Source organism: Anthonomus grandis, chromosome 18 (genome assembly GCF_022605725.1).
Source record: "Anthonomus grandis grandis chromosome 18, icAntGran1.3, whole genome shotgun sequence".
NCBI classification, from domain to species: domain Eukaryota; kingdom Metazoa; phylum Arthropoda; class Insecta; order Coleoptera; family Curculionidae; genus Anthonomus; species Anthonomus grandis.
Genome location: NC_065563.1, coordinates 5,336,695 through 5,408,783, shown reverse-complemented (window position 1 = coordinate 5,408,783; position 72,089 = coordinate 5,336,695).

Genomic DNA, 72,089 nt, shown 5'->3' with positions numbered 1-72,089 from the left:
TTCGAATAATAAATAACAGTAATAGAGTGAGATATAATTATTTTTTTAAAAAACAATTCATAAGAAAAATTTTAAAAATAATTTACAGTACATCAAATGAACTTCAAAAATTAAATTGGAATCAAATCGGACAATGCTATAATTATTAATTGTTCTATTTTCTTAACCCTGGTTATGTACAAAACTTAAAAAGGATCATTTGAGTCATCTTGTATAAACTAAATATTAATTTTAAAATAAATTTGAATAATAGATAACCGTAACTGAGAGAGATATGATTATTTTTTTTAAACACAATACATCAAAATATTTTTAAAAATCATTTAGGGTTAATCAAATTATATCGAAAAATTAAATCGGAACAATCGTTAATGCTATTAGTTATTATGTTTTCTTAATTGTGGTTGTCTTCAAACCGTAAACAACATCATTTGGCTATCTTGTATATGCGAAATAGTAAATTTAAATCTTATTCCAATAATAGATAACAGTAATAGAGTGAGATATAATTTTTTTTTAAAAAGAATTTATAAGAAAAATTTAAAAAATAATTTACAGTAAATCAAATGAACTTCAAAAATTAAATTGGAATCAAATCGGACAATGCTATAATGATTAATCGTTCTGTTTTCTTAACCCTGGTTATGTCCAGAACTTAAAAAGGATCATTTGAGTAATCTTGTATAACCTAAATATTAATTTTAAAATAAATTTGAATAATAGATAACCGTAATTGAGTGAGATATGACAATTGTTTTAAAACACAATACATTAAAAAATGTAAAATAATTATTTAGAGTAAAACAAATTATATCTAAAAATTGAATTAAAATTAAATAGGAACAATTGCCAACGCTATTAGTAATTACATTTTCTTAACTCTGGTTGTGTTCAAACCGCAAAAAACATCATTTGGCTATCTTGTATATGCGAAATAGTAAATTTAAATTATATTCGAATAATAGATATCAGTAATAGAGTGAGATAAAATTCTTTTTTTAAAAAACAATTCGTAAGAAAAATTTTAAAAATAATTTACAGTACATCAAATGAACTTCAAAGATTAAATTGGAATCAAATCGGACAATGCTATAATGATTATTTGTTTTATTTTCTTAGCCCTGGTTATGTCCAAAACTTAAAAAGGATCATTTGAGTCATCTTGTATAACCTAAACATTAATTTTAAAATAAATTTGAATAATAGATAACCGTAATTGAGTGAGATATGACTATTTTTTTTAATCACAATACATCAAAATATTTAAAAATATTACTTAGGGTTAAACAAATTATATGTAAAAATTAAATTGAAATCATATCGGTACAATAGCTATAGGTAATAGAAATCGATTTTCTTTATTCTGGTTATGTCCAAAACTTAAAAAGGATCATTTGAGTCATCTTGATAACCTAAATATGAATTTTAAATTATATTTGAATAATAGATAACCGTAATTGAGTGAGATATGACTATTTTTTAAAACATATTACATAAAACTATTTTTAAAAATCATTTAGGGTTAATCAAATTATATGAAAAAATTGAATTAAAATTAAATCGGAACAATCGCCAACGCTATTAGTTATTCCATTTTCTTAACTCTGGTTGTGTTCAAACCGCAAAAAACATCATTTGGCTATCTTGTATATGCGAAATGGTAAATTTAAATTATATTCGAATAATAGATATCAGTAATAGAGTGAGATATAATAATTTTTTTAAAAAACAATTCATAAGAAAAATTTTAAAAATAATTTACAGTACATCAAATGAACACCAAAAATTAAATTGGAATCAAATCGGACAATGCTATAATGATTAATTGTTCTACTTTCTTAACCCTGATTATGTCCAAAACTTAAAAAGGATCATTTGGGTCATCTTGTATAACTAAATATTAATTTTAAAATAAATTTGAATAATAGATAACCGTAATTGAGTGAGATATGACTATTTTTTTTTAAACACAATACATTAAAATATTTTAAAAAATTACTTAGAGTTAAACAAATTATATCTAAAAATTAAATTGAAATCATATCGGAACAATAGCTATAGGTAATAGTAATCGATTTTCTTTATCCTGGTTATGTCCAAAACATAAAAAGGATGATTTGAGTCATCTTGTATAAACTAAATAATAATTTAAAATTATATTTGAATAATAGATAACCGTAATTGAGTGAGATATGACTATTTTTTTAAACACAATACATTAAAATATTTTTAAAAATCATTTAGGGTTAATCAAATTATATCTAAAAATTAAATCGGAACAATCGTTAATGCTATTAGTTATTATGTTTTCTTAATTGTGGTTGTGTTCAAACCGTAAAAAACATCATTTGGCTATCTTGTATATGCGAAATAGCAAATGTAAATTATATTCGAATAATAAATAACAGTAATAGAGTGAGATATAATTATTTTTTTAAAAAACAATTCATAAGTAAAATTTTAAAAATAATTTACAGTACATCAAATGAACTTCAAAAATTAAATTGGAATCAAATCGGACAATGCTATAATGATTAATCGTTCTGTTTTCTTAACCCTGGTTATGTCCAGAACTTAAAAAGGATCATTTGAGTAATCTTGTATAACCTAAATATTAATTTTAAAATAAATTTGAATAATAGATAACCGTAATTGAGTGAGTTATGACTATTTTTTTAAAACACAATACATTAAAAAATTTTAAATAATTATTTAGGGTAAAACAAATTATATCTAAAAATTGAATTAAAATTAAATAGGAACAATTGCCAACGCTATTAGTAATTACATTTTCTTAACTCTGGTTGTGTTCAAACCGCAAAAAACATCATTTGGCTATCTTGTATATGCGAAATAGTAAATTTAAATTATATTCGAATAATAGATATCAGTAATAGAGTGAGATAAAATTCTTTTTTTAAAAAACAAATCATAAGACAAATTTTAAAAATAATTTACAGTACATCAAATGAACTTCAAAGATTAAATTGGAATTAAATCGGACAATGATTAATTGTTCTATTTTCTTAGCCATGGTTATGTCCAAAACTTAAAAACGATCATTTGAGTCATCTTGTATAACCTAAATATTAATTTTAAAATAAATTTGAATAATAGATAACCGTAATTGAGTGAGATATGACTATTTTTTTTTAAACACAATACATTAAAATATTTTAAAAAAATACTTAGGGTTAAACAAATTATATCTAAAAATTAAATTAAAATCAAATCGGAACAATCGTTAACGCTATTAGTTATTATATTTTCTTAATTCTGGTTGTGTTCAAACCGTAAAAAACATCATTTGGCTATCTTGTATATGCGAAATGGTAAATTTAAATTATATTCGAATAATAGATATCAGTAATAGAGTGAGATATAATAATTTTTTTAAAAAACAATTCATAGGAAAAATTTTAAAAATAATTTACAGTACATCAAATGAACTTCAAAAATTAAATTGAATTCAAATCGGACAATGCTGGAATGTTTAATTGTTCTATTTTCCTAACCCTGATTATGTCTAAAACTCAAACAGGATCATTTGGATCATCTTCTATAACTAAATATTAATTTTAAAATAAATTTGAATAATAGATAACCGTAATTGAGTGAGATATGACTATTTTTTTTTAAACACAATACATCAAAATATTTTTAAAAATCATTTAGGGTTAATTAAATTATATCTAAAAGTTAAATTAAAATTAAATCGGAACAATCGTTAACGCTATTAGTTATTATATTTTCTTAATTCTGGTTGTGTTCAAACCGTAAAAAACATCATTTGGCTATCTTGTATATGCGAAATGGTAAATTTTTATATTCGAATAATAGATATCAGTAATAGAGTGAGATATAATAATTTTTTTAAAAAACAATTCATAAAAAAAATTTTAAAAATAATTTACAGTACATCAAATGAACACCAAAGATTAAATTGGAAACGAATCGGGCAATGCTATAATGATTAATTGTTCTACTTTCTTAACCCTGATTATGTCCAAAACTTAAAAAGGATCATTTGGGTCATCTTGTATAACTAAATATTAATTTTAAAATAAATTTGAATAATAGATAACCGTAATTGAGTGAGATATGACTATTTTTTTTTTAAACACAATACATCAATATATTTTAAAAAATTACTTAGGGTTAAACAAATTATATCTAAAAATTAAATTGAAATCATATCGGAACAATAGCTATAGGTAATAGTAATCGATTTTCTTTATCCTGGTTATGTCCAAAACATAAAAAGAATCATTTGAATCATCTTGTATAAACTAAATAATAATTTAAAATTATATTTGAATAATAGATAACCGTAAATAAGTGAGATATGACTATTTTTTTAAACACAATACATTAAAATATTTTTAAAAATCATTTAGGGTTAATCAAATTATATCTAAAAATTAAATCGGAACAATCGTTAATGCTATTAGTTATTATGTTTTCTTAATTGTGGTTGTGTTCAAACCGTAAAAAACATCATTTGGCTATCTTGTATATGCGAAATAGCAAATGTAAATTATATTCGAATAATAAATAACAGTAATAGAGTGAGATATAATTATTTTTTTAAAAAACAATTCTTAAGAAAAATTTTAAAAATAATTTACAGTACATTAAATGAACTTCAAAAATTAAATTGGATTCAAATCGGACAATGCTGTAATGATTAATTGTTCTATTTTCCTAACCCTGATTATGTCTAAAACTTAAACAGGATCATTTGGATCATCTTCTATAACTAAATATTAATTTTAAAATAAATTTGAATAATAGATAACCGTAATTGAGTGAGATATGACTATTTTTTTTTAAACACAATACATCAAAATATTTTTAAAAATCATTTAGGGTTAATTAAATTATATCTAAAAGTTAAATTTAAATTAAATCGGAACAATCGTTAATGCTATTAGTTATTATATTTTCTTAATTCTGGTTGTGTTCAAACCGTAAAAAACATCATTTGGCTATCTTGTATATGCGAAATGGTAAATTTAAATTATATTCGAATAATAGATATCAGTAATAGAGTGAGATATAATAATTTTTTTAAAAAACAATTCATAAAAAAAATTTTAAAAATAATTTACAGTACATCAAATGAACTTCAAAAATTAAATTGGAATCAAATCGGATAATGCTATAATGATTAATCGTTCTGTTTTCTTAACCCTGGTTATGTCCAGAACTTAAAAAGGATCATTTGAGTGATCTTGTATAAACTAAATATTAATTTTAAAATAAATTTGAATAATAGATAACCGTAATTGAGAGAGATATGATTATTTTTTTTAAACACAATAAATCAAAATATTTTTAAAAATCATTTAGGGTTAATCAAATTATATTGAAAAATTAAATCGGAACAATCGCTAATGCTATTAGTTATTATGTTTTCTTAATTGTGGTTGTCTTCAAACCGTAAAAAACATCATTTGGCTATCTTGTATATGCGAAATAGTAAATTTAAATCTTATTCCAATAATAGATAACAGTAATAGAGTGAGATATAATTTCTTTTTTTAAAAAGAATTTATAAGAAAAATTTAAAAAATAATTTACAGTAAATCAAATGAACTTCAAAAATTAAATTGGAATCAAATCGGACAATGCTATAATGATTAATCGTTCTGTTTTCTTAACCCTGGTTATGTCCAGAACTTAAAAAGGATCATTTGAGTAATCTTGTATAACCTAAATATTAATTTTAAAATAAATTTGAATAATAGATAACCGTAATTGAGTGAGATATGACTATTGTTTTAAAACACAATACATTAAAAAATGTAAAATAATTATTTAGAGTAAAACAAATTATATCTAAAAATTGAATTAAAATTAAATAGGAACAATTGCCAACGCTATTAGTAATTACATTTTCTTAACTCTGGTTGTGTTCAAACCGCAAAAAACATCATTTGGCTATCTTGTATATGCGAAATAGTAAATTTAAATTATATTCGAATAATAGATATCAGTAATAGAGTGAGATAAAATTCTTTTTTTAAAAAACAATTCGTAAGAAAAATTTTAAAAATAATTTACAGTACATCAAATGAACTTCAAAGATTAAATTGGAATCAAATCGGACAATGCTATAATGATTATTTGTTCTATTTTCTTAGCCCTGGTTATGTCCAAAACTTAAAAAGGATCATTTGAGTCATCTTGTATAACCTAAACATTAATTTTAAAATAAATTTGAATAATAGATAACCGTAATTGAGTGAGATATGACTATTTTTTTTAATCACAATACATCAAAATATGTAAAAATATTACTTAGGGCTAAACAAATTATATGTAAAAATTAAATTGAAATCATATCGGTACAATAGCTATAGGTAATAGAAATCGATTTTCTTTATTCTGGTTATGTCCAAAACTTAAAAAGGATCATTTGAGTCATCTTGATAACCTAAATATGAATTTTAAATTATATTTGAATAATAGATAACCGTAATTGAGTGAGATATGACTATTTTTTTAAAACATATTACATAAAACTATTTTAAAAAATCATTTAGGGTTAATCAAATTATATCTAAAAATTGAATTAAAATTAAATAGGAACAATGGCCAACGCTATTAGTAATTGCATTTTCTTAATTCTGGTTGTGTTCAAACCGTAAAAAACATCATTTGGCTATCTTGTATATGCGAAATGGTAAATTTAAATAATATTCGAATAATAGATATCAGTAATAGAGTGAGATATAATAATTTTTTTTAAAAAACAATTCATAGGAAAAATTTTAAAAATAATTTACAGTACATCAAATGAACTTCAAAAATTAAATTGGATTCAAATCGGACAATGCTGTAATGATTAATTGTTCTATTTTCCTAACCCTGATTATGTCTAAAACTTAAACAGGATCATTTGGATCATCTTCTATAACTAAATATTAATTTTAAAATATATTTGAATAATAGATAACCGTAATTGAGTGAGATATGACTATTTTTTTTTAAACACAATACATCAAAATATTTTTAAAAAACATTTAGGGTTAATTAAATTATATCAAAAAGTTAAATTAAAATTAAATCGGAACAATCGTTAACGCAATTATTTATTATACTTTCTTAATTCTGGTTGTGTTCAAACCGTAAAAAACATCATTTGGCTATCATATATATGCGAAATGGTAAATTTAACTTATATACGAATAATAGATATCAGTAATAGAGTGAGATATAATAATTTTTTTAAAAAACAATTCATAAAAAAAAATGTTAAAAATAATTTACAGTACATCAAATGAATACCAAAGATTAAATTGGAAACGAATCGGACAATGCTATAATGATTAACTGTTCTACTTTCTTAACCCTGACTATGTCCAAAACTTAAAAAGGATCATTTGGGTCATCTTGTATAAATAAATATTAATTTTAAAATAAATTTGAATAATAGATAACCGTAATTGAGTGAGATATGACTATTTTTTTTTAAACACAATACATCAAAATATTTTAAAAAATTACTTAGGGTTAAACAAATTATATCTAAAAATTAAATTGAAATCATATCGGAACAATAGCTATAGGTAATAGTAATCGATTTTCTTTATCCTGGTTATGTCCAAAACATAAAAAGGATCATTTGAGTCATCTTGTATAAACTAAATAATAATTTAAAATTATATTTGAATAATAGATAACCGTAATTGAGTGAGATATGACTATTTTTTTAAACACAATAAATTAAAATATTTTTAAAAATCATTTAGGGTTAATCAAATTATATCTAAAAATTAAATCGGAACAATCGTTAATGCTATTAGTTATTATGTTTTCTTAATTGTGGTTGTGTTCAAACCGTAAAAAACATCATTTGGCTATCTTGTATATGCGAAATAGCAAATGTAAATTATATTCGAATAATAAATAACAGTAAAAGAGTGAGATATAATTATTTTTTTAAAAAACAATTCTTAAGAAAAATTTTAAAAATAATTTACAGTACATCAAATGAACTTCAAAAATTAAATTGGAATCAAATCGGATAATGCTATAATGATTAATTGTTCTATTTTCTTAACCCTGGTTATGTACAAAACTTAAAAAGGATCATTTGAGTCATCTTGTATAAACTAAATATTAATTTTAAAATAAATTTGAATAATAGATAACCGTAATTGAGAGAGATATGATTATTTTTTTTAAACACAATACATCAAAATATTTTTAAAAATCATTTAGGGTTAATCAAATTATATCGAAAAATTAAATCGGAACAATCGTTAATGCTATTAGTTATTATGTTTTCTTAATTGTGGTTATCTTCAAACCGTAAAGAAAAGCATTTGGCTATCTTGTATATGCGAAATAGTAAATTTAAATCTTATTCCAATAATAGATAACAGTAATAGAGTAAGATATAATTTTTTTTTTAAAAAGAATTTATAAGAAAAATTTAAAAAATAATTTACAGTAAATCAAATGAACTTCAAAAATTAAATTGGAATCAAATCGGACAATGCTATAATAATTAATCGTTCTGTTTTCTTAACCCTGGTTATGTCCAGAACTTAAAAAGGATCATTTGAGTAATCTTGTATAACCTAAATATTAATTTTAAAATAAATTTGAATACCCATAAAATAATTTAAAATAAATTTGATAACCGTAATTGAGTGAGATATGACAATTTTTTTAAAACATATTACATAAAACTATTTTTAAAAATCATTTAGGGTTAATCAAATTATATCTAAAAATTGAATTAAAATTAAATCGGAACAATAGCCAACGCTATTAGTTATTCCATTTTCTTAACTCTGGTTGTGTTCAAACCGCAAAAAACATCATTTGGCTATCTTGTATATGCGAAATGGTAAATTTAAATTATATTCGAATAATAGATATCAGTAATAGAGTGAGATATAATATTTTTTTTAAAAAACAATTTATAAGAAAAATTTTAAAAATAATTTACAGTACATCAAATGAACACCAAAGATTAAATTGGAATCAAATCGGACAATGCTATAATGATTAATTGTTCTACTTTCTTAACCCTGACTATGTCCAAAACTTAAAAAGGATCATTTGGGTCATCTTGTATAAATAAATATTAATTTTAAAATAAATTTGAATAATAGATAACCGTAATTGAGTGAGATATGACTATTTTTTTTTAAACACAATACATCAAAATATTTTAAAAAATTACTTAGGGTTAAACAAATTATATCTAAAAATTAAATTGAAATCATATCATAACAATAGCTATAGGTAATAGTAATCGATTTTCTTTATCCTGGTTATGTCCAAAACATAAAAAGGATGATTTGAGTCATCTTGTATAAACTAAATAATAATTTAAAATTATATTTGAATAATAGATAACCGTAATTGAGTGAGATATGACTATTTTTTTAAACACAATACATTAAAATATTTTTAAAAATCATTTAGGGTTAATCAAATTATATCTAAAAATTAAATCGGAACAATCGTTAATGCTATTAGTTATTATGTTTTCTTAATTGTGGTTGTGTTCAAACCGTAAAAAACATCATTTGGCTATCTTGTATATGCGAAATAACAAATGTAAATTATATTCGAATAATAAATAACAGTAATAGAGTGAGATAAAATTATTTTTTTTAAAAACAATTCATAAGAAAAATTTTAAAAATAATTTACAGTACATCAAATGAACTTCAAAAATTAAATTGGAATCAAATCGGACAATGCTATAATAAGTAATTGTTCTATTTTCTTAACCCTGGTTATGTACAAAACTTAAAAAGGATCATTTGAGTCATCTTGTATAAACTAAATATTAATTTTAAAATAAATTTGAAAAATAGATAACCGTAATTGAGAGAGATATGATTATTTTTTTTAAACACAATACATCAAAATATTTTTAAAAATCATTTAGGGTTATTCAAATTATATCGAAAAATTAAATCGGAACAATCGTTAATGCTATTAGTTATTATGTTTTCTTAATTGTGGTTGTCTTCAAACCGTAAAGAACATCATTTGGCTATCTTGTATATGCGAAATAGTAAATTTAAATCTTATTCGAATAATAGATAACAGTAATAGAGTGAGATATAATTTTTTTTTAAAAAGAATTTATAAGAAAAATTTAAAAAATAATTTACAGTAAATCAAATGAACTTCAAAAATTAAATTGGAAGCAAATCGGACAATGCTATAATGATTAATCGTTCTGTTTTCTTAACCCTGGTTATGTCCAGAACTTAAAAAGGATCATTTGAGTAATCTTGTATAACCTAAATATTAATTTTAAAATAAATTTGAATAATAGATAACCGTAATTGAGTGAGATATGACTATTTTTTTTTAAACACAATACATCAAAATATTTTTAAAAATCATTTAGGGTTAATTAAATTATATCAAAAAGTTAAATTAAAATTAAATCGGAACAATCGTTAACGCAATTAGTTATTATATTTTCCTAATTCTGGTTGTGTTCAAACCGTAAAAAACATCATTTGGCTATCATGTATATGCGAAATGGTAAATTTAACTTATATACGAATAATAGATATCAGTAATAGAGTGAGATATAATAATTTTTTTTAAAAACAATTCATCAAAAAAAATTTTAAAAATAATTTACAGTACATCAAATGAACACCAAAGATTAAATTGGAAACGAATCGGACAATGCTATAATGATTAACTGTTCTACTTTCTTAACCCTGATTATGTCCAAAACTTAAAAAGGATCATTTGGGTCATCTTGTATAACTAAATATTAATTTTAAAATAAATTTGAATAATAGATAACCGTAATTGAGTGAGATATGACTATTTTTTTTTAAACACAATACATCAAAATATTTTTAAAAATCATTTAGGGTTAATTAAATTATATCTAAAAGTTAAATTAAAATTAAATCGGAACAATCGTTAACGCTATTAGTTATTATATTTTCTTAATTCTGGTTGTGTTCAAACCGTAAAAAACATCATTTGGCTATCTTGTATATGCGAAATGGTAAATTTTTATATTCGAATAATAGATATCAGTAATAGAGTGAGATATAATAATTTTTTTAAAAAACAATTCATAAAAAAAATTTTAAAAATAATTTACAGTACATCAAATGAACACCAAAGATTAAATTGGAAACGAATCGGGCAATGCTATAATGATTAATTGTTCTACTTTCTTAACCCTGATTATGTCCAAAACTTAAAAAGGATCATTTGGGTCATCTTGTATAACTAAATATTAATTTTAAAATAAATTTGAATAATAGATAACCGTAATTGAGTGAGATATGACTATTTTTTTTTTAAACACAATACATCAATATATTTTAAAAAATTACTTAGGGTTAAACAAATTATATCTAAAAATTAAATTGAAATCATATCGGAACAATAGCTATAGGTAATAGTAATCGATTTTCTTTATCCTGGTTATGTCCAAAACATAAAAAGAATCATTTGAATCATCTTGTATAAACTAAATAATAATTTAAAATTATATTTGAATAATAGATAACCGTAATTAAGTGAGATATGACTATTTTTTTAAACACAATACATTAAAATATTTTTAAAAATCATTTAGGGTTAATCAAATTATATCTAAAAATTAAATCGGAACAATCGTTAATGCTATTAGTTATTATGTTTTCTTAAATGTGGTTGTGTTCAAACCGTAAAAAACATCATTTGGCTATCTTGTATATGCGAAATAGCAAATGTAAATTATATTCGAATAATAAATAACAGTAATAGAGTGAGATATAATTATTTTTTTAAAAAACAATTCTTAAGAAAAATTTTAAAAATAATTTACAGTACATTAAATGAACTTCAAAAATTAAATTGGATTCAAATCGGACAATGCTGTAATGATTAATTGTTCTATTTTCCTAACCCTGATTATGTCTAAAACTTAAACAGGATCATTTGGATCATCTTCTATAACTAAATATTAATTTTAAAATAAATTTGAATAATAGATAACCGTAATTGAGTGAGATATGACTATTTTTTTTTAAACACAATACATCAAAATATTTTTAAAAATCATTTAGGGTTAATTAAATTATATCTAAAAGTTAAATTAAAATTAAATCGGAACAATCGTTAATGCTATTAGTTATTATATTTTCTTAATTCTGGTTGTGTTCAAACCGTAAAAAACATCATTTGGCTATCTTGTATATGCGAAATGGTAAATTTAAATTATATTCGAATAATAGATATCAGTAATAGAGTGAGATATAATAATTTTTTTAAAAAACAATTCATAAAAAAAATTTTAAAAATAATTTACAGCACATCAAATGAACTTCAAAAATTAAATTGGAATCAAATCGGATAATGCTATAATGATTAATCGTTCTGTTTTCTTAACCCTGGTTATGTCCAGAACTTAAAAAGGATCATTTGAGTAATCTTGTATATACTAAATATTAATTTTAAAATAAATTTGAATAATAGATAACCGTAATTGAGAGAGATATGATTATTTTTTTTAAACACAATAAATCAAAATATTTTTAAAAATCATTTAGGGTTAATCAAATTATATCGAAAAATTAAATCGGAACAATCGTTAATGCTATTAGTTATTATGTTTTCTTAATTGTGGTTGTCTTCAAACCGTAAAAAACATCATTTGGCTATCTTGTATATGCGAAATAGTAAATTTAAATCTTATTCCAATAATAGATAACAGTATTAGAGTGAGATATAATTTTTTTTTTTTAAAAAGAATTTATAAGAAAAATTTAAAAAATAATTTACAGTAAATCAAATGAACTTCAAAAATTAAATTGGAATCAAATCGGACAATGCTATAATGATTAATCGTTCTGTTTTCTTAACCCTGGTTATGTCCAGAACTTAAAAAGGATCATTTGAGTAATCTTGTATAACCTAAATATTAATTTTAAAATAAATTTGAATAATAGATAACCGTAATTGAGTGAGATATGACTATTGTTTTAAAACACAATACATTAAAAAATGTAAAATAATTATTTAGAGTAAAACAAATTATATCTAAAAATTGAATTAAAATTAAATAGGAACAATTGCCAACGCTATTAGTAATTACATTTTCTTAACTCTGGTTGTGTTCAAACCGCAAAAAACATCATTTGGCTATCTTGTATATGCGAAATAGTAAATTTAAATTATATTCGAATAATAGATATCAGTAATAGAGTGAGATAAAATTCTTTTTTTAAAAAACAATTCGTAAGAAAAATTTTAAAAATAATTTACAGTACATCAAATGAACTTCAAAGATTAAATTGGAATCAAATCGGACAATGCTATAATGATTATTTGTTCTATTTTCTTAGCCCTGGTTATGTCCAAAACTTAAAAAGGATCATTTGAGTCATCTTGTATAACCTAAACATTAATTTTAAAATAAATTTGAATAATAGATAACCGTAATTGAGTGAGATATGACTATTTTTTTTAATCACAATACATCAAAATATGTAAAAATATTACTTAGGGTTAAACAAATTATATGTAAAAATTAAATTGAAATCATATCGGTACAATAGCTAGGTAATAGAAATCGATTTTCTTTATTCTGGTTATGTCCAAAACTTAAAAAGGATCATTTGAGTCATCTTGATAACCTAAATATGAATTTTAAATTATATTTGAATAATAGATAACCGTAATTGAGTGAGATATGACTATTTTTTTAAAACATATTACATAAAACTATTTTAAAAAATCATTTAGGGTTAATCAAATTATATCTAAAAATTGAATTAAAATTAAATAGGAACAATGGCCAACGCTATTAGTAATTGCATTTTCTTAATTCTGGTTGTGTTCAAACCGTAAAAAACATCATTTGGCTATCTTGTATATGCGAAATGGTAAATTTAAATAATATTCGAATAATAGATATCAGTAATAGAGTGAGATATAATAATTTTTTTAAAAAACAATTCATAGGAAAAATTTTAAAAATAATTTACAGTACATCAAATGAACTTCAAAAATTAAATTGGATTCAAATCGGACAATGCTGTAATGATTAATTGTTCTATTTTCCTAACCCTGATTATGTCTAAAACTTAAACAGGATCATTTAGATCATCTTCTATAACTAAATATTAATTTTAAAATATATTTGAATAATAGATAACCGTAATTGAGTGAGATATGACTATTTTTTTTTAAACACAATACATCAAAATATTTTTAAAAAACATTTAGGGTTAATTAAATTATATCAAAAAGTTAAATTAAAATTAAATCGGAACAATCGTTAACGCAATTATTTATTATATTTTCTTAATTCTGGTTGTGTTCAAACCGTAAAAAACATCATTTGGCTATCATATATATGCGAAATGGTAAATTTAACTTATATACGAATAATAGATATCAGTAATAGAGTGAGATATAATAATTTTTTTAAAAAACAATTCATAAAAAAAAATGTTAAAAATAATTTACAGTACATCAAATGAACACCAAAGATTAAATTGGAAACGAATCGGACAATGCTATAATGATTAACTGTTCTACTTTCTTAACCCTGATTATGTCCAAAACTTAAAAAGGATCATTTGGGTCATCTTGTATAAATAAATATTAATTTTAAAATAAATTTGAATAATAGATAACCGTAATTGAGTGAGATATGACTATTTTTTTTTAAACACAATACATCAAAATATTTTAAAAAATTACTTAGGGTTAAACAAATTATATCTAAAAATTAAATTGAAATCATATCGGAACAATAGCTATAGGTAATAGTAATCGATTTTCTTTATCCTGGTTATGTCCAAAACATAAAAAGGATCATTTGAGTCATCTTGTATAAAAAACATCATTTGGCTATCTTGTATATGCGAAATAGCAAATGTAAATTATATTCGAATAATAAATAACAGTAATAGAGTGAGATATAATTATTTTTTTAAAAAACAATTCTTAAGAAAAATTTTAAAAATAATTTACAGTACATCAAATGAACTTCAAAAATTAAATTGGAATCAAATCGGATAATGCTATAATGATTAATTGTTCTATTTTCTTAACCCTGGTTATGTACAAAACTTAAAAAGGATCATTTGAGTCATCTTGTATAAACTAAATATTAATTTTAAAATAAATTTGAATAATAGATAACCGTAATTGAGAGAGATATGATTATTTTTTTTAAACACAATACATCAAAATATTTTTAAAAATCATTTAGGGTTAATCAAATTATATCGAAAAATTAAATCGGAACAATCGTTAATGCTATTAGTTATTATGTTTTCTTAATTGTGGTTATCTTCAAACCGTAAAGAACAGCATTTGGCTATCTTGTATATGCGAAATAGTAAATTTAAATCTTATTCCAATAATAGATAACAGTAATAGAGTAAGTATTTTTTTTTTTTAAAAGAATTTATAAGAAAAATTTAAAAAATAATTTACAGTAAATCAAATGAACTTCAAAAATTAAATTGGAATCAAATCAAACAATGCTATAATAATTAATCGTTCTGTTTTCTTAACCCTGGTTATGTCCAGAACTTAAAAAGGATCATTTGAGTAATCTTGTATAACCTAAATATTAATTTTAAAATAAATTTGAATACCGATAAAATAATTTAAAATAAATTTGATAACCGTAATTGAGTGAGATATGACAATTTTTTTAAAACATATTACATAAAACTATTTTTAAAAATCATTTAGGGTTAATCAAATTATATCTAAAAATTGAATTAAAATTAAATCGGAACAATAGCCAACGCTATTAGTTATTCCATTTTCTTAACTCTGGTTGTGTTCAAACCGCAAAAAACATCATTTGGCTATCTTGTATATGCGAAATGGTAAATTTAAATTATATTCGAATAATAGATATCAGTAATAGAGTGAGATATAATATTTTTTTTAAAAAACAATTCATAAGAAAAATTTTAAAAATAATTTACAGTACATCAAATGAACACCAAAGATTAAATTGGAATCAAATCGGACAATGCTATAATGATTAATTGTTCTACTTTCTTAACCCTGATTATGTCCAAAACTTAAAAAGGATCATTTGGGTCATCCTGTATAACAATATTAATTTTAAAATAAATTTGAAGAATAGATAACCGTAATTGAGTGAGATATGACTATTTTTTTTTAAACACAATACATTAAAATATTTTAAAAAATTACTTAGGGTTAAACAAATTATATCTAAAAATAAATTGAAATCATATCATAACAATAGCTATAGGTAATAGTAATCGATTTTCTTTATCCTGGTTATGTCCAAAACATAAAAAGGATGATTTGAGTCATCTTGTATAAAAAACATCATTTGGCTATCTTGTATATGCGAAATAGCAAATGTAAATTATATTCGAATAACAGTAATAGAGTGAGATATAATTATTTTTTTAAAAAACAATTCTTAAGAAAAATTTTAAAAATAATTTACAGTACATCAAATGAACTTCAAAAATTAAATTGGAATCAAATCGGATAATGCTATAATGATTAATCGTTCTGTTTTCTTAACCCTGGTTATGTCCAGAACTTAAAAAGGATCATTTGAGTAATCTTGTATAAACTAAATATTAATTTTAAAATAAATTTGAATAATAGATAACCGTAATTGAGAGAGATATGATTATTTTTTTTAAACACAATAAATCAAAATATTTTTAAAAATCATTTAGGGTTAATCAAATTATATCGAAAAATTAAATCGGAACAATCGTTAATGCTATTAGTTATTATGTTTTCTTAATTGTGGTTGTCTTCAAACCGTAAAGAACATCATTTGGCTATCTTGTATATGCGAAATAGTAAATTTAAATCTTATTCCAATAATAGATAACAGTAATAGAGTGAGATATAATTTTTTTTTTTTAAAAAGAATTTATAAGAAAAATTTAAAAAATAATTTACAGTAAATCAAATGAACTTCAAAAATTAAATTGGAATCAAATCGGACAATGCTATAATGATTAATCGTTCTGTTTTCTTAACCCTGGTTATGTCCAGAACTTAAAAAGGATCATTTGAGTAATCTTGTATAACCTAAATATTAATTTTAAAATAAATTTGAATAATAGATAACCGTAATTGAGTGAGATATGACTATTGTTTTAAAACACAATACATTAAAAAATGTAAAATAATTATTTAGAGTAAAACAAATTATATCTAAAAATTGAATTAAAATTAAATAGGAACAATTGCCAACGCTATTAGTAATTACATTTTCTTAACTCTGGTTGTGTTCAAACCGCAAAAAACATCATTTGGCTATCTTGTATATGCGAAATAGTAAACTTAAATTATATTCGAATAATAGATATCAGTAATAGAGTGAGATAAAATTCTTTTTTTAAAAAACAATTCGTAAGAAAAATTTTAAAAATAATTTACAGTACATCAAATGAACTTCAAAGATTAAATTGGAATCAAATCGGACAATGCTATAATGATTATTTGTTCTATTTTCTTAGCCCTGGTTATGTCCAAAACTTAAAAAGGATCATTTGAGTCATCTTGTATAACCTAAACATTAATTTTAAAATAAATTTGAATAATAGATAACCGTAATTGAGTGAGATATGACTATTTTTTTTAATCACAATACATCAAAATATGTAAAAATATTACTTAGGGTTAAACAAATTATATGTAAAAATTAAATTGAAATCATATCGGTACAATAGCTATAGGTAATAGAAATCGATTTTCTTTATTCTGGTTATGTCCAAAACTTAAAAAGGATCATTTGAGTCATCTTGATAACCTAAATATGAATTTTAAATTATATTTGAATAATAGATAACCGTAATTGAGTGAGATATGACTATTTTTTTAAAACATATTACATAAAACTATTTTAAAAAATCATTTAGGGTTAATCAAATTATATCTAAAAATTGAATTAAAATTAAATAGGAACAATGGCCAACGCTATTAGTAATTGCATTTTCTTAATTCTGGTTGTGTTCAAACCGTAAAAAACATCATTTGGCTATCTTGTATATGCGAAATGGTAAATTTAAATAATATTCGAATAATAGATATCAGTAATAGAGTGAGATATAATAATTTTTTTAAAAAACAATTCATAGGAAAAATTTTAAAAATAATTTACAGTACATCAAATGAACTTCAAAAATTAAATTGGATTCAAATCGGACAATGCTGTAATGATTAATTGTTCTATTTTCCCAACCCTGATTATGTCTAAAACTTAAACAGGATCATTTGGATCATCTTCTATAACTAAATATTAATTTTAAAATAAATTTGAATAATAGATAACCGTAATTGAGTGAGATATGACTATTTTTTTTTAAACACAATACATCAACATATTTTTAAAAAACATTTAGGTTTAATTAAATTATATCAAAAAGTTAAATTAAAATTAAATCGGAACAATCGTTAACGCAATTATTTATTATATTTTCTTAATTCTGGTTGTGTTCAAACCGTAAAAAACATCATTTGGCTATCATGTATATGCGAAATGGTAAATTTAACTTATATACGAATAATAGATATCAGTAATAGAGTGAGATATAATAATTTTTTTAAAAAACAATTCCTAAAAAAAAATGTTAAAAATAATTTACAGTACATCAAATGAACACCAAAGATTAAATTGGAAACGAATCGGACAATGCTATAATGATTAACTGTTCTACTTTCTTAACCCTGATTATGTCCAAAACTTAAAAAGGATCATTTGGGTTATCTTGTATAACTAAATATTAATTTTAAAATAAATTTGAATAATAGATAACCGTAATTGAGTGAGATATGACTATTTTTTTTAAACACAATACATCAAAATATTTTAAAAAATTACTTAGGGTTAAACAAATTATATCTAAAAATTAAATTGAAATCATATCGGAACAATAGCTATAGGTAATAGTAATCGATTTTCTTTATCCTGGTTATGTCCAAAACATAAAAAGGATCATTTGAGTCATCTTGTATAAACTAAATAATAATTTAAAATTATATTTGAATAATAGATAACCGTAATTGAGTGAGATATGACTATTTTTTTAAACACAATAAATTAAAATATTTTTAAAAATCATTTAGGGTTAATCAAATTATATCTAAAAATTAAATCGGAACAATCGTTAATGCTATTAGTTATTATGTTTTCTTAATTGTGGTTGTGTTCAAACCGTAAAAAACATTATTTGGCTATCTTGTATATGCGAAATAGCAAATGTAAATTATATTCGAATAATAAATAACAGTAATAGAGTGAGATATAATTATTTTTTTAAAAAACAATTCTTAAGAAAAATTTTAAAAATAATTTACAGTACATCAAATGAACTTCAAAAATTAAATTGGAATCAAATCGGATAATGCTATAATGATTAATTGTTCTATTTTCTTAACCCTGGTTATGTACAAAACTTAAAAAGGATCATTTGAGTCATCTTGTATAAACTAAATATTAATTTTAAAATAAATTTGAATAATAGATAACCGTAATTGAGAGAGATATGATTATTTTTTTTAAACACAATACATCAAAATATTTTTAAAAATCATTTAGGGTTAATCAAATTATATCGAAAAATTAAATCGGAACAATCGTTAATGCTATTAGTTATTATGTTTTCTTAATTGTGGTTATCTTCAAACCGTAAAGAACAGCATTTGGCTATCTTGTATATGCGAAATAGTAAATTTAAATCTTATTCCAATAATAGATAACAGTAATAGAGTAAGATATAATTTTTTTTTTTAAAAAGAATTTATAAGAAAAATTTAAAAAATAATTTACAGTAAATCAAATGAACTTCAAAAATTAAATTGGAATCAAATCAAACAATGCTATAATAATTAATCGTTCTGTTTTCTTAACCCTGGTTATGTCCAGAACTTAAAAAGGATCATTTGAGTAATCTTGTATAACCTAAATATTAATTTTAAAATAAATTTGAATACCGATAAAATAATTTAAAATAAATTTGATAACCGTAATTGAGTGAGATATGACAATTTTTTTAAAACATATTACATAAAACTATTTTTAAAAATCATTTAGGGTTAATCAAATTATATCTAAAAATTGAATTAAAATTAAATCGGAACAATAGCCAACGCTATTAGTTATTCCATTTTCTTAACTCTGGTTGTGTTCAAACCGCAAAAAACATCATTTGGCTATCTTGTATATGCGAAATGGTAAATTTAAATTATATTCGAATAATAGATATCAGTAATAGAGTGAGATATAATATTTTTTTTAAAAAACAATTCATAAGAAAAATTTTAAAAATAATTTACAGTACATCAAATGAACACCAAAGATTAAATTGGAATCAAATCGGACAATGCTATAATGATTAATTGTTCTACTTTCTTAACCCTGATTATGTCCAAAACTTAAAAAGGATCATTTGGGTCATCTTGTATAACAATATTAATTTTAAAATAAATTTGAAGAATAGATAACCGTAATTGAGTGAGATATGACTATTTTTTTTTAAACACAATACATTAAAATATTTTAAAAAATTACTTAGGGTTAAACAAATTATATCTAAAAAATAAATTGAAATCATATCATAACAATAGCTATAGGTAATAGTAATCGATTTTCTTTATCCTGGTTATGTCCAAAACATAAAAAGGATGATTTGAGTCATCTTGTATAAAAAACATCATTTGGCTATCTTGTATATGCGAAATAGCAAATGTAAATTATATTCGAATAACAGTAATAGAGTGAGATATAATTATTTTTTTAAAAAACAATTCTTAAGAAAAATTTTAAAAATAATTTACAGTACATCAAATGAACTTCAAAAATTAAATTGGAATCAAATCGGATAATGCTATAATGATTAATCGTTCTGTTTTCTTAACCCTGGTTATGTCCAGAACTTAAAAAGGATCATTTGAGTAATCTTGTATAAACTAAATATTAATTTTAAAATAAATTTGAATAATAGATAACCGTAATTGAGAGAGATATGATTATTTTTTTTAAACACAATAAATCAAAATATTTTTAAAAATCATTTAGGGTCAATCAAATTATATCGAAAAATTAAATCGGAACAATCGTTAATGCTATTAGTTATTATGTTTTCTTAATTGTGGTTGTCTTCAAACCGTAAAGAACATCATTTGGCTATCTTGTATATGCGAAATAGTAAATTTAAATCTTATTCCAATAATAGATAACAGTAATAGAGTGAGATATAATTTTTTTTTTTTAAAAAGAATTTATAAGAAAAATTTAAAAAATAATTTACAGTAAATCAAATGAACTTCAAAAATTAAATTGGAATCAAATCGGACAATGCTATAATGATTAATCGTTCTGTTTTCTTAACCCTGGTTATGTCCAGAACTTAAAAAGGATCATTTGAGTAATCTTGTATAACCTAAATATTAATTTTAAAATAAATTTGAATAATAGATAACCGTAATTGAGTGAGATATGACTATTGTTTTAAAACACAATACATTAAAAAATGTAAAATAATTATTTAGAGTAAAACAAATTATATCTAAAAATTGAATTAAAATTAAATAGGAACAATTGCCAACGCTATTAGTAATTACATTTTCTTAACTCTGGTTGTGTTCAAACCGCAAAAAACATCATTTGGCTATCTTGTATATGCGAAATAGTAAACTTAAATTATATTCGAATAATAGATATCAGTAATAGAGTGAGATAAAATTCTTTTTTTAAAAAACAATTCGTAAGAAAAATTTTAAAAATAATTTACAGTACATCAAATGAACTTCAAAGATTAAATTGGAATCAAATCGGACAATGCTATAATGATTATTTGTTCTATTTTCTTAGCCCTGGTTATGACCAAAACTTAAAAAGGATCATTTGAGTCATCTTGTATAACCTAAACATTAATTTTAAAATAAATTTGAATAATAGATAACCGTAATTGAGTGAGATATGACTATTTTTTTTAATCACAATACATCAAAATATGTAAAAATATTACTTAGGGTTAAACAAATTATATGTAAAAATTAAATTGAAATCATATCGGTACAATAGCTATAGGTAATAGAAATCGATTTTCTTTATTCTGGTTATGTCCAAAACTTAAAAAGGATCATTTGAGTCATCTTGATAACCTAAATATGAATTTTAAATTATATTTGAATAATAGATAACCGTAATTGAGTGAGATATGACTATTTTTTTAAAACATATTACATAAAACTATTTTAAAAAATCATTTAGGGTTAATCAAATTATATCTAAAAATTGAATTAAAATTAAATAGGAACAATGGCCAACGCTATTAGTAATTGCATTTTCTTAATTCTGGTTGTGTTCAAACCGTAAAAAACATCATTTGGCTATCTTGTATATGCGAAATGGTAAATTTAAATAATATTCGAATAATAGATATCAGTAATAGAGTGAGATATAATAATTTTTTTAAAAAACAATTCATAGGAAAAATTTTAAAAATAATTTACAGTACATCAAATGAACTTCAAAAATTAAATTGGATTCAAATCGGACAATGCTGTAATGATTAATTGTTCTATTTTCCTAACCCTGATTATGTCTAAAACTTAAACAGGATCATTTGGATCATCTTCTATAACTAAATATTAATTTTAAAATAAATTTGAATAATAGATAACCGTAATTGAGTGAGATATGACTATTTTTTTTTAAACACAATACATCAACATATTTTTAAAAAACATTTAGGGTTAATTAAATTATATCAAAAAGTTAAATTAAAATTAAATCGGAACAATCGTTAACGCAATTATTTATTATATTTTCTTAATTCTGGTTGTGTTCAAACCGTAAAAAACATCATTTGGCTATCATGTATATGCGAAATGGTAAATTTAACTTATATACGAATAATAGATATCAGTAATAGAGTGAGATATAATAATTTTTTTAAAAAACAATTCCTAAAAAAAAATGTTAAAAATAATTTACAGTACATCAAATGAACACCAAAGATTAAATTGGAAACGAATCGGACAATGCTATAATGATTAACTGTTCTACTTTCTTAACCCTGATTATGTCCAAAACTTAAAAAGGATCATTTGGGTTATCTTGTATAACTAAATATTAATTTTAAAATAAATTTGAATAATAGATAACCGTAATTGAGTGAGATATGACTATTTTTTTTAAACACAATACATCAAAATATTTTAAAAAATTACTTAGGGTTAAACAAATTATATCTAAAAATTAAATTGAAATCATATCGGAACAATAGCTATAGGTAATAGTAATCGATTTTCTTTATCCTGGTTATGTCCAAAACATAAAAAGGATCATTTGAGTCATCTTGTATAAACTAAATAATAATTTAAAATTATATTTGAATAATAGATAACCGTAATTGAGTGAGATATGACTATTTTTTTAAACACAATAAATTAAAATATTTTTAAAAATCATTTAGGGTTAATCAAATTATATCTAAAAATTAAATCGGAACAATCGTTAATGCTATTAGTTATTATGTTTTCTTAATTGTGGTTGTGTTCAAACCGTAAAAAACATTATTTGGCTATCTTGTATATGCGAAATAGCAAATGTAAATTATATTCGAATAATAAATAACAGTAATAGAGTGAGATATAATTATTTTTTTAAAAAACAATTCTTAAGAAAAATTTTAAAAATAATTTACAGTACATCAAATGAACTTCAAAAATTAAATTGGAATCAAATCGGATAATGCTATAATGATTAATTGTTCTATTTTCTTAACCCTGGTTATGTACAAAACTTAAAAAGGATCATTTGAGTCATCTTGTATAAACTAAATATTAATTTTAAAATAAATTTGAATAATAGATAACCGTAATTGAGAGAGATATGATTATTTTTTTTAAACACAATACATCAAAATATTTTTAAAAATCATTTAGGGTTAATCAAATTATATCAAAAAATTAAATCGGAACAATCGTTAATGCTATTAGTTATTATGTTTTCTTAATTGTGGTTATCTTCAAACCGTAAAGAACAGCATTTGGCTATCTTGTATATGCGAAATAGTAAATTTAAATCTTATTCCAATAATAGATAACAGTAATAGAGTAAAATATAATTTTTTTTTTTAAAAAGAATTTATAAGAAAAATTTAAAAAATAATTTACAGTAAATCAAATGAACTTCAAAAATTAAATTGGAATCAAATCGGACAATGCTATAATAATTAATCGTTCTGTTTTCTTAACCCTGGTTATGTCCAGAACTTAAAAAGGATCATTTGAGTAATCTTGTATAACCTAAATATTAATTTTAAAATAAATTTGAATAATAGATAACCGTAATTGAGTGAGATATGACAATTTTTTTAAAACATATTACATAAAACTATTTTTAAAAATCATTTAGGGTTAATCAAATTATATCTAAAAATTGAATTAAAATTAAATCGGAACAATAGCCAACGCTATTAGTTATTCCATTTTCTTAACTCTGGTTGTGTTCAAACCGCAAAAAACATCATTTGGCTATCTTGTATATGCGAAATGGTAAATTTAAATTATATTCGAATAATAGATATCAGTAATAGAGTGAGATATAATATTTTTTTTAAAAAACAATTCATAAGAAAAATTTTAAAAATAATTTACAGTACATCAAATGAACACCAAAGATTAAATTGGAATCAAATCGGACAATGCTATAATGATTAATTGTTCTACTTTCTTAACCCTGATTATGTCCAAAACTTAAAAAGGATCATTTGGGTCATCTTGTATAACAATATTAATTTTAAAATAAATTTGAATAATAGATAACCGTAATTGAGTGAGATATGACTATTTTTTTTTAAACACAATACATTAAAATATTTTAAAAAATTACTTAGGGTTAAACAAATTATATCTAAAAATTAAATTGAAATCATATCATAACAATAGCTATAGGTAATAGTAATCGATTTTCTTTATCCTGGTTATGTCCAAAACATAAAAAGGATGAGTTGAGTCATCTTGTATAAACTAAATAATAATTTAAAATTATATTTGAATAATAGATAACCGTAATTGAGTGAGATATGACTATTTTTTTAAACACAATACATTAAAATATTTTTAAAAATCATTTAGGGTTAATCAAATTATATCTAAAAATTAAATCGGAACAATCGTTAATGCTATTAGTTATTATGTTTTCTTAATTGTGGTTGTGTTCAAACCGTAAAAAACATCATTTGGCTATCTTGTATATGCGAAATAGCAAATGTAAATTATATTCGAATAATAAATAACAGTAATAGAGTGAGATAAAATTATTTTTTTTAAAAACAATTCATAAGAAAAATTTTAAAAATAATTTACAGTACATCAAATGAACTTCAAAAATTAAATTGGAATCAAATCGGACAATGCTATAATAATTAATTGTTCTATTTTCTTAACCCTGGTTATGTACAAAACTTAAAAAGGATCATTTGAGTCATCTTGTATAAACTAAATATTAATTTTAAAATAAATTTGAAAAATAGATAACCGTAATTGAGAGAGATATGATTATTTTTTTTAAACACAATACATCAAAATATTTTTAAAAATCATTTAGGGTTAATCAAATTATATCGAAAAATTAAATCGGAACAATCGTTAATGCTATTAATTATTATGTTTTCTTAATTGTGGTTGTCTTCAAACCGTAAAGAACATCATTTGGCTATCTTGTATATGCGAAATAGTAAATTTAAATCTTATTCGAATAATAGATAACAGTAATAGAGTGAGATATAATTTTTTTTTAAAAAGAATTTATAAGAAAAATTTAATAAATAATTTACAGTAAATCAAATGAACTTCAAAAATTAAATTGGAAGCAAATCGGACAATGCTATAATGATTAATCGTTCTGTTTTCTTAACCCTGGTTATGTCCAGAACTTAAAAAGGATCATTTGAGTAATCTTGTATAACCTAAATATTAATTTTAAAATAAATTTGAATAATAGATAACCGTAATTGAGTGAGATATGACTATTTTTTTTTAAACACAATACATCAAAATATTTTTAAAAATCATTTAGGGTTAATTAAATTATATCAAAAAGTTAAATTAAAATTAAATCGGAACAATCGTTAACGCAATTAGTTATTATATTTTCCTAATTCTGGTTGTGTTCAAACCGTAAAAAACATCATTTGGCTATCATGTATATGCGAAATGGTAAATTTAACTTATATACGAATAATAGATATCAGTAATAGAGTGAGATATAATAATTTTTTTTAAAAACAATTCATCAAAAAAAATTTTAAAAATAATTTACAGTACATCAAATGAACACCAAAGATTAAATTGGAAACGAATCGGACAATGCTATAATGATTAACTGTTCTACTTTCTTAACCCTGATTATGTCCAAAACTTAAAAAGGATCATTTGGGTCATCTTGTATAACTAAATATTAATTTTAAAATAAATTTGAATAATAGATAACCGTAATTGAGTGAGATATGACTATTTTTTTTTAAACACAATACATCAAAATATTTTAAAAAATTACTTAGGGTTAAACAAATTATATCTAAAAATTAAATTGAAATCATATCGGAACAATAGCTATAGGTAATAGTAATCGATTTTCTTTATTCTGGTTATGTCCAAAACATAAAAAGGATCATTTGAGTCATCTTGTATAAACTAAATAATAATTTAAAATTATATTTGAATAATAGATAACCGTAATTGAGTGAGATATGACTATTTTTTTAAACACAATAAATTAAAATATTTTTAAAAATCATTTAGGGTTAATCAAATTATATCTAAAAATTAAATCGGAACAATCGTTAATGCTATTAGTTATTATGTTTTCTTAATTGTGGTTGTGTTCAAATTGTAAAAAACATCATTTGGCTATCTTGTATATGCGAAATAGCAAATGTAAATTATATTCGAATAATAAATAACAGTAATAGAGTGAGATATAATTATTTTTTTAAAAAACAATTCTTAAGAAAAAATTTAAAAATAATTTACAGTACATCAAATGAACTTCAAAAATTAAATTGGAATCAAATCGGATAATGCTATAATGATTAATTGTTCTATTTTCTTAACCCTGCTTATGTACAAAACTTAAAAAGGATCATTTGAGTCATCTTGTATAAACTAAATATTAATTTTAAAATAAATTTGAATAATAGATAACCGTAATTGAGAGAGATAGGATTATTTTTTTTAAACACAATACATCAAAATATTTTTAAAAATCATTTAGGGTTAATCAAATTATATCGAAAAATTAAATCGGAAAAATCGTTAATGCTATTAGTTATTATGTTTTCTTAATTGTGGTTGTCTTCAAACCGTAAAGAACATCATTTGGCTATCTTGTATATGCGAAATAGTAAATTTAAATCTTATTCGAATAATAGATAACAGTAATAGAGTGAGATATAATTTTTTTTTTTAAAAGAATTTATAAGAAAAACTTAAAAAATAATTTACAGTAAATCAAATGAACTTCAAAAATTAAATTGGAAGCAAATCGGACAATGCTATAATGATTAATCGTTCTGTTTTCTTAGCCCTGGTTATGTCCAGAACTTAAAAAGGATCATTTGAGTAATCTTGTATAACCTAAATATTAATTTTAAAATAAATTTGAATAATAGATAACCGTAATTGAGTGAGATATGACTATTTTTTTAAAACACAATACATTAAAAAATTTAAAATAATTATTTAGTGTAAAACAAATTATATCTAAAAATTGAATTAAAATTAAATAGGAACAATGGCCAACGCTATTAGTAATTGCATTTTCTTAATTCTGGTTGTGTTCAAACCGTAAAAAACATCATTTGGCTATCATGTATATGCGAAATGGTAAATTTAAATAATATTTGAATAATAGATATCAGTAATAGAGTGAGATATAATAATTTTTTTAAAAAACAATTCATAGGAAAAATTTTAAAAATAATTTACAGTACATCAAATGAACTTCAAAAATTAAATTGGATTCAAATCGGACAATGCTGTAATGATTAATTGTTCTATTTTCCTAACCCTGATTATGTCTAAAACTTAAACAGGATCATTTGGATCATCTTCTATAACTAAATATTAATTTTAAAATAAATTTGAATAATAGATAACCGTAATTGAGTGAGATATGACTATTTTTTTTTAAACACAATACATCAAAATATATTTAAAAATCATTTAGGGTTAATTAAATTATATCAAAAAGTTAAATTAAAATTAAACCGGAACAATCGTTAACGCAATTAGTTATTATATTTTCTTAATTCTGGTTGTGTTCAAACCGTAAAAAACATCATTTGGCTATCATGTATATGCGAAATGGTAAATTTAACTTATATACGAATAATAGATATCAGTAATAGAGTGAGATATAATAATTTTTTTTAAAAACAATTCATCAAAAAAAAATTTAAAAATAATTTACAGTACATCAAATGAACACCAAAGATTAAATTGGAAACGAATCGGACAATGCTATAATGATTAACTGTTCTACTTTCTTAACCCTGATTATGTCCAAAACTTAAAAAGGATCATTTGGGTCATCTTGTATAACTAAATATTAATTTTAAAATAAATTTGAATAATAGATAACCGTAATTGAGTGAGATATGACTATTTTTTTTTAAACACAATACATCAAAATATTTTAAAATATTACTTAGGGTTAAACAAATTATATCTAAAAATTAAATTGAAATCATATCGGAACAATAGCTATAGGTAATAGTAATCGATTTTCTTTATCCTGGTTATGTCCAAAACATAAAAAGGATCATTTCAGTCATCTTGTATAAACTAAATAATAATTTAAAATTATATTTGAATAATAGATAACCGTAATTGAGTGAGATATGACTATTTTTTTAAACACAATAAATTAAAATATTTTTAAAAATCATTTAGGGTTAATCAAATTATATCTAAAAATTAAATCGGAACAATCGTTAATGCTATTAGTTATTATGTTTTCTTAATTGTGGTTGTGTTCAAACCGTAAAAAACATCATTTGGCTATCTTGTATATGCGAAATAGCAAATGTAAATTATATTCGAATAATAAATAACAGTAATAGAGTGAGATATAATTATTTTTTTAAAAAACAATTCTTAAGAAAAATTTTAAAAATAATTTACAGTACATCAAATGAACTTCAAAAATTAAATTGGAATCAAATCGGATAATGCTATAATGATTAATTGTTCTATTTTCTTAACCCTGGTTATGTACAAAACTTAAAAAGGATCATTTGAGTCATCTTGTATAAACTAAATATTAATTTTAAAATAAATTTGAATAATAGATAACCGTAATTGAGAGAGATATGATTATTTTTTTTAAACACAATACATCAAAATATTTTTAAAAATCATTTAGGGTTAATCAAATTATATCGAAAAATTAAATCGGAACAATCGTTAATGCTATTAGTTATTATGTTTTCTTAATTGTGGTTGTCTTCAAACCGTAAAGAACAGCATTTGGCTATCTTGTATATGCGAAATAGTAAATTTAAATCTTATTCCAATAATAGATAACAGTAATAGAGTAAGATATAATTTTTTTTTTTAAAAAGAATTTATAAGAAAAATTTAAAAAATAATTTACAGTAAATCAAATGAACCTCAAAAATTAAATTGGAATCAAATCGGACAATGCTATAATAATTAATCGTTCTGTTTTCTTAACCCTGGTTATGTCCAGAACTTAAAAAGGATCATTTGAGTAATCTTGTATAACCTAAATATTAATTTTAAAATAAATTTGAATAATAGATAACCGTAATTGAGTGAGATATGACAATTTTTTTAAAACATATTACATAAAACTATTTTTAAAAATCATTTAGGGTTAATCAAATTATATCTAAAAATTGAATTAAAATTAAATCGGAACAATAGCCAACGCTATTAGTTATTCCATTTTCTTAACTCTGGTTGTGTTCAAACCGCAAAGAACATCATTTGGCTATCTTGTATATGCGAAATGGTAAATTTAAATTATATTCGAATAATAGATATCAGTAATAGAGTGAGATATAATATTTTTTTTAAAAAACAATTCATAAGAAAAATTTTAAAAATAATTTACAGTACATCAAATGAACACCAAAGATTAAATTGGAATCAAATCGGACAATGCTATAATGATTAATTGTTCTACTTTCTTAACCCTGATTATGTCCAAAACTTAAAAAGGATCATTTGGGTCATCTTGTATAACAATATTAATTTTAAAATAAATTTGAATAATAGATAACCGTAATTGAGTGAGATATGACTATTTTTTTTTAAACACAATACATTAAAATATTTTAAAAAATTACTTAGGGTTAAACAAATTATATCTAAAAATTAAATTGAAATCATATCATAACAATAGCTATAGGTAATAGTAATCGATTTTCTTTATCCTGGTTATGTCCAAAACATAAAAAGGATGATTTGAGTCATCTTGTATAAACTAAATAATAATTTAAAATTATATTTGAATAATAGATAACCGTAATTGAGTGAGATATGACTATTTTTTTAAACACAATACATTAAAATATTTTTAAAAATCATTTAGGGTTAATCAAATTATATCTAAAAATTAAATCGGAACAATCGTTAATGCTATTAGTTATTATGTTTTCTTAATTGTGGTTGTGTTCAAACCGTAAAAAACATCATTTGGCTATCTTGTATATGCGAAATAGCAAATGTAAATTATATTCGAATAATAAATAACAGTAATAGAGTGAGATAAAATTATTTTTTTTAAAAACAATTCATAAGAAAAATTTTAAAAATAATTTACAGTACATCAAATGAACTTCAAAAATTAAATTGGAATCAAATCGGACAATGCTATAATAATTAATTGTTCTATTTTCTTAACCCTGGTTATGTACAAAACTTAAAAAGGATCATTTGAGTCATCTTGTATAAACTAAATATTAATTTTAAAATAAATTTGAAAAATAGATAACCGTAATTGAGAGAGATATGATTATTTTTTTTAAACACAATACATCAAAATATTTTTAAAAATCATTTAGGGTTAATCAAATTATATCGAAAAATTAAATCGGAACAATCGTTAATGCTATTAGTTATTATGTTTTCTTAATTGTGGTTGTCTTCAAACCGTAAAGAACATCATTTGGCTATCTTGTATATGCGAAATAGTAAATTTAAATCTTATTCGAATAATAGATAACAGTAATAGAGTGAGATATAATTTTTTTTTAAAAAGAATTTATAAGAAAAATTTAAAAAATAATTTACAGTAAATCAAATGAACTTCAAAAATTAAATTGGAAGCAAATCGGACAATGCTATAATGATTAATCGTTCTGTTTTCTTAACCCTGGTTATGTCCAGAACTTAAAAAGGATCATTTGAGTAATCTTGTATAACCTAAATATTAATTTTAAAATAAATTTGAATAATAGATAACCGTAATTGAGTGAGATATGACTATTTTTTTTTAAACACAATACATCAAAATATTTTTAAAAATCATTTAGGGTTAATTAAATTATATCAAAAAGTTAAATTAAAATTAAATCGGAACAATCGTTAACGCAATTAGTTATTATATTTTCCTAATTCTGGTTGTGTTCAAACCGTAAAAAACATCATTTGGCTATCATGTATATGCGAAATGGTAAATTTAACTTATATACGAATAATAGATATCAGTAATAGAGTGAGATATAATAATTTTTTTTAAAAACAATTCATCAAAAAAAATTTTAAAAATAATTTACAGTACATCAAATGAACACCAAAGATTAAATTGGAAACGAATCGGACAATGCTATAATGATTAACTGTTCTACTTTCTTAACCCTGATTATGTCCAAAACTTAAAAAGGATCATTTGGGTCATCTTGTATAACTAAATATTAATTTTAAAATAAATTTGAATAATAGATAACCGTAATTGAGTGAGATATGACTATTTTTTTTTAAACACAATACATCAAAATATTTTAAAAAATTACTTAGGGTTAAACAAATTATATCTAAAAATTAAATTGAAATCATATCGGAACAATAGCTATAGGTAATAGTAATCGATTTTCTTTATTCTGGTTATGTCCAAAACATAAAAAGGATCATTTGAGTCATCTTGTATAAACTAAATAATAATTTAAAATTATATTTGAATAATAGATAACCGTAATTGAGTGAGATATGACTATTTTTTTAAACACAATAAATTAAAATATTTTTAAAAATCATTTAGGGTTAATCAAATTATATCTAAAAATTAAATCGGAACAATCGTTAATGCTATTAGTTATTATGTTTTCTTAATTGTGGTTGTGTTCAAACCGTAAAAAACATCATTTGGCTATCTTGTATATGCGAAATAGCAAATGTAAATTATATTCGAATAATAAATAACAGTAATAGAGTGAGATATAATTATTTTTTTAAAAAACAATTCTTAAGAAAAAATTTAAAAATAATTTACAGTACATCAAATGAACTTCAAAAATTAAATTGGAATCAAATCGGATAATGCTATAATGATTAATTGTTCTATTTTCTTAACCCTGCTTATGTACAAAACTTAAAAAGGATCATTTGAGTCATCTTGTATAAACTAAATATTAATTTTAAAATAAATTTGAATAATAGATAACCGTAATTGAGAGAGATAGGATTATTTTTTTTAAACACAATACATCAAAATATTTTTAAAAATCATTTAGGGTTAATCAAATTATATCGAAAAATTAAATCGGAACAATCGTTAATGCTATTAGTTATTATGTTTTCTTAATTGTGGTTGTCTTCAAACCGTAAAGAACATCATTTGGCTATCTTGTATATGCGAAATAGTAAATTTAAATCTTATTCGAATAATAGATAACAGTAATAGAGTGAGATATAATTTTTTTTTTTAAAAGAATTTATAAGAAAAATTTAAAAAATAATTTACAGTAAATCAAATGAACTTCAAAAATTAAATTGGAAGCAAATCGGACAATGCTATAATGATTAATCGTTCTGTTTTCTTCGCCCTGGTTATGTCCAGAACTTAAAAAGGATCATTTGAGTAATCTTGTATAACCTAAATATTAATTTTAAAATAAATTTGAATAATAGATAACCGTAATTGAGTGAGATATGACTATTTTTTTAAAACACAATACATTAAAAAATTTAAAATAATCATTTAGTGTAAAACAAATTATATCTAAAAATTGAATTAAAATTAAATAGGAACAATGGCCAACGCTATTAGTAATTGCATTTTCTTAATTCTGGTTGTGTTCAAACCGTAAAAAACATCATTTGGCTATCATGTATATGCGAAATGGTAAATTTAAATAATTTTTGAATAATAGATATCAGTAATAGAGTGAGATATAATAATTTTTTTAAAAAAACAATTCATAGGAAAAATTTTAAAAATAATTTACAGTACATCAAATGAACTTCAAAAATTAAATTGGATTCAAATCGGACAATGCTGTAATGATTAATTGTTCTATTTTCCTAACCCTGATTATGTCTAAAACTTAAACAGGATCATTTGGATCATCTTCTATAACTAAATATTAATTTTAAAATAAATTTGAATAATAGATAACCGTAATTGAGTGAGATATGACTATTTTTTTTTAAACACAATACATCAAAATATATTTAAAAATCATTTAGGGTTAATTAAATTATATCAAAAAGTTAAATTAAAATTAAATCGGAACAATCGTTAACGCAATTAGTTATTATATTTTCTTAATTCTGGTTGTGTTCAAACCGTAAAAAACATCATTTGGCTATCATGTATATGCGAAATGGTAAATTTAACTTATATACGAATAATAGATATCAGTAATAGAGTGAGATATAATAATTTTTTTTAAAAACAATTCATCAAAAAAAAATTTAAAAATAATTTACAGTACATCAAATGAACACCAAAGATTAAATTGGAAACGAATCGGACAATGCTATAATGATTAACTGTTCTACTTTCTTAACCCTGATTATGTCCAAAACTTAAAAAGGATCATTTGGGTCATCTTGTATAACTAAATATTAATTTTAAAATAAATTTGAATAATAGATAACCGTAATTGAGTGAGATATGACTATTTTTTTTTAAACACAATACATCAAAATATTTTAAAATATTACTTAGGGTTAAACAAATTATATCTAAAAATTAAATTGAAATCATATCGGAACAATAGCTATAGGTAATAGTAATCGATTTTCTTTATCCTGGTTATGTCCAAAACATTAAAAGGATCATTTCAGTCATCTTGTATAAACTAAATAATAATTTAAAATTATATTTGAATAATAGATAACCGTAATTGAGTGAGATATGACTATTTTTTTAAACACAATAAATTAAAATATTTTTAAAAATCATTTAGGGTTAATCAAATTATATCTAAAAATTAAATCGGAACAATCGTTAATGCTATTAGTTATTATGTTTTCTTAATTGTGGTTGTGTTCAAACCGTAAAAAACATCATTTGGCTATCTTGTATATGCGAAATAGCAAATGTAAATTATATTCGAATAATAAATAACAGTAATAGAGTGAGATATAATTATTTTTTTAAAAAACAATTCTTAAGAAAAATTTTAAAAATAATTTACAGTACATCAAATGAACTTCAAAAATTAAATTGGAATCAAATCGGATAATGCTATAATGATTAATTGTTCTATTTTCTTAACCCTGGTTATGTACAAAACTTAAAAAGGATCATTTGAGTCATCTTGTATAAACTAAATATTAATTTTAAAATAAATTTGAATAATAGATAACCGTAATTGAGAGAGATATGATTATTTTTTTTAAACACAATACATCAAAATATTTTTAAAAATCATTTAGGGTTAATCAAATTATATCGAAAAATTAAATCGGAACAATCGTTAATGCTATTAGTTATTATGTTTTCTTAATTGTGGTTGTCTTCAAACCGTAAAGAACAGCATTTGGCTATCTTGTATATGCGAAATAGTAAATTTAAATCTTATTCCAATAATAGATAACAGTAATAGAGTAAGATATAATTTTTTTTTTTTAAAAGAATTTATAAGAAAAATTTAAAAAATAATTTACAGTAAATCAAATGAACCTCAAAAATTAAATTGGAATCAAATCGGACAATGCTATAATAATTAATCGTTCTGTTTTCTTAACCCTGGTTATGTCCAGAACTTAAAAAGGATCATTTGAGTAATCTTGTATAACCTAAATATTAATTTTGAAATAAATTTGAATAATAGATAACCGTAATTGAGTGAGATATGACAATTTTTTTAAAACATATTACATAAAACTATTTTTAAAAATCATTTAGGGTTAATCAAATTATATCTAAAAATTGAATTAAAATTAAATCGGAACAATAGCCAACGCTATTAGTTATTCCATTTCCTTAACTCTGGTTGTGTTCAAACCGCAAAGAACATCATTTGGCTATCTTGTATATGCGAAATGGTAAATTTAAATTATATTCGAATAATAGATATCAGTAATAGAGTGAGATATAATATTTTTTTTAAAAAACAATTCATAAGAAAAATTTTAAAAATAATTTACAGTACATCAAATGAACACCAAAGATTAAATTGGAATCAAATCGGACAATGCTATAATGATTAATTGTTCTACTTTCTTAACCCTGATTATGTCCAAAACTTAAAAAGGATCATTTGGGTCATCTTGTATAACAATATTAATTTTAAAATAAATTTGAATAATAGATAACCGTAATTGAGTGAGATATGACTATTTTTTTTTAAACACAATACATTAAAATATTTTAAAAAATTACTTAGGGTTAAACAAATTATATCTAAAAATTAAATTGAAATCATATCGGAACAATAGCTATAGGTAATAGTAATCGATTTTCTTTATCCTGGTTATGTCCAAAACATTAAAAGGATGATTTGAGTCATCTTGTATAAACTAAATAATAATTTAAAATTATATTTGAATAATAGATAACCATAATTGAGTGAGATATGACAATTTTTTTAAAACATATTACATAAAACTATTTTTAAAAATCATTTAGGGTTAATCAAATTATATCTAAAAATTGAATTAAAATTAAATCGGAACAATAGCCAACGCTATTAGTTATTCCATTTTCTTAACTCTGGTTGTGTTCAAACCGCAAAAAACATCATTTGGCTATCTTGTATATGCGAAATGGTAAATTTAAATTATATTCGAATAATAGATATCAGTAATAGAGTGAGATATAATATTTTTTTTAAAAAACAATTCATAAGAAAAATTTTAAAAATAATTTACAGTACATCAAATGAACTTCAAAAATTAAATTGGAATCAAATCGGACAATGCTATAATAATTAATTGTTCTATTTTCTTAACCCTGGTTATGTACAAAACTTAAAAAGGATCATTTGAGTCATCTTGTATAAACTAAATATTAATTTTAAAATAAATTTGAATAATAGATAACCGTAATTGAGTGAGATATGACTATTTTTTTAAAACACAATACATTAAAAAATTTAAAATAATTATTTAGTGTAAAACAAATTATATCTAAAAATTGAATTAAAATTAAATAGGAACAATGGCCAACGCTATTAGTAATTGCATTTTCTTAATTCTGGTTGTGTTCAAACCGTAAAAAACATCATTTGGCTATCTTGTATATGCGAAATGGTAAATTTAAATTATATTCGAATAATAGATATCAGTAATAGAGTGAGATATAATAATTTTTTTAAATAACAATTCATAGGAAAAATTTTAAAAATAATTTACAGTACATCAAATGAACTTCAAAAATTAAATTGGATTCAAATCGGACAATGCTGTAATGATTAATTGTTCTATTTTCCTAACCCTGATTATGTCTAAAACTTAAACAGGATCATTTGGATCATCTTCTATAACTAAATATTAATTTTAAAATAAATTTGAATAATAGATAACCGTAATTGAGTGAGATATGACTATTTTTTTTTTAAACACAATACATCAAAATATTTTTAAAAATCATTTAGGGTTAATTAAATTATATCAAAAAGTTAAATTAAAATTAAATCGGAACAATCGTTAACGCAATTAGTTATTATATTTTCTTAATTCTGGTTGTGTTCAAACCGTAAAAAACATCATTTGGCTATCATGTATATGCGAAATGGTAAATTTAACTTATATACGAATAATAGATATCAGTAATAGAGTGAGATATAATAATTTTTTTAAAAAACAATTCATAAAAAAAATTTAAAAATAATTTACAGTACATCAAATGAACACCAAAGATTAAATTGGAAACAAATCGGACAATGCTATAATGATTAATTGTTCTACTTTCTTAACCCTGATTATGTCCAAAACTTAAAAAGGATCATTTGGGTCATCTTGTATAACTAAATATTAATTTTAAAATAAATTTGAATAATAGATAACCGTAATTGAGTGAGATATGACTATTTTTTTTAAACACAATACATCAAAATATTTTAAAAAATTACTTAGGGTTAAACAAATTATATCTAAAAATTAAATTGAAATCATATCGGAACAATAGCTATAGGTAATAGTAATCGATTGTCTTTATCCTGGTTATGTCCAAAACATAAAAAGGATCATTTGAGTCATCTTGTATAAACTAAATAATAATTTAAAATTATATTTGAATAATAGATAACCTTAATTGAGTGAGATATGACTACTTTTTTAAACACAATACATTAAAATATTTTTAAAAATCATTTAGGGTTAATCAAATTATATCTAAAAATTAAATCGGAACAATCGTTAATGCTATTAGTTATTATGTTTTCTTAATTGTGGTTGTGTTCAAACCGTAAAAAACATCATTTGGCTATCTTGTATATGCGAAATAGCAAATGTAAATTATATTCGAATGATAAATAACAGTAATAGAGTGAGATATAATTATTTTTTTAAAAAACAATTCTTAAGAAAAATTTTAAAAATAATTTACAGTACATCAAATGAACTTCAAAAATTAAATTGGAATCAAATCGGATAATGCTATAATGATTAATTGTTCTATTTTCTTAACCCTGGTTATGTACAAAACTTAAAAAGGATCATTTGAGTCATCTTGTATAAACTAAATATTAATTTTAAAATAAATTTGAATAATAGATAACCGTAATTGAGAGAGATATGATTTTTTTTTTTTAAACACAATATATCAAAATATTTTTAAAAATCATTTAGGGTTAATCAAATTATATCGAAAAATTAAATCGGAACAATCGTTAATGCTATTAGTTATTATGTTTTCTTAATTGTGGTTGTCTTCAAACCGTAAAGAACATCATTTGGCTATCTTGTATATGCGAAATAGTAAATTTAAATCTTATTCCAATAATAGATAACAGTAATAGAGTAAGATATAATTTTTTTTTTAAAAAGAATTTATAAGAAAAATTTAAAAAATAATTTACAGTAACTATGAACTTCAAAAATTAAATTGGAATCAAATCGGACAATGCTATAATAATTAATCGTTCTGTTTTCTTAACCCTGGTTATGTCCAGAACTTAAAAAGGATCATTTGAGTAATCTTGTATAACCTAAATATTAATTTTAAAATAAATTTGAATAATAGATAACCGTAATTGAGTGAGATATGACAATTTTTTAAAACATATTACATAAAACTATTTTTAAAAATCATTTAGGGTTAATCAAATTATATCTAAAAATTGAATTAAAATTAAATCGGAACAATAGCCAACGCTATTAGTTATTCCATTTTCTTAACTCTGGTTGTGTTCAAACCGCAAAAAACATCATTTGGCTATCTTGTATATGCGAAATAGCAAATGTAAATTATATTCGAATAATAAATAACAGTAATAGAGTGAGATATAATTATTTTTTTAAAAAACAATTCTTAAGAAAAATTTTAAAAATAATTTACAGTACATCAAATGAACTTCAAAAATTAAATTGGATTCAAATCGGACAATGCTGTAATGATTAATTGTTCTATTTTCCTAACCCTGATTATGTCTAAAACTTAAACAGGATCATTTGGATCATCTTCTATAACTAAATATTAATTTTAAAATAAATTTGAATAATAGATAACCGTAATTGAGTGAGATATGACTATTTTTTTTAATCACAATACATCAAAATATTTAAAAATATTACTTAGGGTTAAACAAATTATATGTAAAAATGAAATTGAAATCATATGGGTACAATAGCTATAGGTAATAGAAGTCGATTTTCTTTATTCTGGTTATGTCCAAAACTTAAGAAGGATCATTTGAGTCATCTTGATAACCTAAATATTAATTTTAAATTATATTTGAATAATAGATAACCGTAATTAAGTGAGATATGACTATTTTTTTAAAACATATTACATACAACTATTTTTAAAAATCATTTAGGGTTGATCAAATTATATCTAAAAATTGAATTAAAATTAAATCGGAACAATCGCTAACGCTATTAGTTATTCCATTTTCTTAAGTCTGGTTGTGTTCAAACCGCAAAAAACATCATTTGGCTATCTTGTATATGCGAAATAGTAAATTTAAATTATATTCGAATAATAGATATCAGTAATAGAGTGAGATAAAATTCTTTTTTTTAAAAACAATTCATAAGAAAAATTTTAAAAATAATTTACAGTACATCAAATGAACTTCAAAAATTAAATTGGAATCAAATCGGACAATGCTATAATGATTAATTGTTCTATTTTCTTAACCCTGGTTATGTCCAAAACTTAAAAGGATCATTTGAGTCATCTTGTATAAACTAAATATTAATTTTAAAATAAATTTGAATAATAGATAACCGTAATTGAGAGAGATATGATTATTTTTTTAAAACACAATACATCAAAATATTTTTAAAAATCATTTAGGGTTAATCAAATTATATCGAAAAATTAAATTGGAATCAAATCGGAGAATGCTATAATGATTAATCGTTCTATTTTGTTAACCCTGGTTATGTCCAGAACTTAAAAAGGATCATTTGAGTAATCTTGTATAACCTAAATATTAATTTTAAAATAAATTTGAATAATAGATAACCGTAATTGAGTGATATATGACTATTTTTTTAAAACACAATACATTAAAAAATTTAAAATAATTATTTAGGGTAAAACAAATTATATCTAAAAATTAAATAAAAATCATATCGGAACAATAGCTATAGGTAATAGTAATCGATTTTCTTTATCCTGGTTATGTCCAAATCATAAAAAGGATCATTTGAGTCATCTTGTATAAACTAAATAATAATTTTAAATTATATTTGAATAATAGATAACAGTAATAGAGTGAGATATAATTATTTTTTTTAAAAAACAATTTATAAGAAAAATTTAAAAATAATTTACAGTAAATCAAATGAACTTCAAAAATTAAATTGGAATCAAATCGGACAATGCTGTAATGATTAATTGTTCTATTTTCCTAACCCTGATTATGTCTAAAACTTAAAAAGGATCATTTGGGTCATCTTGTATAACTAAATATTAATTTTAAAATAAATTTGAATAATAGATAACCGTAATTGAGTGAGATATGACTATTTTTTTTTAAACACAATACATCAAAATATTTTTAAAAATCATTTAGGGTTAATTAAATTATATCAAAAAGTTAAATTAAAATTAAATCGGAACAATCGTTAACGCAATTAGTTATTATATTTTCTTAATTCTGGTTGTGTTCAAACCGTAAAAAACATCATTTGGCTATCATGTATATGCGAAATGGTAAATTTAACTTATATACGAATAATAGATATCAGTAATAGAGTGAGATATAATAATTTTTTTAAAAAACAATTCATAAAAAAAAATTTTAAAAATAATTTACAGTACATCAAATGAACACCAAAGATTAAATTGGAAACGAATCGGACAATGCTATAATGATTAACTGTTCTACTTTCTTAACCCTGATTATGTCCAAAACTTAAAAAGGATCATTTGGGTCATCTTGTATAACTAAATATTAATTTTAAAATAAATTTGAATAATAGATAACCGTAATTGAGTGAGATATAACTATTTTCTTTTAAACACAATACATCAAAATATTTTAAAAAATTACTTAGGGTTAAACAAATTATATCTAAAAATTAAATTGAAATCATATCGGAACAATAGCTATAGGTAATAGTAATCGATTTTCTTTATCCTGGTTATGTCCAAAACATAAAAAGGATCATTTGAGTCATCTTGTATAAACTAAATATTAATTTTAAAATAAATTTGAATAATAGATAACCGTAATTGAGAGAGATATGATTATTTTTTTTAAACACAATACATCAAAATATTTTTAAAAATCATTTAGGGTTAATTAAATTATATCTAAAAATTAAATCGGAACAATCGTTAATGCTATTAGTTATTATGTTTTCTTAATTGTGGTTGTGTTCAAACCGTAAAAAACATCATTTGGCTATCTTCTATATGCGAAATAGCAAATGTAAATTATATTCGAATGATAAATAATAGTAATAGAGTGAGATATAATTATTTTTTTAAAAAACAATTCTTAAGAAAAATTTTAAAAATAATTTACAGTACATCAAATGAACTTCAAAAATTAAATTGGAATCAAATCGGATAATGCTATAATAATTAATTGTTCTATTTTCTTAACCCTGGTTATGTACAAAACTTAAAAAGGATCATTTGAGTCATCTTGTATAAACTAAATATTAATTTTAAAATAAATTTGAATAATAGATAACCGTAATTGAGAGAGATATGATTATTTTTTTTAAACACAATACATCAAAATATTTTTAAAAATCATTTAGGGTTAATCAAATTATATCGAAAAATTAAATCGGAACAATCGTTAATGCTATTAGTTATTATGTTTTCTTAATTGTGGTTGTCTTCAAACCGTAAAGAACATCATTTGGCTATCTTGTATATGCGAAATAGTAAATTTAAATCTTATTCCAATAATAGATAACAGTAATAGAGTAAGATATAATTTTTTTTTTAAAAAGAATTTATAAGAAAAATTTAAAAAATAATTTACAGTAAATATGAACTTCAAAAATTAAATTGGAATCAAATCGGACAATGCTATAATAATTAATCGTTCTGTTTTCTTAACCCTGGTTATGTCCAGAACTTAAAAAGGATCATTTGAGTAATCTTGTATAACCTAAATATTAATTTTAAAATAAATTTGAATAATAGATAACCGTAATTGAGTGAGATATGACAATTTTTTAAAACATATTACATAAAACTATTTTTAAAAATCATTTAGGGTTAATCAAATTATATCTAAAAATTGAATTAAAATTAAATCGGAACAATAGCCAACGCTATTAGTTATTCCATTTTCTTAACTCTGGTTGTGTTCAAACCGCAAAAAACATCATTTGGCTATCTTGTATATGCGAAATAGCAAATGTAAATTATATTCGAAGAATAAATAACAGTAATAGAGTGAGATATAATTATTTTTTTAAAAAACAATTCTTAAGAAAAATTTTAAAAATAATTTACAGTACATCAAATGAACTTCAAAAATTAAATTGGATTCAAATCGGACAATGCTGTAATGATTAATTGTTCTATTTTCCTAACCCTTTAGACATATCTAAAACTTAAACAGGATCATTTGGATCATCTTCTATAACTAAATATTAATTTTAAAATAAATTTGAATAATAGATAACCGTAATTGAGTGAGATATGACTATTTTTTTTTAAACACAATACATCAAAATATTTTTAAAAATCATTTAGGGTTAATTAAATTATATCTAAAAGTTAAATTAAAATTAAATCGGAACAATCGCTAACGCTATTAGTTATTATATTTTCTTAATTCTGGTTGTGTTCAAACCGTAAAAAACATCATTTGGCTATCTTGTATATGCGAAATGGTAAATTTAAATTATATTCGAATAATAGATATCAGTAATAGAGTGAGATATAATAATTTTTTTAAAAAACAATTCATAAGAAAAATTTTAAAAATAATTGACAGTACATCAAATGAACACCAAAGATTAAATTGGAATCAAGTCGGACAATGCTATAATGATTAATTGTTCTACTTTCTTAACCCTGATTATGTCCAAAACTTAAAAAGGATCATTTGGGTCATCTTGTATAACTAAAAATTAATTTTAAAATAAATTTGAATAATAGATAACCGTAATTGAGTGAGATATGACTATTTTTTTAAACACAATACATTAAAATATTTTTAAAAATCATTTAGGGTTAATCAAATTATATCTAAAAATTAAATCCGAACAATCGTTGATGCTATTAGTTATTATGTTTTCTTAATTGTGGTTGTCTTCAAACCGTAAAGAACATCATTTGGCTATTTTGTATATGCGAAATAGTAAATTTAAATCTTATTCGAAAAATAGATAACAGTAATAGAGTGAGATATAATTTTTTTTTTAAAAAGAATTTATAAGAAAAATTTAAAAAATAATTTACAGTAAATCAAATGAACTTCAAAAATTAAATTGGAAGCAAATCGGACAATGCTATAATGATTAATCGTTCTGTTTTCTTAACCCTGGTTATGTCCAGAACTTAAAAAGGATCATTTGAGTAATCTTGTATAACCTAAATATTAATTTTAAAATAAATTTGAATAATAGATAACCGTAATTGAGTGAGATATGACTATTTTTTTAAAACACAATACAATAAAAAATTTAAAATAATTATTTAGTGTAAAACAAATTATATCTAAAAATTGAATTAAAATTAAATAGGAACAATGGCCAACGCTATTAGTAATTGCATTTTCTTAATTCTGGTTGTGTTCAAACCGTAAAAAACATCATTTGGCTATCTTGTATATGCGAGATGGTAAATTTAAATTATATTCGAATAATAGATATCAGTAATAGAGTGAGATATAATAATTTTTTTAAAAAACAATTCATAGGAAAAATTTTAAAAATAATTTACAGTACATCAAATGAACTTCAAAAATTAAATTGGATTCAAATCGGACAATGCTGTAATGATTAATTGTTCTATTTTCCTAACCCTGATTATGTCTAAAACTTAAACAGGATCATTTGGATCATCTTCTATAACTAAATATTAATTTTAAAATAAATTTGAATAATAGATAACCGTAATTGAGTGAGATATGACTATTTTTTTTTAAACACAATACATCAAAATATTTTTAAAAATCATTTAGGGTTAATTAAATTATATCTAAAAGTTAAATTAAAATTAAATCGGAACAATCGTTAACGCTATTAGTTATTATGTTTTCTTAATTGTTGTTGTCTTCAAACCGTAAAGAACATCATTTGGCTATCTTGTATATGCGAAATAGTAAATTTAAATCTTATTCCAATAATAGATAACAGTAATAGAGTGAGATATAATTTTTTTTTTTAAAAGAATTTATAAGAAAAATTTTAAAAATAATTTACAGTACATCAAATGAACTTCAAAGATTAAATTGGAATCAAATCGGACAATGCTATAATGATTAATTGTTCTATTTTCTTAGCCCTGGTTATGTCCAAAACTTAAAAAGGATCATTTGAGTCATCTTGTATAACCTAAACATTAATTTTAAAATAAATTTGAATAATAGATAACCGTAATTGAGTGAGATATGACTATTTTTTTTAATCACAATACATCAAAATATTTAAAAATATTACTTAGGGTTAAACAAATTACATGTAAAAATTAAATTGAAATCATATCGGTACTATAGCTATAGGTAATAGAAATCGATTTTCTTTATTCTGGTTATGTCCAAAACTTAAAAAGGATCATTTGAGTCATTTTGATAACCTAAATATGAATTTTAAATTATATTTGAATAATAGATAACCGTAATTGAGTGAGATATGACTATTTTTTTAAAACATATTACATAAAACTATTTTTAAAAATCATTTAGGGTTATTCAAATTATATCTAAAAATTGAATTAAAATTAAATCGGAACAATCGCCAACGCTATTAGTTATTCCATTTTCTTAACTCTGGTTGTGCTCAAACCGCAAAAAACATCATTTGGCTATCTTGTATATGCGAAATGGTAAATTTAAATTATATTCGAATAATAGATATCAGTAATAGAGTGAGATATAATAATTTTTTTAAAAAACAATTCATAAGAAAAATTTTAAAAATAATTTACAGTACATCAAATGAACACCAAAGATTACATTGGAATCAAATCGGACAATGCTATGATTAATTGTTCTACTTTCTTAACCCTGATTATGTCCAAAACTTAAAAAGGATCATTTGGGTCATCTTGTATAACAATATTAATTTTAAAATAAATTTGAATAATAGATAACCGTAATTGAGTGAGATATGACTATTTTTTTTTAAACACAATACATCAAAATATTTTAAAAAATTACTTAGGGTTAAACAAATTATATAAAAATTAAATTGAAATCATATCGGAACAATAGCTATAGGTAATAATAATCGATTTTCTTTATCCTGGTTATGTCCAAAACATAAAAAGGATCATTTGACTCATCTTGTATAAACTAAATAATAATTTTAAATTATATTTGAATAATAGATAACCGTAATTGAGTGAGATATGACTATTTTTTTAAAACATAATACATAAAACTATTTTTAAAAATCATTTAGGGTTAATTAAATTATATCTAAAAATTGAATTAAAATTAAATAGGAACAATCGCCAACGCTATTAGTAGCTACATTTTCTTAACTCTGGTTGTGTTCAAACCGCAAAAAACATCATTTGGCTATCCTGTATATGCGAATTAGTAAATTTAAATTATATTCGAATAATAGATATCAGTAATAACGTGAGATAAAATTCTTTTTTTAAAAAACAATTCATAAGAAAAATTTTAAAAATAATTTACAGTACATCAAATGAACTTCAAAAATTAAATTGGAATCAAATCGGACAATGCTATAATGATTAATCGTTCTGTTTTCTTAACCCTGGTTATGTCCAGAACTTAAAAAGGATCATTTGAGTAATCTTGTATAACCTAAATATTAATTTTAAAATAAATTTGAATAATAGATAACCGTAATTGAGTGAGTTATGACTATTTTTTTAAAACACAATACATTAAAAAATTTAAAATAATTATTTAGGGTAAAACAAATTATATCTAAAAATTGAATTAAAATTAAATAGGAACAATTGCCAACGCTATTAGTAATTACATTTTCTTAACTCTGGTTGTGTTCAAACCGCAAAAAACATGATTTGGCTATCTTGTATATGCGAAATAGTAAATTTAAATTATATTCGAATAATAGATATCAGTAATAGAGTGAGATAAAATTCTTTTTTTAAAAAACAATTCATAAGAAAAATTTTAAAAATAATTTACAGTACATCAAATGAACTTCAAAGATTAAATTGGAATCAAATCGGACAATGCTATAATGATTAATTGTTCTATTTTCTTAGCCATGGTTATGTCCAAAACTTAAAAAGGATCATTTGAGTCATCTTGTATAACCTAAATATTAATTTTAAAATAAATTTGAATAATAGATAACCGTAATTGAGTCAGATATGACTATTTTTTTTAATCACAATACATCAAAATATTTTTAAAAATCATTTAGGGTTAATCAAATTATATCGAAAAATTAAATCGGAACAATCGTTAATGCTATTAGTTATTATGTTTTCTTAATTGTGGTTGTCTTCAAACCGTAAAGAACATCGTTTGGCTATCTTGTATATGCGAAATAGTAAATTTAAATCTTATTCCAATAATAGATAACAGTAATAGAGTGAGATATAATTTTTTTTTTTAAAAAGAATTTATAAGATAAATTTAAAAAATAATTTACAGTAAATCAAATGAACTTCAAAAATTAAATTGGAATCAAATCGGACAATGCTATAATGATTAATCGTTCTGTTTTCTTAACCCTGGTTATGTCCAGAACTTAAAAAGGATCATTTGAGTAATCTTGTATAACCTAAATATTAATTTTAAAATAAATTTGAATAATAGATAACCGTAATTGAGTGAGATATGACTATTGTTTTAAAACACAATACATTAAAAAATGTAAAATAATTATTTAGAGTAAAACAAATTATATCGAAAAATTGAATTAAAATTAAATAGGAACAATTGCCAACGCTATTAGTAATTACATTTTCTTAACTCTGGTTGTGTTCAAACCGCAAAAAACATCATTTGGCTATCTTGTATATGCGAAATAGTAAATGTAAATTATATTCGAATAATAAATAACAGTAATACACTGAGATATAATATTTTTTTTAAAAAACAATTCATAGGAAAAATTTTAAAAATAATTTACAGTACATCAAATGAACTTCAAAAATTAAATTGGATTCAAATCGGACAATGCTGTAATAATTAATTGTTCTATTTTCCTAACCCTGAGTATGTCTAAAACTTAAACAGGATCATTTGGGTCATCTTCTATAACTAAATATAGAGATATGACTATTTTTTTTTAAACACAATACATCAAAATATTTTAAAAAATTACTTAGGGTTAAACAAATTATATAAAAATTAAATTGAAATCATAACGGAACAATAGCTATAGGTAATAATAATCGATTTTCTTTATCCTGGTTATGTCCAAAACATAAAAAGGATCATTTAACTCATCTTGTATAAACTAAATAATAATTTTAAAATAAATTTGAATAATAGATAACCGTAATTGAGTGAGATATGACTATTGTTTTAAAACACAATACATTAAAAAATGTAAAATAATTATTTAGAGTAAAACAAATTATATCTAAAAATTGAATTAAAATTAAATAGGAACAATTGCCAACGCTATTAGTAATTACATTTTCTTAACTCTGGTTGTGTTCAAACCGCAAAAAACATCATTTGGCTATCTTGTATATGCGAAATGGTAAATTTAAATTATATTCGAATAATAGATATCAGTAATAGAGTGAGATATAATAATTTTTTTAAAAAACAATTCATAAATATAATTTACAGTACATCAAATGAACACCAAAGATTAAATTGGAATCAAATCGGACAATGCTATAATGATTAATTGTTCTACTTTCTTAACCCTCACTATGTCCAAAACTTAAAAAGGATCATTTGGGTCATCTTGTATAACTAAATATTAATTTTAAAATAAATTTAAATAATAGATAACCGTAATTGAGTGAGATATGACTATTTTTTTTTAAACACAATACATTAAAATATTTTAAAAAATTACTTAGGGTTAAATAAATTATATCTAAAAATTAAATTAAAATTAAATCGGAACAATCGTTAACGCTATTAGTTATTATATTTTCTTAATTCTGGTTGTGTTCAAACCGTAAAAAACATCATTTGGCTATCTTGTATATGCGAAATGGTAAATTTAAATTATATTCGAATAATAGATATCAGTAATAGAGTGAGATAAAATTCTTTTTTTAAAAAACAATTCATAAGAAAAATTTTAAAAATAATTTACAGTACATCAAATGAACTTCAAAGATTAAATTGGAATCAAATGGGACAATGCTATAATGATTAATTGTTCTATTTTCTTAGCCCTGGTTATGTCCAAAACTTAAAAAGGATCATTTGAGTCATCTTGTATAAACTAAATATTAATTTTAAAATAAATTTGAATAATAGATAACCGTAATTGAGAGAGATATGATTATTTTTTTTAAACACAATACATCAAAATATTTTTAAAAATCATTTAGGGTTAATCAAATTATATCGAAAAATTAAATTGGAACAATCGTTAATGCTATTATTTATTATGTTTTCTTAATTGTGGTTGTCTTCAAACCGCAAAAAACATCATTTGGCTATCTTGTATATGCGAAATAGTAAATTTAAATTATATTCGAATAATAGATATCAGTAATAGAGTGAGATAAAATTCTTTTTTTAAAAAACAATTCGTAAGAAAAATTTTAAAAATAATTTACAGTACATCAAATGAACTTCAAAGATTAAATTGGAATCAAATCGGACAATGCTATAATGATTATTTGTTCTATTTTCTTAGCCCTGGTTATGTCCAAAACTTAAAAAGGATCATTTGAGTCATCTTGTATAACCTAAACATTAATTTTAAAATAAATTTGAATAATAGATAACCGTAATTGAGTGAGATATGACTATTTTTTTTTAAACACAATACATTAAAATATTTTAAAAAATTACTTAGGGTTAAACAAATTATATCTAAAAATTAAAATGAAATCATATCGGAACAATAGCTATAGGTAATAGTAATCGATTTTCTTTATCCTGGTTATGTCCAAAACATAAAAAGGATGATTTGAGTCATCTTGTATAAACTAAATAATATTTTAAAATTATATTTGAATAATAGATAACCGTAATTGAGTGAGATATGACTATTTTTTTAAACACAATACATTAAAATATTTTTAATAATCATTTAGGGTTAATCAAATTATATCTAAAAATTAAATCGGAACAATCGTTAATGCTATTAGTTATTATGTTTTCTTAATTGTGGTTGTGTTCAAACCGTAAAAAACATCATTTGGCTATCTTGTATATGCGAAATAGCAAATGTAAATTATATTCGAATAATAAATAACAGTAATAGAGTGAGATATAATTATTTTTTTAAAAAACAATTCATAAGTAAAATTTTAAAAATAATTTACAGTACATCAAATGAACTTCAAAAATTAAATTGGATTCAAATCGGACAATGCTGTAATAATTAATTGTTCTATTTTCCTAACCCTGAGTATGTCTAAAACTTAAACAGGATCATTTGGGTCATCTTCTATAACTAAATATAGAGATATGACTATTTTTTTTTAAACACAATACATCAAAATATTTTAAAAAATTACTTAGGGTTAAACAAATTATATAAAAATTAAATTGAAATCATAACGGAACAATAGCTATAGGTAATAATAATCGATATTCTTTATCCTGGTTATGTCCAAAACATAAAAAGGATCATTTAACTCATCTTGTATAAACTAAATAATAATTTTAAATTATATTTGAATAATAGATAACCGTAATTGAGTGAGATATGACTATTTTTTTAAAACATAATACATAAAACTATTTTTAAAAATCATTTAGGGTTAATCAAATTATATCTAAAAATTAAATTAAAATTAAATAGGAACAATCGCCAACGCTATTAGTAGCTAAATTTTCTTAACTCTGGTTGTGTTCAAACCGCAAAAAACATCATTTGGCTATCCTGTATATGCGAATTAGTAAATTTAAATTATATTCGAATAATAGATATCAGTAATAACGTGAGATAAAATTCTTTTTTTAAAAAACAATTCATAAGAAAAATTTTAAAAATAATTTACAGTACATCAAATGAACTTCAAAAATTAAATTGGAATCAAATCGGACAATGCTATAATGATTAATCGTTCTGTTTTCTTAACCCTGGTTATGTCCAGAACTTAAAAAGGATCATTTGAGTAATCTTGTATAACCTAAATATTAATTTTAAAATAAATTTGAATAATAGATAACCGTAATTGAGTGAGTTATGACTATTTTCTTAAAACACAATACATTAAAAAATTTAAAATAATTATTTAGGGTAAAACAAATTATATCTAAAAATTGAATTAAAATTAAATAGGAACAATTGCCAACGCTATTAGTAATTACATTTTCTTAACTCTGGTTGTGTTCAAACCGCAAAAAACATCATTTGGCTATCTTGTATATGCGAAATGGTAAATTTAAATTATATTCGAATAATAGATATCAGTAATAGAGTGAGATATAATAATTTTTTTAAAAAACAATTCATAAGAAAAATTTTAAAAATAATTTACAGTACATCAAATGAACACCAAAGATTAAATTGGAATCAAATCGGACAATGCTATAATGATTAATTGTTCTACTTTCTTAACCCTGATTATGTCCAAAACTTAAAAAGGATCATTTGGGTCATCTTGTATAACTAAATATTAATTTTAAAATAAATTTAAATAATAGATAACCGTAATTGAGTGAGATATGACTATTTTTTTTTAAACACAATACATTAAAATATTTTAAAAAATTACTTAGGGTTAAACAAATTATATCTAAAAATTAAATTAAAATTAAATCGGAACAATCGTTAACGCTATTAGTTATTATATTTTCTTAATTCTGGTTGTGTTCAAACCGTAAAAAACATCATTTGGCTATCTTGTATATGCGAAATGGTAAATTTAAATTATATTCGAATAATAGATATCAGTAATAGAGTGAGATAAAATTCTTTTTTTAAAAAACAATTCGTAAGAAAAATTTTAAAAATAATTTACAGTACATCAAATGAACTTCAAAGATTAAATTGGAATCAAATCGGACAATGCTATAATGATTAATTGTTCTATTTTCTTAACCCTGGTTATGTACAAAACTTAAAAAGGATCATTTGAGTCATCTTGTATAAACTAAATATTAATTTTAAAATAAATTTGAATAATAGATAACCGTAATTGAGAGAGATATGATTATTTTTTTTAAACACAATACATCAAAATATTTTTAAAAATCATTTAGGGTTAATCAAATTATATCGAAAAATTAAATTGGAACAATCGTTAATGCTATTAGTTATTATGTTTTCTTAATTGTGGTTGTCTTCAAACCGCAAAAAACATCATTTGGCTATCTTGTATATGCGAAATAGTAAATTTAAATTATATTCGAATAATAGATATCAGTAATAGAGTGAGATAAAATTCTTTTTTTAAAAAACAATTCGTAAGAAAAATTTTAAAAATAATTTACAGTACATCAAATGAACTTCAAAGATTAAATTGGAATCAAATCGGACAATGCCATAATGATTATTTGTTCTATTTTCTTAGCCCTGGTTATGTCCAAAACTTAAAAAGGATCATTTGAGTCATCTTGTATAACCTAAACATTAATTTTAAAATAAATTTGAATAATAGATAACCGTAATTGAGTGAGATATGACTATTTTTTTTAATCACAATACATCAAAATATTTAAAAATATTACTTAGGGTTAAACAAGTTATATGTAAAAATTAAATTGAAATCATATCGGTACAATAGCTATAGGTAATAGAAATCGATTTTCTTTATTCTGGTTATGTCCAAAACTTAAAAAGGATTATTTGAGTCATCTTGATAACCTAAATATGAATTTTAAATTATATTTGAATAATAGATAACCGTAATTGAGTGAGATATGACTATTTTTTTAAAACATATTACATAAAACTATTTTTAAAAATCATTTAGGGTTAATCAAATTATATCTAAAAATTGAATTAAAATTAAATCGGAACAATCGCCAACGCTATTAGTTATTCCATTTTCTTAACTCTGGTTGTGTTCAAACCGCAAAAAACATCATTTGGCTATCTTGTATATGCGAAATGGTAAATTTAAATTATATTCGAATAATAGATATCAGTAATAGAGTGAGATATAATAATTTTTTTAAAAAACAATTCATAAGAAAAATTTTAAAAATAATTTACAGTACATCAAATGAACACCAAAGATTAAATTGGAATCAAATCGGACAATGCTATAATGATTAATTGTTCTACTTTCTTAACCCTGATTATGTCCAAAACTTAAAAAGGATCCTTTGGGTCATCTTGTATAACTAAATATTAATTTTAAAATAAATTTGAATAATAGATAACCGTAATTGAGTGAGATATGACTATTTTTTTTTAAACACAATACATTAAAATATTTTAAAAAATTACTTAGGGTTAAACAAATTATATCTAAAAATTAAAATGAAATCATATCGGAACAATAGCTATAGGTAATAGTAATCGATTTTCTTTATCCTGGTTATGTCCAAAACATAAAAAGGATGATTTGAGTCATCTTGTATAAACTAAATAATATTTTAAAATTATATTTGAATAATAGATAACCGTAATTGAGTGAGATATGACTATTTTTTTAAACACAATACATTAAAATATTTTTAATAATCATTTAGGGTTAATCAAATTATATCTAAAAATTAAATCGGAACAATCGTTAATGCTATTAGTTATTATGTTTTCTTAATTGTGGTTGTGTTCAAACCGTAAAAAACATCATTTGGCTATCTTGTATATGCGAAATAGCAAATGTAAATTATATTCGAATAATAAATAACAGTAATAGAGTGAGATATAATTATTTTTTTAAAAAACAATTCATAAGTAAAATTTTAAAAATAATTTACAGTACATCAAATGAACTTCAAAAACTAAATTGGAATCAAATCGGACAATGCTATAATAATTAATTGTTCTATTTTCTTAACCCTGGTTATGTACAAAACATAAAAAGGATCATTTGAGTCATCTTGTATAAACTAAATAATAATTTAAAATTATATTTGAATAATAGATAACCGTAATTGAGTGAGATATGACTATTTTCTTAAACACAATACATTAAAATATTTTTAAAAATCATTTAGGGTTAATCAAATTATATCTAAAAATTAAATCGGAACAATCGTTAATGCTATTAGTTATTATGTTTTCTTAATTGTGGTTGTGTTCAAACCGTAAAGAACATCATTTGGCTATCTTGTATATGCGAAATAGTAAATTTAAATCTTATTCGAAGAATAGATAACAGTAATAGAGTGAGATATAATTTTTTTTTTAAAAAGAATTTATAAGAAAAATTTAAAAAATAATTTACAGTAACTCAAATGAACTTCAAAAATTAAATTGGAAGCAAATCGGACAATGCTATAATGATTAATCGTTCTGTTTTCTTAACCCTGGTTATGTCCAGAACTTAAAAAGGATTATTTGAGTCATCTTGATAACCTAAATATGAATTTTAAATTATATTTGAATAATAGATAACCGTAATTGAGTGAGATATGACTATTTTTTTAAAACATATTACATAAAACTATTTTTAAAAATCATTTAGGGTTAATCAAATTATATCTAAAAATTGAATTAAAATGAAATCGGAACAATCGCCAACGCTATTAGTTATTCCATTTTCTTAACTCTGGTTGTGTTCAAACCGCAAAAAACATCATTTGGCTATCTTGTATATGCGAAATGGTAAATTTAAATTATATTCGAATAATAGATATCAGTAATAGAGTGAGATATAATAATTTTTTTAAAAAACAATTCATAAGAAAAATTTTAAAAATAATTTACAGTACATCAAATGAACACCAAAGATTAAATTGGAATCAAATCGGACAATGCTATAATGATTAATTGTTCTACTTTCTTAACCCTGATTATGTCCAAAACTTAAAAAGGATCATTTGGGTCATCTTGTATAACTAAATATTAATTTTAAAATAAATTTAAATAATAGATAACCGTAATTGAGTGAGATATGACTATTTTTTTTTAAACACAATACATTAAAATATTTTAAAAAATTACTTAGGGTTAAACAAATTATATCTAAAAATTAAATTAAAATTAAATCGGAACAATCGTTAACGCTATTAGTTATTATATTTTCTTAATTCTGGTTGTGTTCAAACCGTAAAAAACATCATTTGGCTATCTTGTATATGCGAAATGGTAAATTTAAATTATATTCGAATAATAGATATCAGTAATAGAGTGAGATAAAATTCTTTTTTTAAAAAACAATTCGTAAGAAAAATTTTAAAAATAATTTACAGTACATCAAATGAACTTCAAAGATTAAATTGGAATCAAATCGGACAATGCTATAATGATTAATTGTTCTATTTTCTTAGCCCTGGTTATGTCCAAAACTTAAAAAGGATCATTTGAGTCATCTTGTATAACCTAAACATTAATTTTAAAATAAATTTGAATAATAGATAACCGTAATTGAGTGAGATATGACTATTTTTTTTAATCACAATACATCAAAATATTTAAAAATATTACTTAGGGTTAAACAAGTTATATGTAAAAATTAAATTGAAATCATATCGGTACAATAGCTATAGGTAATAGAAATCGATTTTCTTTATTCTGGTTATGTCCAAAACTTAAAAAGGATTATTTGAGTCATCTTGATAACCTAAATATGAATTTTAAATTATATTTGAATAATAGATAACCGTAATTGAGTGAGATATGACTATTTTTTTAAAACATATTACATAAAACTATTTTTAAAAATCATTTAGGGTTAATCAAATTATATCTAAAAATTGAATTAAAATTAAATCGGAACAATCGCCAACGCTATTAGTTATTCCATTTTCTTAACTCTGGTTGTGTTCAAACCGCAAAAAACATCATTTGGCTATCTTGTATATGCGAAATAGCAAATGTAAATTATATTCGAATAATAAATAACAGTAATAGAGTGAGATATAATTATTTTTTTAAAAAACAATTCATAAGTAAAATTTTAAAAATAATTTACAGTACATCAAATGAACTTCAAAAATTAAATTGGAATCAAATCGGACAATGCTATAATAATTAATTGTTCTATTTTCTTAACCCTGGTTATGTACAAAACATAAAAAGGATCATTTGAGTCATCTTGTATAAACTAAATAATATTTTAAAATTATATTTGAATAATAGATAACCGTAATTGAGTGAGATATGACTATTTTTTTAAACACAATACATTAAAATATTTTTAATAATCATTTAGGGTTAATCAAATTATATCTAAAAATTAAATCGGAACAATCGTTAATGCTATTAGTTATTATGTTTTCTTAATTGTGGTTGTGTTCAAACCGTAAAAAACATCATTTGGCTATCTTGTATATGCGAAATAGCAAATGTAAATTATATTCGAATAATAAATAACAGTAATAGAGTGAGATATAATTATTTTTTTAAAAAACAATTCATAAGTAAAATTTTAAAAATAATTTACAGTACATCAAATGAACTTCAAAAATTAAATTGGAATCAAATCGGACAATGCTATAATAATTAATTGTTCTATTTTCTTAACCCTGGTTATGTACAAAACATAAAAAGGATCATTTGAGTCATCTTGTATAAACTAAATAATAATTTAAAATTATATTTGAATAATAGATAACCGTAATTGAGTGAGATATGACTATTTTCTTAAACACAATACATTAAAATATTTTTAAAAATCATTTAGGGTTAATCAAATTATATCTAAAAATTAAATCGGAACAATCGTTAATGCTATTAGTTATTATGTTTTCTTAATTGTGGTTGTGTTCAAACCGTAAAGAACATCATTTGGCTATCTTGTATATGCGAAATAGTAAATTTAAATCTTATTCGAAGAATAGATAACAGTAATAGAGTGAGATATAATTTTTTTTTTAAAAAGAATTTATAAGAAAAATTTAAAAAATAATTTACAGTAACTCAAATGAACTTCAAAAATTAAATTGGAAGCAAATCGGACAATGCTATAATGATTAATCGTTCTGTTTTCTTAACCCTGGTTATGTCCAGAACTTAAAAAGGATCTTTTGAGTAATCTTGTATAACCTAAATATTAATTTTAAAATAAATTTGAATAATAGATAACCGTAATTGAGTGAGATATGACAATTTTTTTAAAACATATTACATAAAACTATTTTTAAAAATCATTTAGGGTTAATCAAATTAAATCTAAAAATTGAATTAAAATTAAATCGGAACAATAGCCAACGCTATTAGTTATTCCATTTTCTTAACTCTGGTTGTGTTCAAACCGCAAAAAACGTCATTTGGCTATCTTGTATATGCGAAATGGTAAATTTAAATTATATTCGAATAATAGATATCAGTAATAGAGTGAGATATAATAATTTTTTTAAAAAACAATTCATAAGAAAAATTTTAAAAATAATTTACAGTACATCAAATGAACACCAAAGATAAAATTGGAATCAAATCGGACAATGCTATAATGATTAATTGTTCTACTTTCTTAACCCTGATTATGTCCAAAACTTAAAAAGGATCCTTTGGGTCATCTTGTATAACTAAATATTAATTTTAAAATAAATTTGAGTAATAGATAACCGTAATTGAGTGAGATATGACTATTTTTTTTTAAACACAATACATTAAAATATTTTAAAAAATTACTTAGGGTTAAACAAATTATATCTAAAAATTAAAATGAAATCATATCGGAACAATAGCTATAGGTAATAGTAATCGATTTTCTTTATCCTGGTTATGTCCAAAACATAAAAAGGATGATTTGAGTCATCTTGTATAAACTAAATAATATTTTAAAATTATATTTGAATAATAGATAACCGTAATTGAGTGAGATATGACTATTTTTTTAAACACAATACATTAAAATATTTTTAATAATCATTTAGGGTTAATCAAATTATATCTAAAAATTAAATCGGAACAATCGTTAATGCTATTAGTTATTATGTTTTCTTAATTGTGGTTGTGTTCAAACCGTAAAAAACATCATTTGGCTATCTTGTATATGCGAAATAGCAAATGTAAATTATATTCGAATAATAAATAACAGTAATAGAGTGAGATATAATTATTTTTTTAAAAAACAATTCATAAGTAAAATTTTAAAAATAATTTACAGTACATCAAATGAACTTCAAAAATTAAATTGGATTCAAATCGGACAATGCTGTAATAATTAATTGTTCTATTTTCCTAACCCTGAGTATGTCTAAAACTTAAACAGGATCATTTGGGTCATCTTCTATAACTAAATATAGAGATATGACTCTTTTTTTTTAAACACAATACATCAAAATATTTTAAAAAATTACTTAGGGTTAAACAAATTATATAAAAATTAAATTGAAATCATAACGGAACAATAGCTATAGGTAATAATAATCGATTTTCTTTATCCTGGTTATGTCCAAAACATAAAAAGGATCATTTAACTCATCTTGTATAAACTAAATAATAATTTTAAATTATATTTGAATAATAGATAACCGTAATTGAGTGAGATATGACTATTTTTTTAAAACATAATACATAAAACTATTTTTAAAAATCATTTAGGGTTAATCAAATCATATCTAAAAATTAAATTAAAATTAAATAGGAACAATCGCCAACGCTATTAGTAGCTACATTTTCTTAACTCTGGTTGTGTTCAAACCGCAAAAAACATCATTTGGCTATCCTGTATATGCGAATTAGTAAATTTAAATTATATTCGAATAATAGATATCAGTAATAGAGTGAGATAAAATTCTTTTTTTAAAAAACAATTCATAAGAAAAATTTTAAAAATAATTTACAGTACATCAAATGAACTTCAAAGATTAAATTGGAATCAAATCGGACAATGCTATAATGATTAATTGTTCTATTTTCTTAGCCATGGTTATGTCCAAAACTTAAAAAGGATCATTTGAGTCATCTTGTATAACCTAAATATTAATTTTAAAATAAATTTGAATAATAGATAACCGTAATTGAGTCAGATATGACTATTTTTTTTAATCACAATACATCAAAATATTTTTAAAAATCATTTAGGGTTAATCAAATTATATCGAAAAATTAAATCGGAACAATCGTTAATGCTATTAGTTATTATGTTTTCTTAATTGTGGTTGTCTTCAAACCGTAAAGAACATCATTTGGCTATCTTGTATATGCGAAATAGTAAATTTAAATCTTATTCCAATAATAGATAACAGTAATAGAGTGAGATATAATTTTTTTTTTTAAAAAGAATTTATAAGAAAAATTTAAAAAATAATTTACAGTAAATCAAATGAACTTCAAAAATTAAATTGGAATCAAATCGGACAATGCTATAATGATTAATCGTTCTGTTTTCTTAACCCTGGTTATGTCCAGAACTTAAAAAGGATCATTTGAGTAATCTTGTATAACCTAAATATTAATTTTAAAATAAATTTGAATAATAGATAACCGTAATTGAGTGAGATATGACTATTGTTTTAAAACACAATACATTAAAAAATGTAAAATAATTATTTAGAGTAAAACAAATTATATCTAAAAATTGAATTAAAATTAAATAGGAACAATTGCCAACGCTATTAGTAATTACATTTTCTTAACTCTGGTTGTGTTCAAACCGCAAAAAACATCATTTGGCTATCTTGTATATGCGAAATGGTAAATTTAAATTATATTCGAATAATAGATATCAGTAATAGAGTGAGATATAATAATTTTTTTAAAAAACAATTCATAAATATAATTTACAGTACATCAAATGAACACCAAAGATTAAATTGGAATCAAATCGGACAATGCTATAATGATTAATTGTTCTACTTTCTTAACCCTCACTATGTCCAAAACTTAAAAAGGATCATTTGGGTCATCTTGTATAACTAAATATTAATTTTAAAATAAATTTAAATAATAGATAACCGTAATTGAGTGAGATATGACTATTTTTTTTTAAACACAATACATTAAAATATTTTAAAAAATTACTTAGGGTTAAACAAATTATATCTAAAAATTAAATTAAAATTAAATCGGAACAATCGTTAACGCTATTAGTTATTATATTTTCTTAATTCTGGTTGTGTTCAAACCGTAAAAAACATCATTTGGCTATCTTGTATATGCGAAATGGTAAATTTAAATTATATTCGAATAATAGATATCAGTAATAGAGTGAGATAAAATTCTTTTTTTAAAAAACAATTCATAAGAAAAATTTTAAAAATAATTTACAGTACATCAAATGAACACCAAAGATTAAATTGGAATCAAATCGGACAATGCTATAATGATTAATTGTTCTACTTTCTTAACCCTGATTATGTCCAAAACTTAAAAAGGATCATTTGGGTCATCTTGTATAACTAAATATTAATTTTAAAATAAATTTAAATAATAGATAACCGTAATTGAGTGAGATATGACTATTTTTTTTTAAACACAATACATTAAAATATTTTAAAAAATTACTTAGGGTTAAACAAATTATATCTAAAAATTAAATTAAAATTAAATCGGAACAATCGTTAACGCTATTAGTTATTATATTTTCTTAATTCTGGTTGTGTTCAAACCGTAAAAAACATCATTTGGCTATCTTGTATATGCGAAATGGTAAATTTAAATTATATTCGAATAATAGATATCAGTAATAGAGTGAGATAAAATTCTTTTTTTAAAAAACAATTCATAAGAAAAATTTTAAAAATAATTTACAGTACATCAAATGAACACCAAAGATTAAATTGGAATCAAATCGGACAATGCTATAATGATTAATTGTTCTACTTTCTTAACCCTGGTTATGTACAAAACATAAAAAGGATCATTTGAGTCATCTTGTATAAACTAAATAATAATTTAAAATTATATTTGAATAATAGATAACCGTAATTGAGTGAGATATGACTATTTTCTTAAACACAATACATTAAAATATTTTTAAAAATCATTTAGGGTTAATCAAATTATATCTAAAAATTAAATCGGAACAATCGTTAATGCTATTAGTTATTATGTTTTCTTAATTGTGGTTGTGTTCAAACCGTAAAGAACATCATTTGGCTATCTTGTATATGCGAAATAGTAAATTTAAATCTTATTCGAAGAATAGATAACAGTAATAGAGTGAGATATAATTTTTTTTTAAAAAGAATTTATAAGAAAAATTTAAAAAATAATTTACAGTAACTCAAATGAACTTCAAAAATTAAATTGGAAGCAAATCGGACAATGCTATAATGATTAATCGTTCTGTTTTCTTAACCCTGGTTATGTCCAGAACTTAAAAAGGATCTTTTGAGTAATCTTGTATAACCTAAATATTAATTTTAAAATAAATTTGAATAATAGATAACCGTTATTGAGTGAGATATGACAATTTTTTTAAAACATATTACATAAAACTATTTTTAAAAATCATTTAGGGTTAATCAAATTAAATCTAAAAATTGAATTAAAATTAAATCGGAACAATAGCCAACGCTATTAGTTATTCCATTTTCTTAACTCTGGTTGTGTTCAAACCGCAAAAAACGTCATTTGGCTATCTTGTATATGCGAAATGGTAAATTTAAATTATATTCGAATAATAGATATCAGTAATAGAGTGAGATATAATAATTTTTTTAAAAAACAATTCATAAGAAAAATTTTAAAAATAATTTACAGTACATCAAATGAACACCAAAGATAAAATTGGAATCAAATCGGACAATGCTATAATGATTAATTGTTCTACTTTCTTAACCCTGATTATGTCCAAAACTTAAAAAGGATCATTTGGGTCATCTTGTATAACAATATTAATTTTAAAATAAATTTGAATAATAGATAACCGTAATTGAGTGAGATATGACTATTTTTTTTTAAACACAATACATCAAAATATTTTAAAAAATTACTTAGGGTTAAACAAATTATATAAAAATTAAATTGAAATCATAACGGAACAATAGCTATAGGTAATAATAATCGATTTTCTTTATCCTGGTTATGTCCAAAACATAAAAAGGATCATTTGACTCATCTTGTATAAACTAAAAATAATTTTAAATTATATTTGAATAATAGATAACCGTAATTGAGTGAGATATGACTATTTTTTTAAAACATAATACATAAAACTATTTTTAAAAATCATTTAGGGTTAATCAAATTATATCTAAAAATTAAATTAAAATTAAATAGGAACAATCGCCAACGCTATTAGTAACTACATTTTCTTAACTCTGGTTGTGTTCAAACCGCAAAAAACATCATTTGGCTATCTTGTATATGCGAAATAGTAAATTTAAATTATATTCGAATAATAGATATCAGTAATAACGTGAGATAAAATTCTTTTTTTAAAAAACAATTCATAAGAAAAATTTTAAAAATAATTTACAGTACATCAAATGAACTTCAAAAATTAAATTGGAATCAAATCGGACAATGCTATAATGATTAATCGTTCTGTTTTCTTAACCCTGGTTATGTCCAGAACTTAAAAAGGATCATTTGAGTAATCTTGTATAACCTAAATATTAATTTTAAAATAAATTTGAATAATAGATAACCGTAATTGAGTGAGTTATGACTATTTTTTTAAAACACAATACATTAAAAAATTTAAAATAATTATTTAGGGTAAAACAAATTATATTTAAAAATTGAATTAAAATTAAATAGGAACAATTGCCAACGCTATTAGTAATTACATTTTCTTAACTCTGGTTGTGTTCAAACCGCAAAAAACATCATTTGGCTATCTTGTATATGCGAAATAGTAAATTTAAATTATATTCGAATAATAGATATCAGTAATAGAGTGAGATAAAATTCTTTTTTTAAAAAACAATTCATAAGAAAAATTTTAAAAATAATTTACAGTACATCAAATGAACTTCAAAGATTAAATTGGAATCAAATCGGACAATGCTATAATGATTAATTGTTCTATTTTACTGCCATGGTTATGTCCAAAACTTAAAAAGGATCATTTGAGTCATCTTGTATAACCTAAATATTAATTTTAAAATAAATTTGAATAATAGATAACCGTAATTGAGTCAGATATGACTATTTTTTTTAATCACAATACATCAAAATATTTTAAAATATTACTTAGGGTTAAACAAATTATATGTAAAAATTAAATTGACATCATATCGGTACAATAGCTATAGGTAATAGAAATCGATTTTTTTCATTCTGGTTATGTCCAAAACTTAAAAAGGATCATTTGAGTCATCTTGTATAACCTAAATATTAATTTTAAATTATATTTGAATAATAGATAACCGTAATTGAGTGAGATATGACTATTTTTTTAAAACATATTACATAAAACTATTTTTAAAAATCATTTAGTGTTAATCAAATTATATCTAAAAATTGAATTAAAATTAAATCGGAACAATCGCCAACGCTATTAGTTATTCCATTTTCTTAACTCTGGTTGTATTCAAACCGCAAAAAACATCATTTGGCTATCTTGTATATGCGAAATGGTAAATTTAAATTATATTCGAATAATAGATATCAGTAATAGAGTGAGATATAATAATTTTTTTAAAAAACAATTCATAAGAAAAATTTTAAAAATAATTTACAGTACATCAAATGAACACCAAAGATTAAATTGGAATCAAATCGGACAATGCTATAATGATTAATTGTTCTACTTTCTTAACCCTGATTATGTCCAAAACTTAAAAAGGATCATTTGGGTCATCTTGTATAACTAAATATTAATTTTAAAATAAATTTGAATAATAGATAACCGTAATTGAGTGAGATATGACTATTTTTTTTTAAACACAATACATTAAAATATTTTAAAAAATTACTTAGGGTTAAACAAATTATATCTAAAAATTAAATTGAAATCATATCGGAACAATAGCTATAGGTAATAGTAATCGATTTTCTTTATCCTGGTTATGTCCAAAACATAAAAAGGATGATTTGAGTCATCTTGTATAAACTAAATAATATTTTAAAATTATATTTGAATAATAGATAACCGTAATTGAGTGAGATATGACTATTTTTTTAAACACAATACATTAAAATATTTTTAATAATCATTTAGGGTTAATCAAATTATATCGAAAAATTAAATCGGAACAATCGTTAATGCTATTAGTTGTTATGTTTTCTTAATTGTGGTTGTCTTCAAACCGTAAAGAACATCATTTGGCTATCTTGTATATGCGAAATAGTAAATTGAAATCTTATTCGAAGAATAGATAACAGTAATAGAGTGAGATATAATTTTTTTTTTTAAAAGAATTTATAAGAAAAATTTAAAAAATAATTTACAGTAACTCAAATGAACTTCAAAAATTAAATTGGAAGCAAATCGGACAATGCTATAATGATTAATCGTTCTGTTTTCTTAACCCTGGTTATGTCCAGAACTTAAAAAGGATCTTTTGAGTAATCTTGTATAACCTAAATATTAATTTTAAAATAAATTTGAATAATAGATAACCGTAATTGAGTGAGATATGACTATTGTTTTAAAACACAATACATTAAAAAATGTAAAATAATTATTTAGAGTAAAACAAATTATATCTAAAAATTGAATTAAAATTAAATAGGAACAATTGCCAACGCTATTAGTAATTACATTTTCTTAACTCTGGTTGTGTTCAAACCGCAAAAAACATCATTTGGCTATCTTGTATATGCGAAATAGTAAATTTAAATTATATTCGAATAATAGATATCAGTAATAGAGTGAGATAAAATTCTTTTTTTGAAAAACAATTCGTAAGAAAAATTTTAAAAATAATTTACAGTACATCAAATGAACTTCAAAGATTAAATTGGAATCAAATCGGACAATGCTATAATGATTATTTGTTCTATTTTCTTAGCCCTGGTTATGTCCAAAACTTAAAAAGGATCATTTGAGTCATCTTGTATAACCTAAACATTAATTTTAAAATAAATTTGAATAATAGATAACCGTAATTGAGTGAGATATGACTATTTTTTTTAATCACAATACATCAAAATATTTAAAAATATTACTTAGGGTTAAACAAATTATATGAAAAAATTAAATTGAAATCATATCGGTACAATAGCTATAGGTAATAGAAATCGATTTTCTTTATTCTGGTTATGTCGAAAACTTAAAAAGGATCATTTGAGTCATCTTAATAACCTAAATATGAATTTTAAATTATATTTGAATAATAGATAACCGTAATTGAGTGAGATATGACTATTTTTTTAAAACATATTACATAAAACTATTTTTAAAAATCATTTAGGGTTAATCAAATTATATCTAAAAATTGAATTAAAATTAAATCGGAACAATCGCCAACGCTATTAGTTATTCCATTTTCTTAACTCTGGTTGTGTTCAAACCGCAAAAAACATCATTTGGCTATCTTGTATATGCGAAATGGTAAATTTAAATTATATTCGAATAATAGATATCAGTAATAGAGTGAGATATAATAATTTTTTTAAAAAACAATTCATAGGAAAAATTTTAAAAATAATTTACAGTACATCAAATGAACACCAAAGATTAAATTGGAAACGAATCGGACAATGCTATAATGATTAACTGTTCTACTTTCTTAACCCTGATTATGTCCAAAACTGAAAAAGGATCATTTGGGTCATCTTGTATAACTAAATATTAATTTTAAAATAAATTTGAATAATAGATAACCGTAATTGAGTGAGATATGACTATTTTTTTTTAAACACAATACATCAAAATATTTTAAAAAATTACTTAGGGTTAAACAAATTATATCTAAAAATTAAATTGAAATCATATCGGAACAATAGCTATAGGTAATAGTAATCGATTTTCTTTATCCTGGTTATGTCCAAAACATAAAAAGGATCATTTGAGTGATCTTGTATAAACTAAATAATAATTTAAAATTATATTTGAATAATAGATAACCGTAATTGAGTGAGATATGACTATTTTTTTAAACACAATACATTAAAATATTTTTAAAAATCATTTAGGGTTAATCAAATTATATCTAAAAATTAAATCGGAACAATCGTTAATGCTATTAGTTATTATGTTTTCTTAATTGTGGTTGTGTTCAAACCGTAAAAAACATCATTTGGCTATCTTGTATATGCGAAATAGCAAATGTAAATTATATTCAAATAATAAATAACAGTAATAGAGTGAGATATAATTATTTTTTTATAAAACAATTCTTAAGAAAAATATTAAAAATAATTTACAGTACATCAAATGAACTTCAAAAATTAAATTGGAATCAAATCGGATAATGCTATAATGATTAATTGTTCTATTTTCTTAACCCTGCTTATGTACAAAACTTAAAAAGGATCATTTGAGTCATCTTGTATAAACTAAATATTAATTTTAAAATAAATTTGAATAATAGATAACCGTAATTGAGTGAGATATGACTATTTTTTTTTAAACACAATACATCAAAATATTTTTAAAAATCATTTAGGGTTAATTAAATTATATCTAAAAGGTAAATTAAAATTAAATCGGAACAATCGTTAACGCTATTAGTTATTATATTTTCTTAAGTCTGGTTGTGTTCAAACCGTAAAAAACATCATTTGGCTATCTTGTATATGCGAAATAGTAAATGTAAATTATATTCGAATAATAAATAACAGTAATACACTGAGATATAATTTTTTTAAAAAACAATTCATAGGAAAAATTTTAAAAATAATTTACAGTACATCAAATGAACTTCAAAAATTAAATTGGATTCAAATCGGACAATGCTGTAATGATTAATTGTTCTATTTTCCTAACCCTGATTATGTCTAAAACTTAAACAGGATCATTTGGGTCATCTTCTATAACTAAATATTAATTTTAAAATAAATTTGAATAATAGATAACCGTAATTAAGTGAGATATGACTATTTTTTTTTAAACACAATACATCAAAATATTTTAAAAAATTACTTAGGGTTAAACAAATTATATAAAAATTAAATTGAAATCATATCGGAACAATAGCTATAGGTAATAATAATCGATTTTCTTTATCCTGGTTATGTCCAAAACATAAAAAGGATCATTTGACTCATCTTGTATAAACTAAATAATAATTTTAAATTATATTTGAATAATAGATAACCGTAATTGAGTGAGATATGACTATTTTTTTAAAACATAATACATAAAACTATTTTTAAAAATCATTTAGGGTTAATTAAATTATATCTAAAAATTGAATTAAAATTAAATAGGAACAATCGCCAACGCTATTAGTAACTACATTTTCTTAACTCTGGTTGTGTTCAAACCGCAAAAAACATCATTTGGCTATCTTGTATATGCGAAATAGTAAATTTAAATTATATTCGAATAATAGATATCAGTAATAGCGTGAGATAAAATTCTTTTTTTAAAAAACAATTCATAAGAAAAATTTTAAAAATAATTTACAGTACATCAAATAAACTTCAAAGATTAAATTGGAATCAAATCGGACAATGCTATAATGATTAATTGTTCTATTTTTTTAGCCCTGGTTATGTCCAAAACTTAAAAAGGATCATTTGAGTCATCTTGTATAACCTAAATATTAATTTTAAATTATATTTGAATAATAGATAACCGTAATTGAGTGAGATATGACTATTTTTTTAAAACATAATACATAAAACTATTTTTAAAAATCATTTAGGGTTAATCAAATTATATCTAAAAATTGAATTAAAATTAAATAGGAACAATCGCCAACGCTATTAGTTATTCCATTTTCTTAACTCTGGTTGTGTTCAAACCGCAAAAAACATCATTTAAAAAATTACTTAAGGTTAAACAAATTATATCTAAAAATTAAATTGAAATCATATCGGAACAATAGCTGTAGGTAATAGTAATCGATTTTCTTTATTCTGGTTATGTCCAAAACTTAAAAAGGATCATTTGAGTCATCTTGATAACCTAAATATGAATTTTAAATTATATTTGAATAATAGATAACCGTAATTGAGTGAGATATGACTATTTTTTTAAAACATATTACATAAAACTATTTTTAAAAATCATTTAGGGTTATTCAAATTATATCTAAAAATTAAATCGGAACAATCGTTAATGCTATTAGTTATTATGTTTTCTTAATTGTGGTTGTCTTCAAACCGTAAAGAACATCATTTGGCTATCTTGTATATGCGGAATAGTAAATGTAAATTATATTCGAATAATAAATAACAGTAATAGAGTGAGATATAATAATTTTTTTTAAAAAACAATTCATAAGAAAAATTTTAAAAATTATTTACAGTACATCAAATAAACTTCAAAAATTAAATTGGAATCAAATCGGACAATGCTATAATGAATAATTGTTCTATTTTCTTAACCCGGTTATGTCCAAAACTTAAAAAGGATAATTTGTGTCATCTAGTATAACATAAATATTAATTTTAAAATAAATTTAAATAATAGATAACCGTAATTGAGTGAGATATGACTATTTTTTTTTAAACACAATACATAAAATTATTTCTAAAAATCATTTATTGTTAATCAAGATATATCTAAAAATTAAATCGGAACAATCGTTAACGCTATTATTTATTATATTTTCTTAATTCTGGTTGTGTTCAAACCGTAAAAAACATCATTTGGCTATCTTGTATATGCGAAATAGTAAATTTAAATTATATTCGAATAGAGTGAAATATAATTATTTTTTTAAAAAGCAATTCATAAGAAAAATTTTAAAAATAATTTACACTATATCAAATGAAATTTAAAAATTAAATTGGAATCAAATCGGACAATGTTATAATGATTAATTGTTCTATTTTCTTAACCCAGGTTATGTCCAAAAGTTGAAAAGGATCATTTGGGTCACCTTGTATAACCTAAATAATAATTTTAAAATAAATTTGAGTAATAGATAACCGTAATTGAGTGAGATATAATTATTTTTTTAAAAACAATTTATAAGAAAAATTTTAAAAATTATTTACAGTACATCAAATGAACTTCAAAAATTACATTGGAATCAAATCGGACAATGCTATAATGATTAATTGTTCTATTTTCTTAACCCAGGTTATGTTCAAAACTTAAAAAGGATCATTTGGGTCACCTTGTATAACCTAAATATTAATTTTAAAATAAATATGAATAATAGATAACCGTAATTGAGTGAGATATGACAATTTTTTTAAACACAATACATTAAAATATTTTTAAAAATCATTTAGGGTTAATCAAATTATATCTAAAAATTAAATCGGAACAAACGCCAACGCTGTTAGTTATTACATTTTCTTAACTCTGGTTGTGGTCAAACCGTAAAAAACATCATTTGGCTATCTTGTATATGCGAAATAGTAAATTTAAATTATATTCGTATAATAGATATCAGTAATAGAGTGAGATATGATTATTTTTTTAAAACACAATTCATAAGAAAAATTTTAAAAATAATTTACAGTAAATCAAATGAACTTCAAAAATTAAATTGGAATCAAATCGGACAATGCTATAATGATTAACTGTTTTACTTTCTTAACTCTGGTTATGTCCAAAACTTAAAAAGGATCATTTGGGTCATCTTGTATAACCTAATTATTAATTTTAAAATAAATTTGAATAATAGATACCCGTAGTTGAGTGAGACATGACTATTTTTTTGAAACACAATACATCAAAATATTTAAAAAAAAATTATTTAGGGTTATTCAAATATTATCTAAAAATTGAATTAAAATTAAATCGGAACAATCGCTAACGCTATTAGTTTTTATATTTTTATAACTCTGGTTGTGTTCAAACCGTAAAAAACATCATTTGGCTATCTTGTATATGCGAAATAGTAAATTTAAATTATATTCGAATAATAGATAACAGTAATAGAGATAGATATTATTATTTTTTTAAAAAACAATTCATAAGAAAAATTTTAAAAATAATTTACAGTACATCAAATGAACTTTAAAAACTAAATTGGAATCAAATCGGGCAATGCTATAATGATTAACTGTTCTACTTTCTTAACCCTGGTTATGTCCAAAACTTAAAAAGGATCATTTGGGTCATCTTGTATAACCTAAATATTAATTTTAAAATAAATTTGAATAATAGATATCCGTAATTAAGTGAGATATGACTATTTTTTTTAAACACAATACATAAAACTATTTTTAAAAATCATTTAGGGTTAATCAAATTATATCTAAAAATTAAATCGGAACAATCATTAACGCTATTATTTATTATATTTTCTTAACTCTGGTTGTGTTCAAACCGTAAAAAACATCATTTGGCTATCTTGTATATGCGAAATAGTAAATTTAAATCATATTCGAATAATAGATAACAGTAATAGAGAGAGATATGATTATTTTTTTAAAAAAGAATTCATAAGAAATATTTTAAAAATTATTTACAGTACATCAAATGAACTTCAAAAATTAAATTGGAATCAAATCGGACAGTGCTATAATGATTAATTGTTCTATTTTCTTAACCCTGGTTATGTCTAAAACTTAATAAGGATCATTTGTGTCATCTTGTATAATCTAAATATGAATTTTAAAATAAATTTGAATAATAGATAACCGTAATTGAGTGAGATATGACTATTTTTTTAAACACAATACATAAAATTATTTTTAAAAATCATTTAGGGTTAATCAAATCATATCTAAAAATTAAATCGGAGCAATCGTTAACGCTATTATTTATTATATTTTCTTAATTCTGGTTGTGTTCAAACCGTAAAAAACATCATTTGGCTATCTTGTATATGCCAAATAGTAAATTTAAATTATATTCGAATAATAGAAAACAGTAATAGAGTGAGATATGATTATTTTTTTAAAAAACAATTCATAAGAAAAATTTTAAAAATAATTTACAGTACATCAAAACTTCAAAAATTAAATTGGACTCAAATTGGACAATGCTATAATAATTAATTGTTCTATTTTCTTAACCCTGGTTATGTCCAAAACTTAAAAAGGATCATTTGAGTCATCTTGTATAACCTAAATATTAATTTTAAAATAAATTTGAATAATAGATAACCGTAATTGAGTGTGATATGACTATTTTTTTAAAACACAATACATAAAACTATTTATTTAAATGATTTAGGGTTAATCAAATTATATCTAAAAATTACATCGAAACAATCGCCATCGCTATTAGTTATTACATTTTCTTAACTCTGGTTGTGGTCAAACCGTAAAAAACATCATTTGGCTATCTTGTATATGCGAAATAGTAAATTTAAATCATATTCGAATAATAGATAACAGTAATAGAGTGAGATATATTTATTTTTTTAAAAAACAACTCATAAGAAAAATTTTAAAAATAATTTACAGTAAATCAAATGACCTTCAAAAATTAAATTGGAATCAAATCGGACAATGATTAATCGTTCTATTTTCTTAACCCTGGTTATATCCATATAGGGTTAATCAAAATATATCTAAAAACTAAATTAAAATTAAATCGGAACAATCGTTAACGCTATTAGTTATTATATTTTCTTAATTCTGGTTGTTTTCAAATCGTAAAGAACATCATTTGGCTATCTTGTATATGCGAAATAGTAAATTTAAATTATATTCGAATAATAGATAACAGTAATAGAGTGAGATATATTTATTTTTTTAAAAAACGATACATAAGAAAAATTTTAAAAATAATTTATAGTACATCAAATGAACATCAAAAATTAAATTGGAATCAAATCGGACAATGCTATAATGATTAATCCTTCTATTTTCTTAACCCTGGTTGTGTCCAAAACTTAAAAAGGATCATTTGAGTCATCTTGTATAACCTAAATATTAATTTTAAAATAAATTTGAATAATAGATAACCGTAATTGAGTGTGATTTGACTATTTTTTTAAAACACAATACATAAAACTATTTTTTTAAATGATTTAGGTTTAATCAAATTATATCTAAAAATTAAATCGGAACAATCGCCAACGCTATTAGTTATTACATTTTCTTAACTCTGGTTGTGGTCAAACCGTAAAAAACATCATTTGGCTATGTGGTATATGCCAAATAGTAAATTTAAATTATATTCGAATAATAGAAAACAGTAATAGAGTGAGATATGATTATTTTTTTAAAACACAATTCATAAGAAAAATTTTAAAAATAATTTATAGTATATCAAATGAAATTCAAAAATTAAATTGGATTCAAATCGGACAATGCTATAATAATTAATTGTTCTATTTTCTTAACCCTGGTTAAGTCCAAAACTTAAAAAGGATCATTTGTGTCATCTTGTATAACCTAAATATGAATTTTAAAATAAATTCGAATACTACATAACCGTAATTGAGTGAGATATGACTATTTTTTTTTAAACACAATACATAAAATTATTTCTAAAAATCATTTATTGTTAATCAAGATATATCTAAAAATTAAATCGGAACAATCGTTAACGCTATTATTTATTATATTTTCTTAATTCTGGTTGTGTTCAAACCGTAAAAAACATCATTTGACTATCTTGTATATGCGAAATAGTAAATTTAAATTATATTCGAATAGAGTGAAATATAATTATTTTTTTAAAAAGCAATTCATAAGAAAAATTTTAAAAATAATTTACAGTATATCAAATGAAATTTAAAAATTAAATTGGAATCAAATCGGACAATGTTATAATGATTAAT